At 41.1% G+C, this 72,089-nt stretch overlaps 2 protein-coding genes across 4 annotated transcripts; one reads left to right on the top strand and one right to left on the bottom strand.

Annotated features, from left to right (window-relative positions):
* Positions 1–40,208: 40,208 nt before the first annotated feature.
* On the top strand, positions 40,209–46,366 carry LOC124273132 (glycine-rich cell wall structural protein 1.8-like). Its single transcript, XM_046708349.1, has 3 exons — positions 40,209–40,267; positions 42,213–42,552; positions 46,289–46,366. The coding sequence occupies exons 1-3, from the start codon at positions 40,209–40,211 to the stop codon at positions 46,364–46,366; spliced, it is 477 nt and encodes a 158-aa protein (XP_046564305.1).
* LOC124273154 lies at positions 45,465–71,066 on the bottom strand. 3 transcript variants are annotated; one of them, XM_046708369.1, is made up of 11 exons: positions 70,918–71,066; positions 67,821–67,870; positions 66,895–66,984; positions 66,366–66,413; positions 65,350–65,412; positions 63,832–63,909; positions 52,515–52,580; positions 51,548–51,849; positions 49,458–49,562; positions 47,851–48,101; positions 45,465–47,012 (listed from the first exon to the last, which is right to left on the bottom strand). In XM_046708369.1, the coding sequence occupies exons 1-11, from the start codon at positions 70,941–70,943 to the stop codon at positions 46,727–46,729; spliced, it is 1,365 nt and encodes a 454-aa protein (XP_046564325.1). In that variant the 5' UTR covers positions 70,944–71,066; the 3' UTR covers positions 45,465–46,726. The 3 variants fall into 3 exon arrangements, with proteins under 3 accessions (XP_046564325.1, XP_046564324.1, XP_046564326.1); XM_046708368.1 differs by having other exon boundaries at positions 66,366–66,416; positions 70,918–71,065; XM_046708370.1 differs by having other exon boundaries at positions 66,366–66,416; positions 70,863–70,952.
* Between the last annotated feature and the right edge of the window lie 1,023 nt (positions 71,067–72,089).

Here is a 72,089-nt window from a genome sequence, read left to right as displayed (position 1 = left end):
TCCATTGTATCATTCCGAATTTGTCGTACAAAATGGGAGTTTTCAGTTGTAAGGGATTCACATTATGAAGCATTATGAAGGCACTGTCCAGAAGGTCAAAGTGCCATAACAAGATTGTCCCCCTTTGTGACACGAATTTCCTATGTTAATCAATGGAAGTGTCGCCAATCAGTGTTATAAGCCAACTCAGTGCTGAGTACTGTTTAATACTGACTAGTATTTCTTACAACCACCAATACATAAAGTCCCCATAATTCCCCGCAAGGTGGCCGGGAGTTGGGTGCTTGTGGCTCGTAGCTCTGTTTTAAGCAAACTCGATTGCTCAATTCCAAATATATCAGGAGCATGTGTTGATTAATCACTAGCAGGCGTTCACGAATAGTCATCCTATATTTCATACACAAATGCAAGACGATTGATAGCCTGACAACATAATGCAAGGTATAAGTCAAATACTATTGCTGTGTTTGAATATGTATAACGCGTTTGCTTTTACATATTAACATGCTTTATTTCATATTCACTTGTGAATATGTCGATATAAGATTGAAATAATGCAGATGTGACGTGAAATTCTAACTCATTTACCCACAGGAAATGTACTCCAACTGATTGTACCCAATGTAATTAGGCTAATGCCGAGACCAACAACTTCAGGAAGAAGACGATTTTCGACTTTCTGCTGAAAAAGATTCCATCGGAGTTAGAGACAAGCTTGGGGTGGAAAGTACAGCAGTTGATCGTTGATCATCAATGATGATCTAGAAACATTCCAGGAACAAAGTGCTACCCAAATTCAAAGAAAAGACACGTTGGAAAATCTAATTTGGGATCTAACACCGCATGATAATTACGACATCAGCTATGATATTTCTCTTGGCCTTGATGGACATTCAAAGAATGGTAGAGCAAGGAGGCATGAAATCTGAGAGCGAGGAGAACAGAAAAAAAGGCAGAAAGGATGAAGTTGACTCCCGTGGAGTTCAACATGTTTTGTTGCATCAACTTGATGCTAAATCAATAATGCACACGTGTTATTGAAATTGACACGAAGTCAAGTAACATTGTGCGTTCTTGTCGGTTTGAATTAATCTCACATTGTGTCAGTTTTCTTGAAACTTGCTTTATGTGTAGCTTGTATTCACTGTCATTCATGTCTTGTATACATTAACGTTTCTTCCCTCGCATCATGGTGACTGCTGAGTGTGGTAGTCTTAATACAGCACTGTGTCACTCAACAAATATTAGTCTCTGTACAGGGTAACAATGCGATGGAAACAAATTATTGCTCCGTTACTAGACAATTTACACAAAACAGATCTCCACAAATAACGCTTGATTTGATGATGTTAATCGACTGATTCTGGGCTTAATAAACAGTGAATTTCGCATGTCCTTCATCAGAGCAGGTCTCCTTAACCCAAAAGCAATATGGACCTATATCCTTTGAAATGTGCTTCTTTACATTCAAAAGAAGATACGCATCTATTCCCCTGATATCACATGAGCGTCTACACCCACTAAATATGATTTGCACCTTTAACATTGAAATAAACATGATCGTCTACACCTTCTAATGTGATACCGTACTCAAAATATACAATGAATGAACATGTATGCGAAATACTTTCAGTGTCGTGGTTAAAAGGAAATGGCTTTTAGGATAGCTGACATTTTTCGATATAGTACACTTTAAACTTGTTTTAGCAATGAACAAGACTGAATAATATGACTGCGTTTTTGCATCCAGTTTTGATCTCTGTGTATCCGTGGTCACGTTCAATTTCAAATCAATAATGCCGAAGTATGGTATAAAAGACAAATGAAGTCTTCAATCTCAGTACGGAAACACAGAGTGCCCGAAACACAATTTTACTTTCAGAAAAGAACTAAATGTATGTGACAAACGCATTAATATTCCACCTATCATCATGTCAGTGATACATGTGTGACTCCTCAGTATCACAGCTGTACGTTGCAGTCTGTAAACAGTCGAGTCTGGACCAAACAATCCAGTGACTGAAACCATGAGGCACTATCAAATAGGTATCCACGAAAAGATGAGCATATCCTGCCCCATCGGTTGCACCAGTCATAAACATAAGCAAAGGCCTGTCAGCTGTTCACCTAAAAACCTAATTATGGTAAGTCACAATAGGAATTACCTTGGACATCACAGACAAAAGTCAAAAGAAACTATCAAATAGGTATCCACGAAAAGATGAGCATATCCTGCCCCATCGGTTGCACCAGTCATAAACATAAGCAAAGGCCTGTCAGCTGTTCACCTAAAAACCTAATTATGGTAAGTCACAATAGGAATTACCTTGGACATCACAGACAAAAGTCAAAAGAAATATTACACTTACATTACAAGCACTAAGTTGTTCATCTCCCCATTGTTCTCTGGGGGCGGTCGGGTAGCCTAGTGGTTAAAGCGTTCGCTCGTCACGCCGAATAAACGGGTTCGATTCCCCACATGGGTACAATGTGTGAAGTCCATTTGTGGTGTCCCTCGCCGTGATATTGATGGAATATTGCTGAAAGCTAAACCATACTCACTCACTCAAGTGCCTTCACTGACATTTTGCAGCACGTTCAGCATAATTAGATCATGTCTACATCTTGTATCAACCTGGAGCGCAAGTAAAGGCTAATGTAATAATACACAGTCATATTAAAGTTATGAAAAACATATATTTTGCATTCTTTCAAAATCTTTAACGCTGGGTCATCTTAGAACAGACCCTGAATTTGGTAGGCATCTGTAGTGAAACAAAACAGTTTCCTTTTCAAACTTCAAACTTTTACTTCATTTTGTAACAAGCCCTTCAAATAACGTTGATGATGTGATGGCAGCTGATATGAGCATCACAAAGGAGTGAAACGTGCTGCGACAGCACAAAAGCACTGTGGGGTTCTGGTTCAGTAACCCAAGCTTGTCGTAAGAGGGGACTAACGGGATCGGGTGGTCAGGCTCGCTAACTTGGTTGACACCTGTCATCGTATCCCAATTGCGTAGATCGATGCTCATGGTGTTGATCACTGGATTGACTAGTCCAGACTCGATTATTTAAAGACCGCCGCCATAATAGCTGGAATATTGCTGAGTGCGGCGTAAAACTAAACTCACTCACTCTAAAACTGGTTCCTAGCGGCCTCTGCTGGTCACAAGAGGTCTGATCGGGTTAATGGCGAGTCATCAGACCATTCACTTACTCACGCCTTGTGTGTAAAAGAATGTTTGTATGGAGAATCAACAGACGAGATCTTCCTATACACTTAACACACCAAACCACAAATCAACGGAAAATTACTTCTCAGCCATATGCAATATCGCACGATCTACAAGAACAGGCCTGGTTCCATGTCACTTAACACTTACTATGGGAAATGATGCCAGACACAATTAAAACATAAACCTTTCTGTGTACACTTGCTCGTATCTTTGTCACATCAAAGAAACTTCCACAAAGGAAGCGACAGTTTCATAGAAACCTGCACTGGGAAATCACGATAACATTAATGTTATGACACATCGTCAACAACATGCCATCGCTTCCTGGGAATTGATAGTTAATGTCCATGTGAATATCGAACTTAAGAACCATATTTTATTTAATTTTATATCAATACCTCAAACATTTTATCTCACTAGTTTTTTCTGGTATCCCCCCGCCGTAATATTGCTGGAATATTGCTAAAAGCGGCGTAAAGCCAAACTCACTCCACTCCACTCCACAAATTTGTCGAATATGAAGAAACCTTTTCACTGTGCACTGTGAAGGCTGTCGTGAACATTAATCACTCAAAAGTCCAACTGACTTAAGAGGAAGTCTAATTACATCCAGAAAGGATCCGTCTGGTGTTGACCATGGAACCGTAAGTATAAAAAGTCTAGCAAGTCATATGAATCTGAAGGTGTCTGGCTCCCAAAATAGTAGTATCATTGATTTCAGTATTTTACCTTCTCTCATCACAAATGCGAAAATGCTGACAACAGCGAAATATACTCTTCTGTGTGTTTTCTAGGATACTGTTTCATTACTGTTAGTTAAATAGGCATGATCAACTCTTTTTGCACAGTTTGAGAAAAATATGTTATCTGTCATCAACCGGGCATATCAAATGTCATGTCCTTTTTGGGTATAAATGGGTTTTGTAGAATTTGATTTGGCAGTTCAGTGAGTGTCGACACAGTCCTATTAGTAACTTTCAGTCATTTCTAATAGGCCAGTTTCCATTCATGCTTAAAGTGTAATCCAAGGGCCTATAAGATATTAGAATCGCTGCTATGTATTTTAAGAAAATATAGGTACTATGCTTATTTCATTCTGACGGCAACACCCACAGACTACGTGGGTCATCCTACAAGGCAATCATATTGAAATATCGACGGTTCATATACGATGTGGGTGATCGAGTGGACTCGCCATGACTCGCCATGACTTGCCATGACATGACTCGCCATGACTGTGTGCAAAGAACTACTCACCTGTCAGCATCACTCTTTGTGATTCAGAAACACATACTCGTAATATAGTCAGAACCATGAAAAAAATAATAATAATAAAATAAACATAATAAATATATTTTGCATAATCATGGAAATGCGTGTGTGGCCTTTATCTATCCTGGCGGCAACATGTAGCTATATATAAGCAGTAGTGGTGGTGGAATTGGGTTTAACGTCGTGCTTGAGAATATTTCGCTCATATGACGACGTGCATGCGTGTGTATGTGTATGTGCGGCTGCTTGTACTAGCCCAGACTGAAGCTGGTTTTATAGTGCTAGCCCACTGTGATACCATGCCGCAGTGAAGCATGAATACCCCACTCAGACACATTATACTGACTCCGAGCCGACCAGTCCTTGTTGTACCCATTAATGCCGAGCGCCAGGCAGGGACCAACAAGTACCATATTTTAACGTCTTTGGTATGACGCAGTCGGGGATCGATCCCGCGACCTTCCGCACTCCGGGCGGACGCTCTAACCACTACACCACGGAGGCGGTCATATATAAGCAGTAATCATACGTATCAGCTATTGTGACCTTTGGGACATTTCGGTGACCCTCCTGCAGATATTTTGGGGGAAGGTCACCATTGTAGTGTAAAGGATACGTGATTGTTACAATGTCGATTTCCTGCCGAAAATGATATATATTGATATAGACATATGAATGGATGCCTAAAATGGTGTCCTCCCATTTGTGAGAACTCCCAGTTGTGAGAAACATTAATTAATGGTTCAGTGCACATAGGTGGTGTTTCCACATCCCTACAATGAAAGTGGGATCAGCCCAGCCCAGTACCCACAGGAGGCATAGTTCATTGATTAATGGAGTCGGAAGTTCTCGAAAAGAGCAAGCATATCATGCTCTAGCGGTATTGCACGGTGAATTCTATGGTTTTTCCAATTCGTGTTCAAAAGTCGAGTTGTTTTGTGGAAATTGTTATCACTTATCACTTTGCACAACCCGGCACGCACCACATGATCCAGGTATCACTTCATTTATCTTCATCTTTATTCTATTACTAGAGGGTTGTGATCTCGCCACGCATCACGGAATCCATGTCTTGGAGATGGTCGTATGTGATATCTTTGTCGCTACACACCTCCAAAGTTGAGAAATACTGAATTCAGATACCGACCCAATTCTGACCAAAACAAATTTATTCAATATAAGTATTGAAGCCAACAAATCGGGCTACTTATAGGATCAAATGTTATTTCTTCCTTTTTCAAACACATCTCTCTCAGATTTATTAACACCTTTCAAACAGACCAGCAACTACTAGGACAGCCTTATTGGTTTTGTTCTTCTGTGAGAAACATCTCTTCATCCATGGGTATTTTTTACCTTATGTGTTTTTTTATAACGGAAAAAAACACACAAAAGCACAGCGAATCATGTCTAATTGTAAAAAGGGATATTCAACTGTAGTTCCATTTTTACCAAACATGCTTGACATAACAGTTTTAATCATTCAGGATAAATCCACAGTAGAGAAATGTTTAATCCAGAAACCGGTCCCCATTCGGCAAATAATTGTTATTCAAAAAAGGTATTAAGGCCAACAAATCGTGTTACTAATTTGATGAAATGGTATTTCTTATTTTTTCAAAAACTTCTCTTACACGTTTATTAATACCGTTCAGTTAGACCAGGAGCTGCAGTGACACCTGTATTGGTTTAGTTATACTTGAGGCTTCAGTTGGTTCACTTCTAGTATTCTTTCCATTTTATTCACTTCTTAAAGTTTAATTTAAGTATTTATTCAATGATAATGTAATTGACACTAACACAACAACAAAGGGTAACATGGATTGTGCATGTTACAGAACAATATACAGGGGTATCTAAATGTAATCACAAGTGTTGTTTGCTTCTCCCAGTGGTGTCAATTTCACTTGCCAATTGCCATTATTTAGTATTCTAGTAGTATTTCGTTTCAATACACATGTCGGTCAACACATTTGTACAAAGAAATACGGACTGTTGAAATAATTTTGTCAAGGACATTTGAAAGATATTTCCAGAAAGATGTTCACGTTGAGTCAAACTCTTTCGATGTGTTGATGAACATAGTCATCTTTGTTCTTTGTCAAACACAAAGGGTAACCCCCGTTCTCTGTACATTGTTTCCGGGGATAACAACTGAAAGAAATAACTAAGTTGAAAGTCAGGGCAAATGCGATTTATATTACACCTCCTGGAAAAACTGCGGATTTCATCTGCCGATTACATGAATGGTAGTTATGTCAAAATGTTTTTCTCACAAATGTAAATATGTCTTATGTAATAAAAGATTTGGAAGACTATCAAAATGGAAACGTTGTGCTTGTTTAAAGCGCAGGATTTCATGAAACGTGCGTCCTTCGCGACTTCCTGTAGTACGCCTAATGGAATGGGCTTCAACGGATTATCAAGAGAGGCTTTCTCTGGATCCAGCAACCTGTTAGCCGTGGGTTGCGCCCCTGTGTCGGTGGAGGACGGGATTCTGGTGGTTGAGGGCACTGGGAGAGACGGGTGGTAGAACTGGCCCTGTGCATGGTGATTATATTTGCACAATAAATTATTATTGGGTCTTGGAAATTTTGAATTGCATTGGTTAAATTCTTTATAGCTTTAAATTGCCTAGAGTCATATGCCAGAAGGCGTTGGCTCATGGGCCAATCTGGTGATGTTGACCTCTGAATGATGTATGTCTCCAATTTCTTGTCAAGGGCCGAACCAGTCTGGCATTAATTTGGTAGATAAATGCAGCTATTCAAGTCATATTCTCTGGAGTATAACACCCCCGTATCCCTGGTGTCAGCATCTTGGATATCCGGTGCATTTTAACATCGTCCTTGTTGATACTCCATGGTGGGTGGGGAGCAGGGGTGCTGAATTCGTTTCCTTCCATAATGGATCTCCAACCATCTGGTTCATGGCGAAATGAAAAAAGAGACGATTTGAAACTATTGATGATTCAACAAGGACTGTTTCTTCCAATGCTGATTCCTGGGCACGTTTCTTAGTGAGCGATTTCTAAGGCTGTTTCAGGTATTTGTGGAGAGGTTCGCAACGTCACCCGTCTTCGTAGTGGTTCACTTCTGGTGGAATGCGCACGGAGACAGCAATCTCTAAATCTTTTATCCATCAAAACATTTGCCAATATTCAGGCTACTGTGTCCGTGCACAGAACATTAAATTCCTGTCGGGGCATTATTCAGGACAGGGCTCGCTGTCTATCCGAAATGTTGGAAGAAGACATAGCAACAGAACTTCATGATCAGGGTGTCACAGCTGTAAAACGTTTCACCGTTAAGAAAGAGGGAATTATTGTCAATACCAACACTTTTCTCTTGACGTTTGCTCGTGCATCCTTACCACCATCAATTAAAGCAGGGTATTTTAATATTGGAGTGGACGTATATGTCCCCAGCCCGCTTCGCTGCTTTAAATGTCAGAAGTTCGGTCATGGGTTTAACTCTTGTCGTGGTTCTGCTGTATGTCACCGTTGTGGTGAAAGCCACGAAAATACAGACTGCAACAATGAGTTTACATGCGCAAGCTGTTCTGGACCACATGCTGCTACATCAAAATCCTGTCCTGTTTGGCAAAAAGAATCCAAAATAATGACACTGAAATGCGAAAGGAATATCTCAAACCTTGACGCAAAAAATGCTCTTGACCACTGAAACCTCAACTCCATTAAATAAATCCTACTCTGCTGCCATCACTCACACTGTCGCCACATCCTCTGTAACTTGTCAGACTGACTTGACATGGGTTAAGTCTGCTAAACCCATTACCTCACTGTAAAAGCACCTTCCCCAGTAACTCAATCTACATCTGGATCACAGACTGAGAAACAGCCTGAGCCCAAATCGCAATCGTCTGACAAACAGCCTGACAGTCAAAAAAGAAAGGAAAAATTAAATAGAAAATCAACTCCCACTATCCTTTCATCTTCAGAGGTTCCTGTGGTAAACTGTTTTGGACCTCTGGACATCATCACTCTGTCCTCACAGGACAGCAGGAGGAGCTTATCCTCCACATATTCACGTGGAAGATCACCACTTGAGCCACCATGACTCAGTTGTCCAATCTATTGCAGTGGAATCGTAGAGGACTGAATACTAATTTCAGTGAGGTACAATTGCTGATACAGGACTTTCAGCCATCAGCCTTATGTCTCCAAGAGACATATCTTAAAAATACTGATACCTTTAATTTGAGACAATATAGCGATTATCATTCTTTCTCTCCCCCGGGAGATCGAGCAACTGGTGGTGTTTCTATTTTGGTTCATCAGAGCGTCATGCATAGCCCTGTCCCTCTAAATACCAATCTTCAAACTGTACCTGTTCGCCTGACTGTGCACATTACATTAACTCTGTGCAGTTTGTATATACCTCCTTCGTCTAATATTTATCAATCGGATCTTCAGAATCTGTATGATCAACTTCCGAAGCCATGCCTCATCATGGGCGATCTTAGGGGACACAACCCGCTTTGGGGAAGTGCCCATACTAATAACAAAGGCAAAATCCTGGAGGAATTCATTTCCGATAATAATTTATGTATATTTAATGATTTCGCCACTTATTTACATCCAGCTACGGGAACATATTCTTCCCTGGATCTTTCACTCACCGATTCCAACTTATATAATGAATTTGAATGGACGGTACATGATGACCTATGTGAGAGTGATTTCTTCCCCACCATTCTCAAAACAATCAACCCTGGTGATGATCCACCTTTATCAAGAAGGAACTTTGCCAGGGCTGATTGGTCATTATATGAGACACTATGTACTGATAACTTCAAACATGATGCATTTGCGAACAGTGAAGATCCCATACAGTTGTTTTCAGATATACTCAATGACATTGCTGACCAAACTATACCAAAGTTCTCTGCAGTTCCACATATTCGAAAGCCATGGTTTGATAATGAATGTAAACAGGCCAGAAAGAACAGGAAGAAAGCTGAAAAATATTTTCGGCGACATCCTACTGTCCATAATTTAAATAAAGTTAAGATTTTAAATGCCAAGGCTCGACGTACATTTAAACAGAATAAGCGTCAGTCTTGGAGGAAATATGTTTCTAAAATATATTCACGCACACCGATTTCAAAGGTGTGGAAGATAATCCAACGAATTAAAGGAGAATACGAACGAAAACAAAACTTTTGATATATTGTAAAGGATATTCTAAAAGTCACATTCCGTGATTAAAATTGAACAAAACGTTTGTAAAATAACAATAAAAGCACAAAAACGTACTCGTATTTCCGTCTATTACGGAAACACCCGACAGTTAATGAGCAGATGGGGTATCACGTGACATGACGTCATATGTGCCTGTTCCTGATGCTTCCTCTTTGATTTTACCTCACAACTTAACAGTGTCCGTGGATTCTGAAGCAGTAAAAGATGTTCCTGGTGTCATTTCTGAAATGGATGTTAGACCGTATCAATACGATCCAATTTTACATCTTGCAAGACAATCTTCCACTGAAGATGAAGAAGAAGAATCAAGCGAAACGGAGGCACCGCTTGAGGTCAAAATAAATTTAAAAATAGACCATATCATTAACAAGATTACTATTTGTCAGCAACATGTCATACAGTTCCAGCCAGCAAACTCACCCCTTTAAATCTATGACCAGTCACTAAGAAATTAATTTGTTTTTTAATGTGATTACAGTTCATTTTGTGTCAAATGGGTGACTGTAGGGTGTCTGGGGTTTAAAAACAAAATAACTGTGCTTCAGACGGGGAAAAATAAAAATTATCTGCTTCAAAAATTACACTGGAATTATTTTGTTGAAAAAAATTAGGATCCTTGTTCTCATTAATAAAGTATCAAGTCAGAGATAATATTTGCGACGCAGATAAGTTATTCCCCGAAGTCGAACTGCCCCAGCTACAAAATGCCCCAGCAAATTTCGTCATTCATTCTAATTTGTTCAAATGTATTTATAACGATTGAATATATGCCGTAAATGCATAGTTTTTGTCAACTTATTATGATATTATGTTCTTTATATGGGTACTTTTTCCTTCTTCAGCCTAGCTTGCGGATTTCCATACCCCATGCGTGCATGTCCCTTTCATATGCGTCCGACTCGGAATGATCGGCGCATTTCTCCTGCCGAAATCTGTCATTTCACTTGGAAAACGGAAGAGATGGTGGTTCTTTCCCATGTTCGATGATGCCGTGCATCCCCAGGCAACGCAATACACCATCGTACCGTGTTAAAAAGATCCAGAAACAACACGATTTGTACTACTGTAGCGCTTGGTCTTTGGCAATATGGCGGACTCCAGGCACATTTGACGTCACGAGCGGAAAGGTCACGTGGGTTCCAGCTAAATATGCATAATGGCCGAAGCGGAGATTTACAGAAACTGTTTTCGCGATTAAAACATAATTATACATAATTTTTAATTGAAAATTTGAGAATATGTTTCTGATGACTTTATCTTTCACCCAGCAAATTATTGCAATTCACTCGTATTCTCCTTTAAGGCAACGGTTCCAAATCTACTGTTCACCATCTGAAGGATGGTGACAATATATTAACTAATAAAACCGACATTGCCAACAAACTTGGCGAAACCCTCGCCAAACATTCATCTTCATCCAATTATGTTCCTGAATTTCAGAAACACCAGAAACAACAGGAGAAGAAAAGAATAAACTTTAAATCAAAAATGGTGAAGACTATAACAAATTGCTTTCACTACATGAGCTACATACCGCCCTTGAGCAAGCTCATGGTACAGTAACAGGAGCTGATAATATACACTATCAGCTTTTGAAGCATTTACCTGAATCCTGTTTGGAAACACTTCTAAATATTTTTGACACAATATGGATTTCAGGGAATTTCCCAACATCGTGACGTAATGCCATTGTTGTCCCTATTCCAAAGCCTGGCCGGGATCATACTGATCCGTCAAATTATAGACCAATCTCTTTAACGAGTTGTGTCTGTAAAACCATGGAACGAATGGCAAACAATAGATTAACCTGGTATCTTGAAACCAACAACCTTATAACAAATATTCAATGTGGTTTCAGGAAAAATCGTAGTACCATTGATCACTTGGTACGTTTAGAATCCTTTGTCAAAAATGCAATTGTAAATAAACAACATGCAGTATCGATATTCTTTGATCTCGAGAAAGGGTTATCTCCCATTTGACAGACACCCAGTTGGCAGACACTGAGCAAGAAGGTTAAATATGGTAACACCTACGGGTATAATGGAACAGTCCACAGTCTAGTGAGTGGAGGAGGCTGAGCTTGTAACAGGTTCGTTATTGAGAAGCTTGGTTTGGTTGTGTGTAAATAAAACTTTGTTGGGATTAAATGATAATCTGTTTTCTCTTCTCGAAATTGTTTTTACTATCAATTACTATCGAACAGAGGTTTGTCACAGTGTTTATACAGAACTTGGTCGCCGTTTAATGATAATCTGTCTACTCTTCTCACTTTGTTTTTAGTATCAATCGATCTTTGTATGAGGAAAGATCTTAAGAGAATTTAAACCTGTTTTTTTAAAACAAGGATGAATTAATTAATTTTATCAATAGACTAATTTGAAAGTTGACTCAACAAATATATAAAATGGTGAAAAACATATCTGTTCGATATCAATATGGCTGTAGTGCGGAGAGTGGAGTATCTGATGTCACAGAGAGGGTCCCCTCAAATTCATCTGGTTGGTTATGTTTACACCAGAAATAACGTCAGACAGGCCTGCTTCCACTGGAGATGCATCGTCAAGACCTGCACGGGGAGGTGTTCAACTGTCGGAGACTTCCTTCGAACACAGACAGAGCACGACCATGCACCAGATGACGGCACCAAGCAGAAGTTTGTCAGTGAACTGCATAAGCGAGCTAGAGAGGTGACAACACAGATGCAAACCTTGTGCACAGAGCAGCTTGCAGTAGAGGAGGAAGACAACCTACACGTTCTTCCATCTTTCACCAGCGTCAGCAGTTCTCTGTACAGACACCGCCGCAAGACCATGCCAGCGTTACCTACCACCCTCCGAGAAGTGGATTTGGAAGACAGTTGGACAGAGACAAGTGATGGTCGTAGTTTTCTTCTTCTTTGTGATGGAGAACAAGACAAGATTCTGGTGTTCTCTACCACTGAACAGCTCCAGGTGCTGCAGACCGCCGATACCATCTACATGGATGGAACTTTCACCGCCTGCCCTGAGCTTTGGGATCAGGTTTACATAATTCCGCCTCCTCAAGGAGAGGGTGTTGGAGGAACTGAATCGTCCCCTGACCCCAGCAAAAATACAGACAGATTTTGAGCTTGCCACCATCCGAGCCATCGGGACGGAATTTCCAAATGCAGAGACCAAGGGATGCTTCTTCCACTTCCTCCAAGCCCTGTGGAGGAAGACACAAGATCTAGGTCTCGCAGTTCCTAGATGCGGTGGCAAACCTTATAAAACCTTAGCACACCCACGCTTGTTTTATTCTACAAAACATTTATCCAAAGTGTTCTTTGTTTTTCCATTGAAGCGTGGTCGGGGGCTCTCACAATAAAACAAAGAAACAAATTCTCCAAAACAATAACTCAAGCAGGCAAAATTTCAGGTACAACCTTCGAGGACATCACATGTCTAGGTCAGCGGCAGGTCAGAAATCTAGCACTCAAAATTTGTACAGATTCGAACCACTTTCTTCATCCCGAATATAAACTTCTTCCTTCAGGTCACAGCTATCAAACTCCCCGCCTCAGGACAAAGAGAGCCACCGACTCATTCATCCCATACAGTATTGTTATTTTAAACAAACAGAAGTAGTTTTATTTATTCTTAGCATTCTACTGTGTTTTATGTATCTGTTCTGTATCCAGTGCTAGTCTTAAAGTGTTATACATTGTAGTTTATTTATTTATTTTCTTAATGTCCAGTTTTTATCCTTCCCCTTCCATTCGTTTAATCCTTGAAAACAACAACATTTGGTCATGTTATAACGTACTTTAAATCATTTTAACCACTGTTGATTGCTCATTGTGATCTGTGAGAGCTCCTCAGATCGTGTGACTGATGTTGTTCGTGTTGTAATGTGTGTGTAATGGATATATGTATTTATTGTAATCCAGCGTCCATAACGCAAGACAAATTCCCTTCTTGGCCAATAAAGTATTATTATTATTATTATGTTTTACAGATTAAAGATAATATGCAGCAGAGAGGGTTCGGGTGATCCTGGCACAGTCAGGCTGGTAAGGCTCATCATCAGCTCAGGGCCCTTGCCCCCTCTACACGCAGCCCAGACAGCGAATGGGACTTCTCCCAGGAAACGCTGCCTAGTCGAACCCACCAAGAACTTTCCGGAGAATATGAAGGGTCCCCAACACTGCAGCCTTCTGCATTACCCAGAGTGTCAGAAGAGCTGTACTCCCCCGGAGAACCCGGGCACTCTGATCTGCGCCAAAGAGATCAGGAGGTACCAAACCAAGGGCACCGAGAACAATGGGGAGCCTGACGACAGTGTACTTGGGATGCAAGCGAGACATTTCAAAGGCGAGGTCCGCATATTTATCATGCTTTTCCTTGATCTTGTCAATCACATTCCTGTCAAAAGGGACAGAAAATTCAATGATATATATAAATTCATTGGCTTTATCAAAAAGGACAAGATCAGGTTTGTTGGCAGGAATTCTTCTGAGGCTGTATATGGGCCTATTCCACAGAAGTTTGAAAGCATCATTTTCCATGACGCCCTGGACATGTTCAGGGTCGTACCATGGATGGACCTCGGAGTCAAAGCCACAGGCATGTCGGAGACGGTAGTAAAAGCAGCGAGCCATGCCATCATGTCGTTTAAGATATGCTGTTTGTGCCAAGGAAGGGCATCCACTGACAAGGTGTTGGACAGTCTCTGTGAATTCATTGCAAAGTCGACATTTCATGTTAATATTCTCTTTAAGAATCACATTTAGGCGATTACGAGTGGGAAGTGACTGGTCCTGAGCAGCAAAAAGGAAGCCCTCAGTTTCACATTTAAGACCAGCCGACTTCATCCAGGCGAAGGAGTCGGAGGGATTGCTATTCTGTTCCACACACTGCATGTACACACGATGCAATGGCTTCTCAGAAAGCTTCTCCACAAAAGACCGACTCTGGGCAGACTTGGTGAAGGACTTCACCTGGTTTACTCCCATCGCTGTACCGTCCAGCAGTACATCGCCATCAGCAAAGTCAACCTCAAATTTCAGATTCTGTCCAACAACCTTGGCACGCTTAAAATAGCTGTGGAATTCCTTGCTTTCATCATGAGTCTTCACATGCATCACCAGAGGATCATCCGATAAATAAATATGTGCAAAAGTACACAATAAAATTCTGTCATGAAGAGCCTCCACATTAATCAAACCCCGACCTCCAGAATTGATTGGCATATATACACGGTTAAGAGAGGAACGAGGGTGGTGGGCTCTGTTATCAGACATGATCCTTCTGGTCAGGCGGTCAAGACTCTGGATGTCTTGTTTCGTCCAATCAACTACTCCAAAGGAATAGGAGAGGACTGGCACAGCAAAAGTATTGGTGGCTTTGACCTTGTTTCGAGCATTTAGCTCTGAGCTCCAGATTTTCTTTAAACGAGATTTGTACTCGGCCCGAAGTTTGTCTTGAATCTGGGCATTCTGGAGCTTATCTCGAACTTGCATTCCAAGATAGGTGTAGGCCTGATCTTCCACAAGATGCTCAATAACTCCTCCCCCTTGTAACTTGACCGATCCATCATTAGTTACCTTGCCACGTTTCAAATGAAGAGTATTACATTTGTCGAGTCCAAATGTCATGCCAATATCATTCGAAAAGGACTCGACAAGGAGAACCTGCTCTTTCAAATTGGTATCTCCTTTGGCAAGGAGCTCGATATCATCCATGTAAAGGAGATGAGTAAGAGGTGTTGGGGATCTGTGCTGAGGAGGTCCGGGATGGTAACCTCCCTCTTTATTGAGCAGAAAGCTCAAAGGATTTAAAGACAGACAAAAAGCAAAGGACTAAAGGAATCCCCTGAAATATTCCCTTTCTGATTGGAATAGATTCCGAAGTCTGCACCTGCCCCAGCGAGTACATCTCAAGTTGAGTCGACCAGCAACTCATTAAAGACTTGAGTAAATCAAGTAGTCGCTCAGGGAGGTCAATACAATGAAGAGACTTCAGAATCCATTCGTGAGGGACAGAGTCATATGCTTTTTTGTAGTCAATCCAGCACATGGAGAGGTTGCGGTGATATGTTTTAGCCTCTTCCAAAATCATTTTCTGTACAAGAAGTTGATCCTTGCACCCCCAACATCCCTTTCTTGCTCCCTTCTGCTCTCTGTAAATTATATCATTGGAAGAGCAGTAAGATGACACGAGGTTTGTCAAACACCCTGTGAATATTTTGTATTGTGTATTCAAACATGTGATAGGGCGGAAGTTTTGGGATCAGTCAAGTCTCCTTTCTTGGGGAGAAGTATTGTGCGACCTTTGCAGAACCATGGAGGAACATCACCTGTGTCCACAAGAGTATTGAAACAGTGTAGTAATGGTGTTTGGACACAGGGGAACAGTTTCCAATACCGATTTCGAATGCCATCAGGCCCTGGAGCTGTATTTGATTTGGACTTTTTATAACACTTTTCAGGCAATCTGGTGAGATGTAACAGACAAACGACCTAGTTACCTTCTCATGCATTGCATGGTCATAATCACGGACCCATGGTGCCTCAAGGTTACAGTTGCCGGGTACAGACCACAACTGTTTCCAGAACCTTTCATTGGCATCCATGGGGGCCGTTTGTCATGTTCACCATCACCCTTTGTTTTCAGTTGCCTGTAGAAGTGCTTTTCATTGTTTCTAAAAGTTTATTTTGTTTAATGAATTTATTTTTCTTTTCCCATTTTTTTCTTTCTTTCAGTCCAAACCTTTATTTTGCCTTAAGGGAATCGACAATTTGGAGAAGTATCTTTTCTTTCGTTGTTTTATATTTCAGTTTTAATTTTCTCCAAATTGCCTTTTGTCTTTTGACATTGGACTGCCTGATGATCTTAACTTCAGGCACAGCTCTATCCAGGAAATGTATTTTCTAGTTTCCGTTAGTTTTACTTGAAACCGGTTTTTCTTTGGTGTAGTCTTCTTAGTATTGGATGTGTTTTCTTTGGAAACTGTGTGAAGTTCCTCCAAGGTTCGAGCGGCAGCATAGACACAACAATTAACTTCATGTAATGAACAGTCCGATGAAAGTTTCATAGAAATAATATCATTTAATAAATTAATTTCATTTTTGGGAAAAGATTCATTTGTTTGTTTAATAGGCCTCCGATTTTCTAAAGGTATGCCAGATATTTCATCATAAATAGAATGAAACAAAATATACACAGGATTTTCAGAAAGATCTGCAACTGAGGAAGAGGAAGAGTGAGGGTCTGAAATTTCGGGGCCAATTGGCTCTATGCCGGAAGAGTTTCCATCAGCAAGAGGAAAGAGGTTGACACGGACGTCCATTCGAAGTTTTGGGTCTGCTGCCACTTGAGCATTCTGTTCATGCAAAGGTTCCTGACGGGCACCAGTTGTGGGTTGAACTGGCTCACGGGGCAAGAGATTTTTAAGCCGCCGGAATTGATCTCGGAGATTTTGCTCCGTCAGGTAAGCATACATGGGCATGGCATTGTCCCAATGCAGCTTCAGCGACTTGCCATTGATACGTGGATTTTCAGGCCATCCTGTCGCTCTCGCACACTCAAGTAGTGTGGTTTTAAGGTGGTTTGACCAAGATATTCTTGGTCGGGTTCTGTGCCTTCCCCTGGGGCAAGTCCCATCTCCAGTATGGTTGGTTTCACTACCGGAGGAAGGCTGACTGGGCTGCGGAAGTGAATCTATACTTTCCTTTTGGCTGTCTGTAACCCAGTGAAAAACCAGCTTCGGGGGGGTCAGCCCTAACTGGGTGATGCACGTTTGGTTCAGGGAATATAATTCCCCTATCTAGGCCCACCACGGAGAGGCGTACATCATCAGGCCCTTATTATTATTATTATTTACAGATTAAAGATAATATGCAGCAGAGAGGGTTTGGGTGATCCTGGCACAGTCAGGCTGGTAAGGCTCATCATCAGCTCAGGGCCCTTGCCCCCTCTACACGCAGCCCAGACAGCGAATGGGACTTCTCCCAGGAAACGCTGCCTAGTCGAACCCACCAAGAACTTTCCGGGAGAATATGAAGGCTCCCCAACACTGCAGCCTTCTGCATTACCCAGAGTGTCAGAAGAGCTGTACTCCCGGTGGAGAACCCGGGCACTCTCCTGATCTGTGCCAAAAGATCAGGAGGTACCAAACCAAGGGCACCGAGAACAATGGGGAGCCTGACGACAGTGTACTTGGGATGCAAGCGAGACATTTCAAAGGCGAGGTCCGCATATTTATCATGCTTTTCCTTGATCTTGTCAATCACATTCCTGTCAAAAGGGACAGAAAATTCAATGATATATATAAATTCATTGGCTTTATCAAAGAAGGACAAGATCAGGTTTGTTGGCAGGAATTCTTCTGAGGCTGTATATGGGCCTATTCCACAGAAGTTTGAAAGCATCATTTTCCATGACGCCCTGGACATGTTCAGGGTCGTACCATGGATGGACCTCGGAGTCAAAGCCACAGGCATGTCGGAGACGGTAGTAAAAGCAGCGAGCCATGCCATCATGTCGTTTAAGATATGATGTTTGTGCCAAGGAAGGGCATCCACTGACAAGGTGTTGGACAGTCTCTGTGAATTCATTGCAAAGTCGACATTTCATGTTAATATTCTCTTTAAGAATCACATTTAGGCGATTACGAGTGGGAAGTGACTGGTCCTGAGCAGCAAAAAGGAAGCCCTCAGTTTCACATTTAAGACCAGCCGACTTCATCCAGGCGAAGGAGTCGGTGGGATTGCTATTCTGTTCCACACACTGCATGTACACACGATGCAATGGCTTCTCAGAAAGCTTCTCCACAAAAGACCGACTCTGGGCAGACTTGGTGAAGGACTTCACCTGGTTTACTCCCATCGCTGTACCGTCCAGCAGTACATCGCCATCAGCAAAGTCAACCTCAAATTTCAGATTCTGTCCAACAACCTTGGCACGCTTAAAATAGCTGTGGAATTCCTTGCTTTCATCATGAGTCTTCACATGCATCACCAGAGGATCATCCGATAAATAAATATGTGCAAAAGTACACAATAAAATTCTGTCATGAAGAGCCTCCACATTAATCAAACCCCGACCTCCAGAATTGATTGGCATATATACACGGTTAAGAGAGGAACGAGGGTTTATTATTATTACGTGGATTTTCAGGCCATCCTGTCGCTCTCGCACACTCAAGTAGTGTGGTTTTAAGGTGGTTTGACCAATATATTCTTGGTCGGGTTCTGTGCCTTCCCCTGGGGCAAGTCCCATCTCCAGTATGGTTGGTTTCACTACCGGAGGAAGGCTGACTGGGCTGCGGAAGTGAATCTAAACTTTCCTTTTGGCTGTCTGTAACCCAGTGAAAAACCAGCTTCGGGGGGTCAGCCCTAACTGGGTGATGCACGTTTGGTTCAGGGAATATAATTCCCCTGTCTAGGCCCACCACGGAGAGGCGTACATCATCAGGCCCTTATTATTATCATTATTATTATTATTATTATGTTTTACAGATTAAAAATTGTATGCAGCAGAGAGGGTTCGGGTGATCCTGGCACAGTCAGGCTGGTAAGGCTCATCATCAGCTCAGGGCCCTTGCCCCCCTCTACACGCAGCCCAGACAGCGAATGGGACTTCTCCCAGGAAACGCTGCCTAGTCGAACCCACCAAGAACTTTCCGGAGAATATGAAGGCTCCCCAACACTGCAGCCTTCTGCATTACCCAGAGTGTCAGAAGGGCTGTACTCCCGGTGGAGAACCCGGGCACTCTCCTGATCTGTGCCAAAGAGATCAGGAGGTACCAAACCAAGGGCACCGAGAACAATGGGGAGCCTGACGACAGTGTACTTGGGATGCAAGCGAGACATTTCAAAGGCGAGGTCCGCATATTTATCATGCTTTTCCTTGATCTTGTCAATCACATTCCTGTCAAAAGGGACAGAAAATTCAATGATATATATAAATTCATTGGCTTTATCAAAAGGACAAGATCAGGTTTGTTGGCTGGAATTCTTCTGAGGCTGTATATGGGCCTATTCCACAGAAGTTTGAAAGCATCATTTTCCATGACGCCCTGGACATGTTCAGGGTCGTACCATGGATGGACCTCGAGTCAAAGCCACAGGCATGTCGGAGACGGTAGTAAAAGCAACGAGCCATGCCATCATGTCGTTTAAGATATGCTGTTTGTGCCAAGGAAGGGCATCCACTGACAAGGTGTTGGACAGTCTCTGTAAATTCATTGCAAAGTCGACATTTCATGTTAATATTCTCTTTAAGAATCACATTTAGGCGATTACGAGTGGGAAGTGACTGGTCCTGAGCAGCAAAAAGGAAGCCCTCAGTTTCACATTTAAGACCAGCCGACTTCATCCAGGCGAAGGAGTCGGAGGGATTGCTATTCTGTTCAACACACTGCGTGTACACACGATGCAATGGCTTCTCAGAAAGCTTCTCCACAAAAGACCGACTCTGGGCAGACTTGGTAAAGGACTTCACCTGGTTTACTCCCATCGCTGTACCGTCCAGCAGTACATTGCCATCAGCAAAGTCAACCTCAAATTTCAGATTCTGTCCAACAACCTTGGCACGCTTAAAATAGCTGTGGAATTCCTTTGCTTTCATCATGAGTCTTCACATGCATCACCAGAGGATCATCCGATAAATAAATATGTGCAAAAGTACACAATAAAATTCTGTCATGAAGAGCCTCCACATTAATCAAACCCCGACCTCCAGAATTGATTGGCATGTATAAACGGTTAAGAGAGGAACGAGGGTGGTGGGCTCTGTTATCAGACATGATCCTTCTGGTCAGACGGTCAAGACTCTGGATGTCTTGTTTTGTCCAATCAACTACTCCAAAGGAATAGGAGAGGACTGGCACAGCAAAAGTATTGGTGGCTTTGACCTTGTTACGAGCATTTAGCTCTGAGCTCCAGATTTTCTTTAAACGAGATTTATACTCGGCCCGAAGTTTGTCTTGAATCTGGGCATTCTGGAGCTTGTCTCGAACTTGCATTCCAAGATAGGTGTAGGCCTGATCTTCCACAAGATGCTCAATAACTCCTCCCCCTTGTAACCTGACCGATCCATCATTAGTTACCTTGCCACGTTTCAAATGAAGAGTATTACATTTGTCGAGTCCAAATGTCATGCCAATATCATTAGAAAAGGACTCGACAAGGAGAACCTGCTCTTTCAAATTGGAATCTCCTTTGGCAAGGAGTTCGATGTCATCCATGTAAAGGAGATGAGTAAGAGGTGTTGGGGATCTGTGCTGAGGAGGTCCGGGATGGTAACCCTCCTCTTTATTGAGCAGAAAGCTCAAAGGATTTAGAGAAAGACAAAAAAGCAAAGGACTAAAGGAATCCCCTGAAATATTCCCCTTCTGATTGGAATAGATTCCGAAGTCTGCACCTGCCCTTGTGAGTACATCTCAAGTTGAGTCGACCAGCAACTCATTAAAGACTTGAGTAAATCAAGTAGTCGCTCAGGGAGGTCAATACAATGAAGAGACTTCAGAATCCATTCGTGAGGGACAGAGTCGTATGCTTTTTTGTAGTCAATCCAGCACATGGAGAGGTTGCGGTGATAAGTTTTAGCCTCTTCCAAAATCATTTTCTGTACAAGAAGTTGATCCTTGCACCCCCAACATCCCTTTCTTGCTCCCTTCTGCTCTCTGTAAATGATATCATTGGAAGAGCAGTAAGATGACACGAGGTTTGTCAAACACCCTGTGAATATTTTGTATTGTGTATTCAAACATGTGATAGGGCGGAAGTTTTGGGATCAGTCAAGTCTCCTTTCTTGGGAGAAGTATTGTGCGACCTTTGCAGAACCATGGAGGAACATCACCTGTGTCCACGAGAGTATTGAAACAGTGTAGTAACGGTGTTTGGACACAGGGGAACAGTTTCCAATACCGGTTTCGAATGCCATCAGGCCCTGGAGCTGTATTAGATTTGGACTTTTTTATAACACTTTTCAGGCAATCTGGTGAGATGTAACAGACAAACGACCTAGTTACCTTCTCATGCATTGCATGGTCATAATCACGGACCCATGGTGCCTCAAGGTTACAGTTGCCGGGTACAGACCACAACTGTTTCCAGAACCTTTCATTGGCATCCATGGGAGGCCGTTTGTCATGTTCACCATCACCTTTTGTTTTCAGTTGCCTGTAGAAGTGTTTTTCATTGGTTCTAAAAAGTTTATTTTGTTTGATGAATTTATTTTTCTTTTCCCATTTTTTCTTTCTTTCAGTCCAAACCTTTATTTTGGCCTTAAGGGAATCGACAATTTGGAGAAGTACCTTTTCTTTTGTTGTCTTGTATTGTATTTTTAATTTTCTCCAAATTGCCTTTTGTCTTTTTGACATTCGACTGCCTGATGATCTTAACTTCAGGCACAGCTCTATCCAGGAAATGTATTTTCTAGTTTCCGTTAGTTTTACTTGAAACCGGTTTTTCTTTGGTGTATTGTTCTTAGTGTTAGATGTTTTTTCTTTGGAAACTGTGTGAATTTCCTCCAAGGTTCGAGCGGCAGCATAGACACAACAATTAACTTCATGTAATGAACAGTCCGATGAAAGTTTCATAGAAATAATATCATTTAATAAATTGATTTCATTTTTGGGAAAAGATTCATTTGTTTGTTTAATTGGCCTCCGATTTTCTAAAGGTATGCCAGATATTTCATCATAAATAGAATGAAACAAAATATACACAGGGTTTTCGGAAAGATCTGCAACTGAAGAAGAGGAAGAGTGAGGGTCTGAAATTTCGGGGCCAATTAGCTCTTTGTCGGAAGAGTTTCCATCAGCAAGAGGAAAGAGGTTGACACGGACGTCCATTAGAAGTTTTGGGTCTGCTGCCACTTGAGCATTCTGTTCATGCAAAGGTTCCTGACGGGCACCAGTTGTGGGTTGAACTGGCTCACGGGGCAAGAGATTTTTAAGCCGCCGGAATTGATCTCGAAGATTTTGCTCCGTCAGGTAAGCATACATGGGCATGGCATTGTCCCAATGCAGCTTAAGCGACTTGCCATTTATTCGTGGATTATCAGGCCATCCTGTCGCTTTCGCACACTCTAGTAGTGTGGATTTTAGATGGTTTGACCAAGATATTCTTGGCCGGGTTCTGTGCCTTCCCCTGGGGCAAGTCCCATCTCCAGTAAGGTTGGTTTGACTACCGGAGGAAGGCTGACTGGGCTGCGGAGTTGAAAGACTATACTCTTCATGGCTGTTAGTAACCCAGTGAAAAACCAGCTTCGGGGGGTCAGCCCTAACTGGGTGATGTACGTTTGGTTCAGGGAATATAATTCCCCTATCTAGGCCCACCACGGAGAGGCGTACATCATCAGGCCCTTATTATTATTATTATTATTATTATTATTATTATTATTATTATTATTATTATTATTATTATTATTAACAAGACACGAACTTTACTGGACTTGCTATAACTACGCATAAATTAGATCTATAAATACAGATAAAATATTGCTATGTAAAAGATATATCTACTTGAAGCTACTGTGCTACTATTATGCATTGTTATTTGAAAAAATATTATATTCTTGTTATCAAATAACTATTAGATATTTTTCTTGTGTTTTTATTTGGACTATTCCATTATAATGTGTAGGTAACAGGTGGTTGCTAATCTGTTCATTGAACCGTAAATGTTGTTGTTTTAAGGTGTCTGCGAACTGGCTGTCTGCGTAATGGGAGGACACCCGAGAAAGCATACGATACCACCTCGAAGCATGGCATTTTAAAGGATTTACATGATTTTGGTTTAAGGGGTCGTTTACCTCTTTTTATATCACAGTTTTTAACAGACAGACAATTTCAAGTCCGAGTGGGTTCAACCCTGTCTGACCATTATAATCAGGATCAGGGTGTCCCACAAGGCAGTATTTTGTCTGTAACATTGTTTAGTATCAAGATCAACAGTTTATCCAAGGTTTTAAATGATTCAATCGATGGATCACCTTTTGTGGATGATTTTAATATTTCTTGTCGCGGTAAGAATATGCATACTATTGAACAGCAACTGCAGTTGTGTCTAAACAAAATAAATAAAAGGTGTCTTGAAAACGGCTTTAAATTTTCTAAGTCAAAAACTAATTGCGTACATTTCTGCCGTAAATATAAACCACACAAAGACCGGAACTGTTTCTAAATGGCACTCCAATCAAAGTTGTCAAGGAGGCCAAGTTCTTAGGCCTGATTTTCGACTCTCATTTAACTTTTCTTCCGCATATCAAATCCCTAAAAACTAAATGCATGAAAGCACTCGATTTATTGAAAGTCGTTTCTAACTCAAAGTGGGGAGTGGATCAAGCTACTCTCCTACACCTATATAGATCATTGGTCCGCTCGAAACTTGATTATGGCTCCATCGTATATGGTGGAGCCTGCAAAAGCAACCTTAAACTATTAGATTCTGTCCACCACCAAGGTCTGAGACTTTGTCTTGGGTCATTCAGAACATCTCCTGTTGACAGTCTCTACGTCGAGGCAGATGAACCATCTCTTACCCAACGCCGTATAAAATTATCATTACAATATATTACCAAACTATATTCTAACGAGTCTAATCCTGCATTTCACTGCATCTTTAATCCTCTTTGTGAGGATTTGTACAACAAGAAATCTTCTCTTGTTCCGCCTCTTGGGCTCAGGATTAAGCCATTCATTACTGCTGCCGGCATTGAGCTGGAAAATATATCTCCTTCCCGTCTTCTTTCTTCTCCTCCTTGGCAATTAGTTAGGCCACAAGTCGACCTAACACTCACTAAATTTAAAAAGTCAGAAACTAATGACTTACAATATAAACATGAATATAATCAATTAAAAAGTAAATATAATACATATAAATGCTTATTTACAGATGGGTCCAAGGATGGTGGCGCAGTGGCTTGTGCTGTCATTGGGTCCAAAACAATATCTTCCAGATTACCTAATGACAGTTCAATTTTCACAGCAGAAGCAAACGCGATACTAACAGCTCTTAAATATATTAATAGACACCCTAAACATAAACAATATATAATATTTTCTGACTCTCTTTCTTGCCTTCAGGCGATTAAACATATTTCTTGTAAACATCCACTTTTAATAGAAATTATAGAATTATATAATGATTTTGCAACTGGCCAATACGACATCGTCCTCTGTTGGTTACCCAGCCACGTTGGCATTTCTGGGAACACAATGCCGATCTTGCTGCTAAGGCAGCACTCAACAAATCTGTGACACCACTTCCTATCCTATACTCTGATTACAAAGCTGTTATTAGATCATATATCCGTGATCTGATGCAGAAGAAGTGGGACACCCAAGCAGGTATCAATAAATTACATGCAATAAAACCAACTATCGGTTACACTTACTTGGGTTGTCAGTCCAGATTTGAAGAGGTCATCATACGACGATGTCGTATTGGCCACACAAGATATACTCATGAGTACCTATTGAAAGGTGAGGATCCTCCGTTTTGTATCCATTGTGATCAAAGAATCACGGTCAAGCATATCCTGCTTGAATGTGTTGAATATTCCATCACAAGGGATATCTATTTCAAATCACGAACTATGAAGGATCTTTTTACTAATATAAGTCCTCATTTAATTATTGCATTTTTAAAAGAATTAGATTTGTTAACAGATTTGTAAATAGATAAATATTTTATGATGGGAAGTTTAAATTAATAACTCAGATTGTTAGTGGCTGTCCCCTCAAGGGGGGTTAAAGTATTGTAAAATTGTTGTCCTGAGAGGGTACGTAAGTCCCAAGACTCTCAAAGTAAATTTCAAACTTACCGGGATTTTATGCGTAGAAGTTTTGTGATTTTAATTATGGCTAAATTTGACTACAATCGCTGGCTGCTGAAGGGATGATGTAAATCCAACTAGGGTCCATGTAGGTAGCAAAGGTACTGTAAGTCCCCATGGTCCTTAGTATGGTGATCAACCTTCAGTTGCTGGTGATCTATAGCCCGTTCTTATATTGTACTGTTGTCTCTGTGATATATTTTTATGATAGCGTACTAGTTTTAAATTAAGAGCTGTGATGTTCTAGTAGTTTTACTGTCCTTCGATGACAGGTTTTTACGTTATACATTTATTGATTTGAATATTGATATAAACTGTTCTCGTCACGACATAGCTGCAATATTGCCGATGTGACGTTACGTTTTAACTCACTCATTTGTACGATCCAGGTTCGCCTTAAAATTGTTTCATGCATCGCAAGTCGAGTTCCGCAAGCCGCAAGGTGCTAACATTATCCTGGAAAATAGCAGGTTCATCCTAGTAATATGCCATTATGATTATCCTCTGAATACATGTTCCCGAGGCAAGCGTGTCCAGTAGCCTATACGAAACCTGGCTTCACCATTGTCATTTCAAGCCTACTCCTATGTGATAAAAACGAGAGAAGCAACACAAAGAATGCTTTACAAAATCAAAAATCAACATCCGGTTCCAATGCCTTTGGGGATGAGCACAGCCATTGTCGAGTTTGAGCTGATTTTCCTGGAAAATTCCTAAACTGAAAATTGATTCAAATAGCTTGAGGGGTTTTATGCACACTTTTTGAAAATTGGGGATCATGAAATTTAAATGTCAATGTCATAAACCAAATATTAGGGTTGTCGAAACAAATCGTGTGCGAGACAGTTTTTTGTCAGTTAAACTGTTCACCAAATCACATTCATTAGCTTGCATGTGCCGAACAAAGTAGAGTAGCGCCACACATGTAACAGTGACATTTTCAACATTTTAATTTAAGCATTCGTGCGTTGATCATTCAATGTTAATACTGTGACCATAACATTTCAAGTGAGGATGTCAAATCAACTGTAGGGCCCTCACGACATGTACTTTATTTCATTTGTATTTTATTAACCCTTTATAATGATATATTTGGTGAAAGCATAGTCCATTGAACGACTCCGACTATGGCACAGAAAATTGGGGGCAGTGGGGTAGCCTAGTGGTTAAAGCATTGACTTTGTCACCCCAAAGATCCGGGTTCGATTCCCTACATGCATACAGTGTGTGAAGTCCTTTTCTGGTGTCATGAATTCCTGAAATATTGCTGACAGCATTGAATTGTCAGTTGCAAAGGATTCACATCAATAAGCAGTAAATAAGAAAGATCTCTTTATATGGATGCCCGGGCTTCTTATTATCAGCTTTTGTTAATCTGGTGTGATAATTTTATCAAGGGAGATGATTGAAGGCAATGTCCTGGAGTTTGAAATACCGTAAAACATTTTCCTCCTGTGTGACGCGTATTTCCTATCATAATCATTGTAATCATCATCAACTAGTGTTTTAAGCAATGAATATGAACAAGCCAAAGCCAAGTCATCGCTGAGTTTTGTTTAATATTGACTAGTATTGCGTGCAAACACCAGGAGCTAAAGTGTTAAAGTAAATCCTGCTGGGTATCAAGCAGGAAGTTGTACTCTAAATCCCCCTAATCCCTAGCTTAGTGGCCTACATTTGGTTGCTGGTGGCTCACAGCCGTGTTTTAAGCAGCTGTAAGTAGAGCCCTTTCCATATCCATAAGCAGCCTCTGCAGAAGGATTGTACAATTATGACTATTACTGTATATCATGAGCAGGTATTCGATAATAACACCTTAAAGGTACAATTTATGAAGAGTAATAACACAATTCTTCCCAAAACTATAGTTTACATTTATAGAACTATGCGTTGAATAGGCACCATCAAAAACAGACAAACTAAATCATTGTGGGAAGGAACACCACAAGAGCTTCTTCCATTTAGGCTCGAATGTAACATCAAATAGGTTTCTAATCCATTTAAGTTAGAGTGCATTAACAAACTCAAAAACATCTGTCATACCAAGACCTCCATCCTGGATGGATTTACATGCAACAGTTCGCATTAATTTATCAGGTTTACCATTCCAAAGAAATTTGAAAATGATTGTTTTAGGTCTTTCAACAATTGCGGAGAGGATTTGCAAGAGTTAAGAACAGGTGATAGCGATTTGAGACGAGTAAGGGTTTGAGAATTGCCTGTCTACCAAGAGTCGTGATGATTTTTTTCTTCAATCTGTTACGTATCTGTGATATTTCAAACAATCTATTTTCATAGGGTTATCATGCTCAGGTCAGTTGAGAAGTTAATTAAAGGTAGCTCAAACATGCAGGATTCCAATCAGTTGTCAAACTTAGCAAAAATCTAACAGTTCTGTTTTTCTTAGAATCAATCCATGCAACTTGAGATTTATCATAGTTAATCTTAAAACCAGTTATTTTAGCAAAAGATATCAACAGTAGTTTCAAAAATCTTTCTCAGACTATCGACGATAAATTCGGTGTCACCCGCATACTGGGTGAGCAGATGTTCTTCTTCATCGTTGACTGTTGTGCCCCTGGTATTGCTGGAATATTGCTAAAAGTGGTGTAAATATAAAACTCAATCACTCATTTTTCAAAATCAATTTAAAAAAACATTCCAGATATACATTAAGACACAACATGTTGCATTGTGTCACATATTTGACTTATGTCATCACCAACATATAGATCACACAGGGGTTGTAATTTAATCATAATAGTAATGATAATGATTTAAAAAGTGATTTAATAAGTCTTGGGGAGCCTTCATATTCTCTGGAAAGTTCTTGGTCGGTTCGACTAGGCAGCGCTTCCTGGCAGAAGTCCCATTCGCTGTCTGGGCTGCCTGTAGAGGTGGCAAGGGCCCTGAGCTGACGGTGTGCCTTACCAGCCTGACTGTGCCAGGACCACCCGAACCCTCTCTGCTGCATACCATCTTTAATCTGTAAAACATAAAAAGGATAAGGATATTTATATAGCGTTTGTTCCACATCACTGAGGGACATGCTCAAAACGCATCATAGCATATATACATATATACAGAAGACAGGCAACAGTGGTGGCGTCGGAAGAGGTATGTTTTAGTTCAGATATAAACACAGATTTTGTGGGTGCATTCTTGAGGTTAAATAGGAGAGTTCCTTAATGAAGCAGCTGTATAAGGGAAGCATCGAGAACCGAAATATTTCAGTTAATTTTTCTGGTACAGCTGATCGGAGACTTCTAGATGGCTTGTAGTGGTGAAACATTTCCTGAAGATCCGCAGGGGCAGTATTGTGAAGAGTCAGGTGGACTATCGAAAGGATCTTAAAGTCAATTCTCTCACGTAATCTCAACCGATGCAGTCGCTTCAGCAACATATTACCGTTAAAACAACTTGACCAGTCAATTATTTTACACAGAGAAGATTGACACCCTGTGTCCTATGATGGAATACTGAATTTAAAACACATAGTAATAAAAAAAAATCAAGTCTAGATATCCTTTTCTTCACTTCCTTTTTAAAAAACACCCCTTGCTTAATAGTCAGGTACACCACACCGCAAAGATCAATGTTCGAGATGTCAAGCACCGCATTGTCTTGTCCAGATTCGATTATTTTGCAGAGCGGCGTCAAAGAGCTGGAGGTGTGGAATGATAGGAACACAACCAATCACCAGGAACGGCATAACGTTCACGCTGCTTGTGGGAAATATGAAAGGAACAAATTGTCAGAGGAATTCAAAGAAAAGACCCGTTCGAAAATCAATTTGAGATCTAACACCGCATTTCAAGTACGACGTCAGCTATATTTCTCTTGGTCATGATGGACATTCAGAGAATGGTAATATTTTTTATTGTTTTGTTTTTATTTACGATGTCAGCTATAATATTTCTCTTGGTCCTTACGGACATTCAGAGAATGGTAGAGCAGGAAGGCATGAAATCTGGCAGCGAGGAGAGTGGAAAAACAGCGAACGTAATTTCGTGCGGAAAGGATGAAGTTGACTCCCGTAAAGTTCCACGTGTTTTGTTTCATCAGTTTGATGCTAAATCAATAATGCACACAGGTTATTATAATTAAACAGTCAAGTATCGTTGTGCGTTGTTCTTGTCGGTTTGAAAATAGGCTCCACGTTTTCTGAAGGCCGATACTTTAAACGTTAAAGCACACCAGGTCTCAAACGCATCCACAACAGCAACGGGTATTTTGCATATACCTGTACCTTCTAAGCGAAATGGGCGGTGGGGTGGCCTAATGGTTAAAGCGTTGGCTCGTCACGCCGAAGACCCGGGTTCGAATCCCCACATGGGTACAATGTGTGAAGCCCATTTCTGGTGTCCCCCGCTGTGATGTTGCTGGAATATTGCTAAAAAGCGGCGTAAAACCAAACCCAGTCTGTCAGTCAGTCAGTCTAAGCGAAATATCGAAGGATCAGTGACGGGTGTTACAGGCTGCATCACTGACTGACTGACTGAGTTTGGTTTTAAGCCGCTTTTAGCAATATTCCAGCAACATCACGGCGGGGGACACCAGAAATGGACAGGCTGCATCAACGAAAGCGATTGACATAAACACTTAAAAGCAAGTAATCATCCAAACAGACACCGTCACATTTGGTACAATTGAAAATGGGTAATTACATCAAACATTGTTTTTGTAAAAGTCCACATATCTCATGAAATATTTTCGAAAGCTTTCTTTACGTCTTGAATCAATCAGATTGGGAATATGGGTGACAGATCATTGAAATTCACGTCGACGGAGCATGCTCGATGGCATGTAAGTAAGTATGGTTTTACACCACCTTTTGCAATATTCCAGAAATATGATGGCGGGGAACACAACAAATAGGCTACACACATTGTACCTACGTAGGGAATTGAAGTTGTACTCATTCCTCGTGGCACTCGGCCTCTTCATTCGAACATCTAAATTGAAAACATGAAATTCTTTCAATGATGAACGCTACTTCTAGTTCAGGTGGGTAAATCACTGGAAGGGAATTCCATGTCTGATAGTTGTTGAATGACTTGACTCTTGGCCAACATTTTCAGTTTGAATATTGATAGGATCATTTGTGACCGGTTGCGATATATTGTCAATATGAAGAGGCCTTTATTAACAGTTTTGTTAGAAGGTCGGATGTCTGGAAGGATGTACATGAGCAGATCCTTCAGACCCGAACACAGTATTCAATACACCGCCTCTAAACGCAAGACCTCTTGAGCAGAGGTCAATCAATATTTTTCATCGACTATTCTTATCTGAAATTGCCAATTGAGTTTGCTGTTTCAAGCAATTTAGGTTATGATAGAGAACAAACAGTTTCGAACAGAAAGTCAATATCTCTGAACCATAAACAGCGTTTAAGTCTGCAGTTGTAATTGCTGATAGCAAAGCTGATAGTCTATAATGGTGTTTATGATTATAACATATCATGTCAGTTTTGGATAACCTTGATCACGTTAGGATCTTGACAGGCCTAACTGACATTTGCAAGTAGTACATCTTTTGAAGACTTAGAGATCTTAAATCAATTATTTAAATATGCATCAAGCTTTAGAAGTTTTAACTTTCATGTTATTAAGAATAACATGTTATTAACGCTTTATGTCCGTTGTGTGAGTAACGGATGCTGCCGGTAGTGTGGGAGGATGCCTTTATCCTGATAGCGAGTTAACCTAGTGGTTTGTGAGTTAACCTAGTGGTTTGTGAGTTAACCTAGTGATTTGTGAGGTAACCTAGTGGTTTGTGAGGTAACCTAGTGGTTTGTGAGTTAACCTAGTGGTTTGTGAGTCGACCTAGTGGTTTGTGAGTTAACCTAGTGGATTGTGAGGTAACCTAGATGTTTGTGAGTTAACCTAGTGATTTGTGAGTTAACCTAGTGATTTGTGAGTTAACCTAGTGATTTGTGAGTTAACCTAGTGGTTTGTGAGTCAACCTAGTGATTTGTGAGTTAACCTAGTGGTTTGTGAGTTAACCTAGTGGTTTAAGCATTGGATTCCCGACATGGGGTCAATATATAACGCCCACTATTTGCTGGAATATTGTTGAAAGGATTACTCGTGCATTCAGCCCATTGCTTGCTGGAATATTGCCGAAATCATTACTCGTTCATTCATTTACTGAAAGGCATCAATTTACGTATTACGTATTTCTTTCAAATATGAAAGACAGGACAGAATCTGACAACATTTCATAATGATTCTTCACCTCATAATTATTTTGGTTCTTTGTTTACGAATGCCTACAGACGGAGGGAGGCACCGTGAAGCAAATGGGGGACGCCTATGTCTTGTATTAGTATAGAACCTCTTATCAACGAGGAAGTCATCAGATAGCAATATAGGCAATGAGACACACGTGTTAATTAAACTCGTCTTGAACGGTTACATTTCTCTGTTGTGATTTTGGGGCGGTTGGGTAGCCTAGTGGCTAAAGCGTTTGCTCGTCAGGCCGAAGACCCGGGTTCGAATCCCCACATGGGTACAATGTGTCAAGCCCATTTCTGGTTTTCCCCACACACAGGCTCGCCGTGATGTTGCCGGAATATTTTACAGACCGCCGTCATATAGCTGGAATATTGCTGAGTGCGGTGTAAAACTAAACTCACTCACTATCACGACAAGATTTCAGAAAAACGATGTGTTCACCTGATATGAGTCTTCTTAGTTGTAAAGTACACAAAGTTGTTTTCAGCACCAGTTTATCATGACAAGCAGCAGTATACCTTAGTTCCTTGTTTGTTCCTTGTATGGCTTGACCTACTTCCTAACAGAGCAAAGTTTGTCAGCTAAAGCCAGGGATTTGTTCACAGGATGCCCCATCGATTTTGGTTTTCTTTTCAGATTTTGAGGTATGTCCTTTTGATTTGAAGTCTTTCAATGTCATAAGAGCAGGCCCAGCTTTTCAGGAATTGTGGAGAAATACGTCTTTCATTGACAAGTGGATTGGACGTGGGTTTTTTACTCTGTCTGGTAATGGAATATAAAAACTGAAAACTTAGCCCTCTTATTCTAGGGTTGAAGATAATAGACAGTCCTACTCCTCAGATATTAGATCCAATATCCAAAAATCAATAGTGCCGAGTTTGCTTGAAACCTATAGAAGTTTGTTCATCTTGCGTCGTATATAACTTAATTGTAGTCCAGAAATACCATGTGAATGAAAGGTTGAAAAGACTACCGATGTGCCATGTAAATGAAAGATGAATGAAATGCTCATACACTCTCCCAATGATATATGAGAGCAGATAATTCATGAAATGCTTGTTTACTATATAAGGATCAGGAAGAGAGTTACGTACATGCTATCTGTAATGGCCGACTGACAAGAATTGTTTGATTGACGTTCCTGGCTTTATTTATATGTTATTATTAATGACGTTGTACGTTTCCCTACTGACAATATGTTCTTCAACATGTACACGTTGACCTCTACATACGGCTTCAACTCCTTGCCATCTAGTCACTGTTCTCTGGGACCACGAAACGCTTTTTCCAGATATTATATGTTTACCAGACATCCTGAATAAATTGTTCCTCTTCTGTATAGTCAGACCCTTTTCATCGGTGACTCTTCCTCATGGATCGGTTTGCGCTGCAGTAGGTATATGAGATGCATTTAGAGTCAGTGAATGAGAATGGTTTTACGCCGATTTTAGCCATATTCCAGCAATATCACAGCGGGGGACACCAGAAATGGGCTTCACACATTGTACCCATGTGGGAATTCGAACCAGGGTCTTCGGCGTGACGAGCGAACGCTTTAACCGCTAGGCTACCCAACCGCCCCCAACAAATAGTATCTATTCGACTAGCAGGGCCTAGAAGTCACGGGATGTGTTGGCCCCTACTCAGGGCCCCCACTAGCCGAAAGATTGACCCAGCTGAATGAAATATAGAACGTCAGAGCCAAAGTAAACCCAGTCAGGACTATCCTGAGATACCAGCTGCATTAAATATAGAACGTATGGGCCAACAGGACTATTTCATGGTTTTACGTTTCAGAATCAGGCCGAGAAAAAACAGATCTGCATAAACATGAGCAACTCCAACGTTGGTGGAATTCATACTTATGTGTTTCCTCTTTGATATTGACGAGGAAGATGGCAACGTAGGTTAAGTCGTACACCGTTTTGTTGCAATTATTCAGTCTGCTGGCATGTTAGCCCGAACCAAGTTCTAATGCACGACACACAGTCTCGTCACCATCGATTGTCTTGCAACATTATAGTATCACACTGAGATTTCCTCTTCGAACTTTGATGAATTTCTTTCCAACCCAACGCAACATTTAAAACAGCATCTTCGAGATTCTGAAGTATTTACAAGCAGTAGTTAGTGAGTATGTTTGACGCTGCTTTCAGCAATATGCCAAACTTATCACGGTAAGACAACCGTTGTCCCCGCCACCTCAGAGGTAAGGTGACGTCTCTTGGTATTAGAACTTTCGAGTAAAATCTTGTCAGGAGACCCGTGACCAGGTCGTCAAGTAGCCAGTCAAAGTCTGCATGTCATGGCTGGGACTTTCTTTCCCAAAGTATATGCTTGGAACATATATTTCTCGAGTTCCTTTGTCATTAATAAGTCCTTTTATATGCGGATACTTTCTACATAGAAACCCCAGACTCGTATACAACCAAGTTGTCTGTGCACTGTCATGACCTTTCGTGCCATACATGTAGACAATTAGAATGCTGGACATCAGATAAAGCTATATTTGTGCTTTAAATTGTTTCTTTCCCGCTCAGGTAGATATACCGTTAGATTTGAAAATGTAAGTAACCCTACTTTACTTTTCGGATATAGGAGTGTGTGGCATTTTGATATTGATTCAGCTAAATGCACCGTTTATATTGATTCTGCTGTCTGTGACATTTTAAGGTAGAGATTAATATCGTCATCAATGTACGACTAGATCTAGTGAAGCTCAGTTAAAGAGACACGTGATACAACTGAAAATCTGAAACTTTGAAACTTTAATAAAAATTGGTAAAAATCAAGTCACATTTCCTGACACACGCAAAAACGTCATTTATCAACTTCACACCGACTTTGTGCTGTTGTGATGGTTGTGGCTGTTGTCGGGTAGTGGTTGTGGCTGTTGTCGGGTAGTGGTTGTGGCTGTTGTTGGGTAGTGGTTGTGGCTGTTGTTGGGTAGTGGTTGTGGCTGTTGTCGGGTAGTGGTTGTGGCTGTTGTCGGGTAGTGGTTGTAGCTGTTGTTGGGTAGTGGTTGTGGCTGTTGTCGGGTAGTGGTTGTGGCTGTTGTCGGGTAGTGGTTGTGGCTGTTGTCGGTAGTGGTTGTGGCTGTTGTCGGGTAGTGGTTGTGGCTGTTGTCGGGTAGTGGTTGTGGCTGTTGTCGGGTAGTGGTTGTGGCTGTTGTCAGGTGTAGTGGTTGTGGCTGTTGTTGTTGGGTAGTGGTTGTGGCTGTTGTCGGGTAGTGGTTGTGGCTGTTGTTGGGTAGTGGTTGTGGCTGTTGTTGGGTGGTGTGGCTGGCTGTTGTCGTGTAGTGGTTGTGGCTGTTGTTGGGTAGTGGTTGTGGCTGTTGTCAGGTAGTGGTTGTGGCTGTTGTCGGGTAGTGGTTGTGGCTGTTGTCGGGTAGTGGTTGTGGCTGTTGTCGGGTAGTGGTTGTGGCTGTTGTCGTGTAGTGGTTGTGGCTGTTGTTGGGTAGTGGTTGTGGCTGTTGTCGGGTAGTGGTTGTGGCTGTTGTCAGGTAGTGGTTGTGGCTGTTGTCGGGTAGTGGTTGTGGCTGTTGTCGGGTAGTGGTTGTGGCTGTTGTCGGGTAGTGTTGTGGCTGTTGTCGGGTAGTGGTTGTGGCTGTTGTCGGGTAGTGGTTGTGGCTGTTGTCGGGTAGTGGTTGTGGCTGTTGTTGGGTAGTGGTTGTGGCTGTTGTCGGGTAGTGGTTGTGGCTGTTGTCGGGTAGTGGTTGTGGCTGTTGTCGGTGTAGTGGTTGTGGCTGTTGTCGGGTAGTGGTTGTGGCTGTTGTGAGGCAGTGGTTGTGGCTGTTGTCGGGTAGTGGTTGTGGCTGTTGTCGGCAGTGGTTGTTGCTGTCGTGTAGTGTTGTGGCTGTTGTGGGTAGTTGTTGTGGCTGTTGTTGGGTAGTGGTTGTGGCTGTTGTCGTGTAGTGGTTGTGGCTGTAGTTGGGTAGTTGTTGTGGCTGTTGTCAGGTAGTGGTTGTGGCTGTTGTCGGGTAGTGGTTGTGGCTGTTGTCAGGTAGTGGTTGTGGCTGTTGTCAGGTAGTGGTTGTGGCTGTTGTCAGGTAGTGGTTGTGGCTGTTGTCAGGTAGTGGTTGTGGATGTTGTTGGGTAGTGGTTGTGGCTGTTGTTGGGTAGTGGTTGTGGCTGTTGTTGGGTAGTTGTTGTGGCTGTTGTCAGGTAGTGGTTGTGGCTGTTGTCTGGTAGTGGTTGTGGCTGTTGTCGGGTAGTGGTTGTGGCTGTTGTTGGGTAGTGGTTGTGGCTGTTGTTGGGTAGTGGTTGTTGCTGTTGTCGGGTAGTGGTTGTGGCTGTTGTTGGGTAGTGGTTGTGGCTGTTGTTGGGTAGTGGTTGTGGCTGTTGTTGGGTAGTGGTTGTGGCTGTTGTCGGGTGGTTGTGGCTGTGGATGTCGTGTTGTTGCTGTAGTGGTTGTGGCTGTTGTCAGGTAGTGGTTGTGGCTGTTGTCAGGTAGTGGTTGTGGCTGTTGTCAGGTAGTGGTTGTGGCTGTTGTCAGGTAGTGGTTGTGGCTGTTGTCGGGTAGTGGTTGTGGCTGTTGTCAGGTAGTGGTTGTGGCTGTTGTCTGGTAGTGGTTGTGGCTGTTGTCAGGTAGTGGTTGTGGCTGTTGTCGGGTAGTGGTTGTGGCTGTTGTTGGGTAGTGGTTGTGGCTGTTGTCGGCAGTGGCTGTGGCTGTTGTTGGGCAGTGGTTGTGGCTGCTGTTGCAGTGGTTGTGGCTGTTGTCGGGTAGTGGTTGTGGCTGTTGTCGGAGTGGTTGTGGCTGTTGTCGGGTAGTGGTTGTGGCTGTTGTCGGGCAGTGGTTGTGGCTGTTGTTGGGTAGTGGTTGTGGCTGCTGTCGGCAGTGGTTGTGGCTGTTGTCAGGGTAGTGGTTGTGGCTGTTGTTGGGTTGTGGTTGTGGCTTTGTTCCCGGCAGTGGTTGTGGCTGTTGTTGGGTAGTGTTGTGGCTGTTGTCGGGTAGTGGTTGTGGCTGTTGTTGGGTAGTGGTTGTGGCTGTTGTTGGGTAGTGGTTGTGGCTGTTGTTGGGTAGTGGTTGTGGCTGTTGTCGGGTAGTGGTTGTGGCTGTTGTTGGGTAGTGGTTGTGGCTGTTGTGATGGTTGTGGCTGTTGTCGGGTAGTGGTTGTGGCTGTTGTTGGGTAGTGGTTGTGGCTGTTGTCGGGTAGTGGTTGTGGCTGTTGTTGGGTAGTGGTTGTGGCTGTTGTTGGGTAGTGGTTGTGGCTGTTGTCGGGTAGTGTTGTGGCTGTTGTTGGGAGTGGTTGTGGCTGTTGTCGGGTAGTGTTTGTGGCTGTTGTTGGGTAGTGTTGTGGCTGTTGTTGGGTAGTGGTTTGGGTTGTTGTTGGCTAGTTGTTGTGGCTGTTGTTGGGTAGTGGTTGTGGATGTTGTCGGGTAGTGGTTGTGGCTGTTGTCGGGTAGTGGTTGTGGCTGTTGTTGGGTAGTGGTTGTGGCTGTTGTCGGGTAGTGGTTGTAGCTGTTGTCGGGTAGTGGTTGTGGCTGTTGTTGGGTAGTGGTTGTGGCTGTTGTCGGGTAGTGGTTGTGGCTGTTGTCGTGTAGTGTTGTGGCTGTTGTCAGGTAGTGGTTGTGGCTGTTGTCGGGTAGTGTTTGTGGCTGTTGTCGGGTAGTGTTTGTGGCTGTTGTCGGGTAGTGGTTGTGGCTGATGTTGGGTAGTGGTTGTGGCTGTTGTTGGGTAGTGGTTGTGGCTGTTGTTGGGTAGTGTTTGTGGCTGTTGTCGGGTAGTTGTTGTGACTGTTGTCGGGTAGTGATTGTGGCTGTTGTGGGGTAGTGATTGTGGCCATGTCGGCTAGTGATTGTGGCTGTTGTCGGGTAGTGATTGTGGCTGTTTTTCGGTGGTTGTTATGGCTGTAGAAACGATTTCATTGTTTGTGTTCCTGGAACATTTGCTGTCTACATGAGCAATCTTGCAAATAGAAACGCGTCGTGCAATATGTGGCGAATCTTCAAAGCAAGAAAGTGATTAATCGAGGCTGTTTAGGTGTGTTTATTCAGTCTCTATTTTATCTTGATTAAAACAACTCCATTGTTTGTTCAAAATATTGTTCCTCAGAATCCTGATATGCTCATTATAATAATTGCCGTTTCAGAGGAATGTTGATTATCACGTTCACTGTGCTATGAATCATCAAATAATGACATTTAGGGGGGATTCATGAGATTAATCAAACAATTTTATGAGAAACTGCGTAGTAAAACTAAAATCATTTGTTGTCGAGCTAAGACCTGAAATGTTGAAATCATATCACCAACCTTTGATAAGTTCACGCGTGCAAAGAATCACTTTGATACACTGAACGATAACAGTGCAGTAGGGGCTCTTTATTTTGCGTAAAAATGTTATTACTTTAAGGATTTAGATTTTTCATATGAATTGTAATTGTCTGGGGAGTGTTCGCTGTTATAAACTAAAACAGAAGCTATTGATATAAAAGCCAGCACGCAGTGGTTCTTTTCCTGGGCGACTTGTTGTCTTTCCTAACAGCGTTTTATGTTGAGACGTTTACAGCGTGAGCTGTTCGTAATATCAACCATTGGTTTGTCTTGACGAGTCTCGAATATTAGCACACGTAATTTGAGTGAGTAAGTGGGTTTATTTGTACTCTGCTTTTAGCAATATCACGGCCGGGGAAACCAACAATGAGCTTCACACATTGTACCCATGTGGGGAATCGAACCCGGGTCTTCGGCGTGACGAGCAACAAACGCTTTAACCACTAGGCTGCCCCACCGCCCCTTCACGAAATTAAACATATAAAACATATAAAGGTGTAGACATTAAACATGACCTTACATCGGTGGTTAGATGCAGTAACACACAAAAACAATCATTACAAATTAACACAAACATACACACACATACCTACATAGGGCGGTGGGGTAGCCTAGCGGTTAAAGCGTTCGCTCTTCATGCCGAAGGACCGGGTTCGAATCCCCACATGAGTACAATATGTGAAGCCCATTTCTGGTGTCTCCCGCCGTGATTTTGCTGGAACATTGCTAAAAGCGGCTGAAAACCATACTCACTCACTCACACACCTACATGAAATATACATAAAGAAAGGCACACTCAAACACACTGACAAACACATATACTTATAACATGGCAGTGCTCTTCGTGAGATGCTGGTGAACCCTACCGTACACAGAGCGCCCCCATCATTACCAGGTGTAGGGCATGTCTGTGTGTGATAGATGACCTCAGTAATAGCATCCATTGATTTGGATTCCTCACAAGAGACTACCAAATTGCATCTTTTCTAAACATTTCAGACAGCTCTCTCCAGTTTCCGCAAAAAGATTCAAGGATAATCAACATGTCCTTTAGGACTACTGGCTTGCAAAAACTCACATATCTAAACTTAGGACAAAATCCATTCAGTGGTTCATGAATGATCTGTTCATTGACAACCGTAATTCCCATCATATCAAATCCATCATTTCCATCGTAAACATTTGTCCGGTAACAAAATTGAACGGGAAATAAGCTACCGGCAGAAGAAAGTCATCACTGGCTTCATTTGACATGTGAAATTTATGAATACTATTTTACAAACAGAAATCATTTTCCAATAATTTGACTGAAGATTCATTGTAATGCTGGTCTTGCATTTGCCGCCAAGGGGTCAAAACTGCAAATAACACAAATCAGAGTTCAAAATGTGCATAAAGAGTGACATAATGAGACAGGAATCAGGGGACACGTCATCAATAGCGAGTGTGACCACCCTGGGCATCCATACACGCCAACACACGTCTCCTCACTGACGCCGTCAGTCGGCGGATGACGTCAGCAGCAATCCTGTTCCATAAGTCCAAGAGTCTGTTCCTGTTGGTTCGCTGCAGGTGGTACACGCTGTCTCAGCTGACGATCAGGATGATCCTAAGAGATGTTGATTGGGGTTCATGTCTGGATAGAATGGGATATTGGGGTTCATGTCTGGAGAGAATGGGGTTCATGCAATTCATCGAGTTGGACCAGTGTTGTTTTATCCGCCGCTGCTGTCAGAGTTGGTACGCAAAAAACCGTACCTTCTCCTTGATTTCAACCCAGTAAGAACATAAAGGACAGCAAAACATAAGTGTACATTTAAAAGCACGTGCGCAAAGTGCAATTTTGTATATTTAGGCAGGTTTTGAGATATGTATGTTTCGGACCGGGAGCTGCATGAGGCACAGAGGATGAGTGAGTGAGTGAGTTAACATTTACAGTCACATCAGCAATATTTCAGCCATATTGTGACTGGAACAAGTTGTACTGTTACTATAACTTAAAAACTGCCATCGACGGACAGTATAACAACTAGCAATATATGACAAAATGTTTTAAAACTAATTGAAGAAAAATAAAATATCTTATCATACAAAAGTGTTAATGGATCTGTAGACCACCAGCAAGGAACGTAAGATCAAATGTTAGAGACCATGGGGACTCAGGACTCAGGACAGTACCGACACAGGATGAGACGGGGAGCAGTGGAGAGGTACAGGATGCTGACAGACTGACCTCCAGAGGTGTACCCCGAGTTTGCCAGCAGCCAGCAGGGGATTACCTGGGATTAGAGGACACACATGAATGAGCGTGCAGGGCAAGTTGTTCCCTGTGTAATATGTTCCGGGGTAATTAGGCTACCCATAAAATTGACACTGTGACTTCATTCATGCATTTATTTCAACATACATGCATATACTACTCACACTTTGCTAAGGATCACAAAACTTCACAACTTTACTTAAACGTAGATTCATAATTTGAAATTGTATCCATTTAAAAATGGACAAATAAATAATATGGTAACCCCTCTTCAGGCAAACAGTCACTTTAATCTAACCTTCTGCACTTGCCTGTCCAGAACCTCATGAAGATGACAACCAATCTGACAATGGTTAATTAATGAAATACCATTTTCTGATGGACATGGTGAAACCCTGTACGCTGACATCTAACGGTAAATGTCTTGAGTGATTTGTCATCCTTTGAATTCATCTAGATCTGCTTGGCATGTCGTTCGAGTCTCAATTCTTCACCTTGTTACACACCGTGTACTGGGCCAGACGTTATTGATCAACATGGACATATGGCACACCGAACCATAGACAACCTCTAGGACAGGTGACAGGCGATATCATCCTGGACCAACTCAATCAGCAGTGTATTAAAGGCTGGATCGACTCAGGGTCCCGACTGGACAGTGACGCTTCTATACTGGAATCCATCTTGGCCATTTATTGAGCGTGGTACAGGTCTGGTCTGTCATGATCTACTGCAGGCCAGACAAGCCGCCCAAGGTGCCAATGCTATCTCTTGTTACGGTCATCCATGATTAGTTTAGCCTGTCAATTCCTCTTGAACTCAAGCTTGAGACGAATAAAGTGGTGTGTAGGAATTGAAGAGGCCATGGTTCACAGTCAGCGTCAAGCTCATCTGTCTGTGGCTATTTAATCCCAAAATACAATAGAAAGCGCGATCGGGAAGTGGATTGTGAAGTAGGAAGTTTGAGTGAGTGAGTAGGTTGGGTTTATCGCCGCTTTGAAGAATAGTTCAGCTTAAGTGGTGGATGCGCTCGAACTGATGCAAATTTCAAATTACGGAATACTTTGAAAATAATTAGCAAGTGGATATCAATCACGGGAATGTCTGGGCCGGATTCCATTATTTACGGACCGCTGTCATTTAGCTGGAGTATTGCTGACAGCTGTGTTAAATAATCAAAATATGTCCTGAGAAAATCAGCTCATCCGTGACAATCCTCGTCAGAACGTCCAAACTTCAGCATCTTGTGTTTGATAAGGTATGCATGCCACATGCATGATTGTTTGCACTGGGGATAAGTTCAGAACGGTTGTTCAACAGTTTTTCACTTTCTGAAATAAGCAGGTTAATTGTTACAGTCGGTCTCTTCAACACATTTCCCTTTCGTGGAGTTAATAATCTATGTTGCAGCTTAATGTATTTGTTGTGTATCATAAATATAACTGAAGACGTGGGCGTCTAGGGTGTGTGGAGTTGCGTCCCTTAATCGTTCCAGGATCGTCATAATCGTTTGCACTTATTCAAGGGTGATCCTGATAATGACCCTTGATTTGTCAGCTCTGCTAATGTGTTCGTTTGGTTTCATCAAAACAATGCATGGGACGGTCATGTAGCCTAGTGGTGAAAGCATTTGCTCGTCACACCGAAGACCCAGGTTCAATTCCCCACATGGGTACAATGTGTGAAGACCATTTCTGGTGTCCCCCGCCGTGAAATTGCTGGAATATTGCTAAATGTGTCGTAAAATAAATTTACTCATTCAGTCACAAAGCGGCATAATGTTTAAGACATTCGTCAAATCAGGCTGTCCTCTCTCATTAAGCTATGACATACATTAAACCCTGCCAACACGTCGTAAAAGTCATCCTACTCACAACTCAAAAACACGAATTGAGAGTTAAGAGATGTCACGGAGTGGAATGGAGCGGAGGGGAGGGGAAGGGGAGCGGAGAGGAGCGGAGTTTAGGGGAGGGAAAGGGAAGGGGAGCGGAGGGAGCGGAGCTTAGGGGAGGGGAAGGGGAGCGGAGAGGAGCGGATGGAGAGGAGGAGAGGAGGAGGAGGGGAAAGGAAGGAGGGGGGAGATTAGAGCGGAGCGGAGGGGAGGACAGCGGGGTGGATGGGGGCGGTGCGGAGGGGAGGGAGGGATCGCAGGGGAGAGGAGTAGGGAGGAGGGAGCAGTGTAAAGCGGAGTTGGGTGGAGCGGTGTGGAGAGGAGAGGAGGGGAGTGGGGTGGAGGTGAGAGGAGCGTAGCGGAGTAGGGTGGAGGGGAGCGGAGTAGAGCGTAGCGGAGCGGAGGGGAGGGGAGTCGGGTGGAGGGGAGCGGAGAGGAGTGGAGGGGAAGGGAGTGGAGGGGAATGAAGTGGAGAGGAGGGGAGGGGAGTGTTTATCGCACCTTTAAAAATATTTCAGTTGTTTCACCTCGTGGCAGCTTGAACTGTAATGTAAACATAACGTGATGCAGGCCTAGCCGATTACTTCTTTGATCAGGCTTTATAGTGTGTCGTAGATAATCTACGTAGAACCGCAACCATCGTGCTGTGGGTTTTTGCATCAGACAGTTATCAGTTATTCGATGTATCTACAAGTAGATGTGTAATTTTTACAAATGTATTTTATTTTGACAGGTGTTTTGTTCCATGTGAGCTTAAAGGTACAGTCAGGCTTCGATTTGCCTTGAAACAAGAGAGGAGAAAGATGTGTGTTCCTTAGGTGTATTGAAGCAGGGGTCTAACGTAACATTCGCAATGCATCAATTCATAAATTAATGACATACAATGGTAATCAATGAGACCCTGATACGGGTACAGTATAAGTCAGGTAATATACACCATGCGTGGTATAGTACAGAGTGGACGTTAAATTCGTACAGAATTATCAAACACATAGTGCAACATTTACTGAGTGACTACGTGAATAATATATCCTTGTGGATAATTTAATAAATCATGGCAGTTGCACAGGACAAGTGCGGTTAAGAGCGCCTAGCAATTCAATTACGGTATGTCGTGCCTATTGCGTTAACTGCGGTAAGGATGAATGATTAGTGTTGAAGTAAACTTGAGTAACCAAAGTACATGCGTTGAGTGTATACGGCAAACACGGTTTAGATTAGACACATGGCATTTTACTCTGGTAAAGACGTACGCATTCATAACATAGTAATTATTTTGTCAACAAAATACTTTCGGCAAATATGGTAAGTGATTCGAATATATGTATCTACAGGGTACAAAGATATATGACTAGTTTTAGCTAGAATAATAGCTTGTTTTGTCATGGGGTACGTTCTTCTTCTTCTTTCTTTTTTTTTTTTGGGGGGGGGGTTACGGTAAATATTTTTCGACGGTGAAGTTGTCATTGGCAACGTGCATACCGATATATACGGATATTACCAATAATATAGGACAGTGACAATACGATAATTTTATACTTAACTGACTGAGTTAGGTTTTACGCCGCTTTTAGCAATGTTCCAGCAACATCACGGCGGGGGGCACCACAAATGGGCTTCACACATTGTGCCCATGTGGGGATTCGAACCCTGGTCTTCGGCGTGACGAGCCCACGCTTTAACCACTAGGCTACCCCACCGCCCCCTTTTATACTTAAACAGAACAGGTCGAAAGGTACATTTTCGTGACCTACAGAACAAGACAATCACCCAGTTTGACGACTTTGCTAATGTACAAAGACAGCGCTGACCTACGCGTATTTCTTTTATATACGGAGCTAAATACAAACGAAATGAAAATTAATTGCATACTTAAACCATGCGGGTTTTGATGTATATTTCATATGAAAGACAATAACTTATTCCAATGACTACGGTAATGCAATTCGCGTGTAAGCTGTTCTGTACCGTGTATAACCCAACTACACGAGGAATGGAACGTTTCATATTATTCAAATTCTTATTCATGGTCATAAAACATCAAAATACTGAATGACAGGCTTTGCAGCCTTTCTGTAAGCGCATGTCGGAGGTAAATCTCGAATTATATTTGATCGGTGGACTATCGGAAACCACAGAATGACTGACCTACATATAAGTGCACCATTGTTTTTTTACTGAACTATTGGACCTGTATATACAGATCTAAGAAGCTGAAGGGATATAACTAGATGTAGACTGGCCATACACAAACGGATGTCGAGATAGAGAAAAGAAATATCCGTAGGTCATTAAAGACGCATACGGGAGGAACCAACGACGCAATGTGCACGAAACATCACTGGATAGTGCCTACGAATTACTCGGCCATTTAGAACTAGCATTTACAGTGGTATTTCAAAAACTTTTCCAATATCGTAGCAATGATTTAAACTCAACTCTAATATATTCAGATAATAACAATGAAATAAGAGGAAACACTTAAAATGTTAACAAGGTTCAATGTAACATATGTTATATTTGGGATTACACTTTCTGAGTAAAGTTCAGGTTCTAGTACTTTTGTTGGGTTGAGTCCCATCTGGGATTCGAACCCACACCCTCAGAGTCAGGCACCTAATCGCCAGCACCTAATCGCCTGACTCTGAGGGTGTGGGTTCGAATCCCTTTGACCACTTTCTAAATGGCATTTAGGAGATATAATAGGTTTATCTCCATTCTACCATAACCGATTTAAAATCGAACTTCTTCATTCCGCGGAAGACACTGCATAATCCGGCATGGGGCGAGAGGCCAATTGAACTCGTCGGTGAAGGGAGTGGTAGGTGCCGTTCGCATTGTTTTAAACATTGCAACATAAGCAATATCTGCCCAAAGAAAACAAAACTACTGTTTAGTATTTCACGTAGTCATTGTAGAATGTGTAATCAAGGTTCAAATGTTTCTTACCTTGAAATAAGAAAGGAGAGAGCTGTGAGTTCCGTAGGTATATTCAAGCAAGTGTTATGGCAAAACCAAGGATTTTATACCTGCCAGATCTATTCTTGTCCGCTCTCGACCAAAGGATAGAAGGCATAAGCTCACTTACTTTATCTTTGATTAATTAGAGGTAGGCGTTCTGAACGCGTTTGCTAACTGTCTTCTGCTGCGCTTTACAAGTGGCGGCATAAACAAGATATACCATGCATAGGGGTTCCTTTGTTGGGAATAATTCGTCGAGTGTGTGAACCGTTAACAAAGTAAACAAGTCAAAAGGTAATACTTGACATTTAATATGGCATAAAAGAAACAAAAATAGTCTAAAACCAATGAAAACACTCCCCAATACTTCACTTTCACCGTAAGTGTGAATGTTAACCAAATGTCTATCTTCCCGATCATGAAAGTTATATCTGGATACTAATAACACGTGACTGGAGTACTATGGACATCTTTGTCCCTCAGTTATTATTGCTGAGTGCGGCGTAAAACTAAATTCACTCACTCACTCACTTACTGAGTATATTTCAAGTGACGATGCTAAGCTGTCGACAGACACAGAACGTGAAAAGCACGAGATTCTTAAAACCAAGTGCACCCTGTATAGCGATTGGTGTACATTCCGTTACATACCAATCAAGAACCACAGTTTCCTTCTGTTCAGGCATTGATAACAAGATAATATAATATACTTTTCCTCAGAGGTAAATTTGATTAACAGTCATAACATATATCAAGAAAATACCAACATGAACGAGTAAATATTATTTATGGCACAGTTGAAAGCGGTTTTATTACGTTGTTCGCTATATCACAGGTGCCACGTTAGAGCTGCTGAACATCCAAGGTGTTGGAAAAAGTGTGGGAGTATCCTTCCCGCTCGTTGCCACCCATCACACACACATGCAAAGGCAAGTCAACCTTGACCTGAAAAACGGTAATCACCATAACAGTCACTCTAAGGAATTGCGCCCGATATCATTCTCGTCACTGATGGTACACATTTAAAACTGTCCTCCACGTATCCACCATAAAACCATTTGGAAGTCAGGCGGACCAGTTGTATATTCGTTGAGCAATGTTCCATGATAACTGTCACAGAGACTGGCCAACCGATCACCATTGAAGTGGGAACTGTTCCGACTCGGAATCCTCAAGGGGGAATATGGCCAGCAATGAACGCTTCACAACCACAGGTCTTGAATTCCAAATCTTTCAAATCTCCGAATGTCATAGTGCGATATGTGCACCAATGATTATGTATACTAATGTTAACAATATGAAACGTATTGCACCCACTATAATATGTGTGACTAAATGCTGAAACTCTGTCGTGCAGATGTTCTATGTACCATGGGCCGATGGCCTACATGTACCCCTTGCAAATAAACAAATAAACAAATATTGCAAATATTGCAAATATTGCAACGATGTGCACAACAATATAGCAGGAATGTGGGTGACATTGAGGTGTCAAAGAACACAAATACAACATACCATCCACAATCCTCCAATAAAATACTACGAACATGGAATATATCAATGGAGCTGCAATTTGCCGACCACTTCAGACTCAAGTTTGTCAAAGTAGTTGTCAGTTTGATGTCTCCGCAGGATATGATATTTCCCTTTTGGTATGTAGAAACTCATGATGTTCTGCCGGAACAACTTGGCCAGGATGAGCGAGTACGCTGACTGGTCAAACCGGTGGCACTTGCTGTATTGCCGTATCTTGTTGTTACAGTGGAACTGCGGTTCCGACTGGTCAGTGGCCATGCACAGGGGGTCAAGGGCACACGCCGTCCACACCTTCACCAAGAAATTCCTGGAAACACAAACGTCAGAGATGACAGAACTGTTTGGAATTACTTACTTTAGTCAGTGAGTGAGTTTAGTTTGAACATTGTTCCAGCTGTCTCAGCTTCGTGTGTGAGGTTTGCTTTGTTGTTTAATGCCCCACTCAGCAATATGATGGCGGTCTGTAACGGAGGTGTGTTTCAAGTAACTTCCTTCACAACCTCCTGTTATTAATCGCCATTCCACAATGGTATTTAATACGTTTCTTTGTTTACGTAAACAGAAAATACTTTGTGGCTGCCGCTTTGAAATTCTGGCTGGAAAAACAAAATAGTTTAAAAGTCTCCAGACGACGAAGATGGTCAAAGGGAAGTAACTCGACATGGCATATCTGACTGCCTTGTACACTGATGACATATTCACATCTTGCACTCGGCACAGTGGATTGATAAGCACGCTGCTATTAACTAATTCATTAGGAGTTAATACTGATGTAGATTTCTTTATTTTGACTGAAAATCAGTAGGGGATACTGTCATCGTATAACGTTATTGTTTTGACACGCAATATTTGTCATATCAATTATTGAGAGATTTTACGTCGCTTACAACACTACGACATGGGACAACCTCTTGAGGCAGTTGAACACACGGAAATGGTCAACGGTGTTAAGAGCGGGTGATAATGTTGGAAATCAGACTAAAATCTCCCTGGCAAATAGATTACCAGTGATATCATGAGTATGAGCAGTGTTTCCTAATAGATCACAGTGATATAGACCAATTAGTTACGTTCATATTACCCAAGGAAATATATTCTTTAAATGGGAAATTCTGTTGAGAAACTCTTATGCCGTGGACCCATACCTTATAAAGGGGTCGTTGTGGAGAATCTGGAAGCCGGCTTCGGCTTCGTTATACTGTGAGAAGTGGCAAGCGGAGTCGCTGAAGTACTGGAACATGTCCTTGGAAGTGTGTTCCGCCAGGGCGTACTTGCCGACGGGGGAGAAGGCGAGGCCTCTGGCTCGGGCATCCTCAAACATGGGGGTGAGTTGACCGGTCCGGAACCTCACCGAGGAGTCCACCCAGACGATGTAGTCCGTCGTGGGCAGGTGCGCCTGCACAGACAGATAGATTGAGTGACTGAGGGAGTAGTTTAACACAGTAGGGTGTCACTATGTGTCACATATAGGAAGAAAACCAGCATGATTACGTTCATGGCATTTAGCATGGTGCAATGGTTCGTGGATTTGAAACTACGGTAACAGGAACGCGATAGCGCATCGCAGCATCTTTCACTACTGGACGCCACGGCGCCAAATCAACTCCATGATATATATATATATGGGTATCTGAGGAATGTAGTTTAACGTGTTCAATTCACTTTCAACGCCAGTTTACTGACGAATTCAACATGCCACGACTTAGCGAAGCTGACCGGAACATCGCCATCGGACGTCTTGAAGCTGGCGAATCTCAGTCATCAGTTGCAAGACACTTCAACGTGCATCACACAACAATTTCCCGTTTATGGAGGCGCTACAATCAACTGGGCTCGACCCGCGACCGACCTCGGAGTGGTAGACCACGGGTAACCAATGCTGCACAGGACCGCTACATCCGGGTGTTCCATTTACGTAACCGGGCCGTCCCAGCAACACAAACAGCAGAGAACGTCCCAGGTCTTCGCCGCGTCTCCGCCCAGACCATCAGAAATCGCCTCAGACAGCACGGGATACGCCCTCGACGACCTCACGTAGGATGCACACTACGACCTCATCATCGCCTGGCACGTGTTCGATGGTGCAGGAACGTCCAGAGATGGAATTGGAGACATTGGCAGCGAATTTGGTTCAGCGACGAATCTCGTTTCCAGCTTCAAAGACACGATGGTAGGACGAGGGTCTATAGACGGAGAAACGAACGTTACGCCCGTAATTGTGTGTAGTTGAAGCGGACAGATTTGGAGGGGGAAGTGTGATGGTATGGGGGGCCATTTCTTACAACGGGAGAAGTGACTTGGTGCACGTCCGTGGTAACCTGACTGCAATTCGTTACAGGGATGAAATTCTGCAACGTCATCTTTTACCTGTCATCAACCTCAACGTCAAGTTTTCCAACAGGACAACGCCAGACCGCACGTGGCTCGCATCACGATGGACTACCTGACGAATCAGAACATCACAGTTCTTCCCTGGCCTTCAAAATCCCCCGATTTGAACCCAATAGAGCATTTGTGGGACCAGCTTGGGAAACGCGTTCGACGTTGTCAGCCCCTCAACCCCAAACGTTGCAACAACTGTCTCAAGCCTTGCAGGAGGAAATGGAGGAGGATCCCCCAAGCACTATATGTATCTGACAAATGTAGCAAATTATCTCAATTTATGAACACTGGGCAGTCTGTATTTGTTAAATGGGACTTGGGTCCTGCCTCAACAAGAAAAAAATGTACCAATACAATATCATAAACGTACATTGATGATGATAGGTTTCCAGGTGAATCCCCGGATGAAGCGTAGTCGAGTGGGTAGTTTCTCAAACGGGTATTTTCTCACCTCACACATGCACAGTCTCTGTAACTGTGGAATAAAACAAGGTAATTGTGTTACATCAAACATGCACAGTGTCTGTAACTGTGGAATAAAACAAGGTTATTGTGTCACATCAAACATGCACAGTCTCAGTAACTGTGGAATAAAACAAGGTTATTGTGTCACACCAAACATGCACAGTCTCTGTAACTGTGGAATAAAACAAGGTTATTGTGTCACATCAAACATGCACAGTCTCTGTAACTGTGGAATAAAACAAGGTTATTGTGTCACACCAAACATGCACAGTGTCTGTAACTGTGGAATAAAACAAGGTTATTGTTACATCAAACATGCACAGTCTCTGTAACTGTGGAATAAAACAAGGTTATTGTGTCACATCAAACATGCACAGTGTCTGTAACTGTGGAATAAAACAAGGTTATTGTGTTACATCAAACATGCACAGTGTCTGTAACTGTGGAATAAAACAAGGTTATTGTTACATCAAACATGCACAGTCTCTGTAACTGTGGAATAAAATAAGGTTATTGTGTTACATCAAACATGCACAGTGTCTGTAACTGTGGAATAAAACAAGGTTATTGTGTCACATCAAACATGCACAGTGTCTGTAACTGTGGAATAAAACAAGGTTATTGTTACATCAAACATGCACAGTCTCTGTAACTGTGGAATAAAACAAGGTTATTGTGTCACATCAAACATGCACAAACTGTGGAATAAAACAAGGTTATTGTGTTACATCAAACATGCACAGTCTCTGTAACTGTGGAATAAAACAAGGTTATTGTGTTACATCAAACATGCACAGTGTCTGTAACTGTGGAATAAAACAAGGTTATTGTGTCACATCAAACATGCACAGTGTCTGTAACTGTGGAATAAAACAAGGTTATTGTGTCACATCAAACATGCACAGTGTCTGTAACTGTGGAATAAAACAAGGTTATTGTGTTACATCAAACATGCACAGTGTCTGTAACTGTGGAATAAAACAAGGTTATTGTGTCACATCAAACATGCACAGTGTCTGTAACTGTGGAATAAAACAAGGTTATTGTGTTACATCAAACATGCACAGTGTCTGTAACTGTGGAATAAAACAAGGTTATTGTGTTACATCAAACATGCACAGTGCCTGTAACTGTGGAATAAAACAAGGTTATTGTTACATCAAACATGCACAGTCTCTGTAACTGTGGAATAAAACAAGGTTATTGTGTTACATCACACATGCACAGTGTCTGTAACTGTGGAATAAAACAAGGTTATTGTGTCACATCAAACATGCACAGTGTCTGTAACTGTGGAATAAAACAAGGTTATTGTGTTACATCAAACATGCACAGTCTCTGTAACTGTGGAATAAAATAAGGTTATTGTGTTACATCAAACATGCACAGTGTCTGTAACTGTGGAATAAAACAAGGTTATTGTGTTACATCAAACATGCACAGTGTCTGTAACTAAATAAAACAAGGTTATTGTTACATCAAACATGCACAGTGTCTGTAACTGTGGAATAAAACAAGGTTATTGTTTCACACCAAACATGCACAGTCTCTGTAACTGTGGAATAAAACAAGGTTATTGTGTCACACCAAACATGCACAGTGTCTGTAACTGTGGAATAAAGCAAGGCTATTATGTTACATCACACATGCACAGTCTCTGCAACTGATGAACACACACAGTCAGTATGTAACACGTAACAGGCTTTCCCTGAAATTGTGCTGCTATCTCTTTAGCTGATGAGTGAGTTTAGTTTTACGCAGCTTTTAGCAATATTCAAGCAATATCACGGCGGGGGACACCATACATTGGCTTCACACATTGTACCCATGTGGGGAATCGAACCAGGGTCTTCGGCGTGACGAGCGAAAGCTTTAACCACTAGGCTATCCCGCCGCTGATGAACAATTACACGATTGACATGCTGTCCTGATGAACAAACACATGACGATCACCATGACGACGGCGATCTAGCTTGTTATGACGTGGCTACTGACCTGCTCCCTCTCGTCCTCTTCAAGTCCGATGTCGTAGTAGATGAAGGTGTAGTTGTGTAGTCTCGGGAACACGGTCAGGTGGAGGTTCTTAATGAGAGCCTGGGATTCCAGGAAATGGTCAGAAGAACCAGCTGTGATGAATGTGACATTGTGTCCAGTAGGGAGGTCTCCGAGAAGCTTTACGGTTTTAGAAATGGCCCTCTCCTTCAGTCGGGTAAGTGGTTTCAGGACACTCCTGAGATTCTCGTCGCTATGCGTATCCGGAAGTTTGGCTCCACAATTCTTATCAATACAAACTTTATCTGAAATGAAATCACATATTTAACGTTGTGTTACATCGATTCAACACCTTGTGAATGAAATGTGGGTACATCCATGATACTAGTCCAGTAACAAATCGCGAGGCACGAGTGATTGAGTTTGGATTGGATTTGAATCTATTTCTGTTCTGTAATGGTAAGTCTCAAACTTTTGCATCTTTTGTGGTTTGGTTTGGTCTGGTTTGGTTGTTGTTTAACGCCGCACCCAGCAATATTTCAGCTACATGGCGTCAGTCTGTATATAGACAATCCAGTGATCAACAGCAAGAGCATCAATCTACGCAACTGGGATACGATGACATGTGTGCATCTTTGGTGGAACATAGATGGTGCTAACAAACCAAGACGTCAGGGCGAATCTCCAATTGGAACTACTGCATCCAATGGCACCCTGATATCCGCATTGTTGTACCTTATACGACTTGGGCATGACAATTTCCTAGCAAGTGATCGTCATATGAGCGAAATATTCTCGAGCACGACGATAAACCCAATTTCACCTCACCTCCTAGCAAGTGTATTTCACCAATGTCAGGATGTGTTTCCTTGCAAAATACACGCACAAATTGTCAAGTGATTAGAACACATTTTGATTTCGGCCATTATTTTCTAAATTTGATTCGTCTGGGTCAAGATCCTTCCCGTACCTGGTTCGTCTGCCCTGCAAGCGTTTCTCGGTGGAAAATGTCTTAGGACGCCATTCCGTTTAAGATCTGAAAATATAAACGTTCTATATTTGCATATATCTGAGATTGTGATGGCAACGTTATCGGATTAGTTTACTGCATGTCTGTTATATGACAGAATGTTATTCAGTCATAACACGCACCATACGTGCCCACAGTAGTATGGACATTATGGAATCCTATAGACCATTCTTAGCCAATATGCATGACCTCGAGGTCAAATCGAAAGCGAGGCTTAAATAGGTTGACCCAACCTTGAAAATGGCGACCTCGAAAAGGAAAGATTACTGCTGTGTGCCTTTGCGTTGGAGTGATGCCCGTAAGGATTTTACGGTATCTTTTCACCATATTCCCAAGAATAAGATCAGAAGAAGGCAGTGGTTGACGAAAATACGGAGAGATCCTGGAAAATGATTCATAGTAAGTACAAAATAATTACGGCACATGGCATAGTCTAGATCTGCCGTGTAATGTACAAACTGTTCACTACGCAAGGTTTTAATATCAGGGGCACATGTACAATGTGAATGTCAGACACACACAGACACATTCAAACCCCCCCATCCACCCCACCCACACACACACACACATTGTCTTGTCCAAAATCAGTGATCACCCCCCTAGTTCATATGTACACAATTGACCCTACCCCTGCCTCCCAAAACAAACTGGGAGACACCCCAACCCCCGCAAACACCGCACCTAAAATCATCATCACCCCCCTAGTCATAAATTATGAACGGTCCAATATATTAAAAAAAATTAAGCATATGGACATGTGCAGACACTAGTGGTGTAACGATTCATCGATAGTATCGATGTTTGCATCGTCAACTACGCGATACGAGTGCATCGATACAAAACACATTTAGGCAATATATCAGGATATTTATATCGCAAGGGTCCACGATACATCGATGTATCGCCACAAGAGACGATATATCCCGATACAACTTCAATACTAGTTAAAGTTGTAAGGAGTATTGCATTAGGAATAGGAAGGGAGTCTCTTTGAAATTCTTCTGAATTTTAAAAAACAAATTGAACCTTTTAGGAATTTGTTTGTGTCTGTTATCTTTGTTACATGGACAAAGGAGTTGGTGTATAAGTGAAAGAGTGTGAACATGTTTCAAACTCTGTGAACTGTAGAATACTTGTCTTTAGTAATTGAAATATGTTTTAGTTGTTTGACAAATAACACCATTTATTAACATACACGAACGACGTCTTAGCTTTGTTAAGAAAGAGAACAAAGAGAAGATAAAATTTAGAAAGCATACTTATGAGTTTTTTGCAGTGATTCTGGTATAAATTACTACATACATTGCCTGTGAAAGCATTGGTGCAGAAACACAACTTTCCAAGGGAAACCTAGAGCAAGGTATACTGAATATGTTTGATTGTACTTTCTTAAGCATTAAATGCTGAAACTTTATTACATGAACAGCCTTTTAAGTGTGTGTGAATGTAACACATGCTCTGCTGAATAACAAATAAAGATTCGGTCATTTTATCTATCATATATGTCCTGTTTTTAGGATTGTAAAGTATCGGGATAAGTATCGTATCGCCATCACTGTATAGTGATGATAATCGTCTCGCAGGTTCCTTGCCAATACTTTCATGATATATCGTCTCGCCTCATTAAATTAGTATCGGGATATATCGTCTCGCCACTTAGGCCACGATACACAGCTCTACTAAAATCCCAATCTTAGTGTGACGTTACGATCGGCATGCCGTTCCACTAACCAATCTTACCCAAGTCAATCGTAAAGTTAAGATCCAAAGTCTAAGTTGCTCATGACCAACTTAGGATCGCTTTTATAACTTACATCTACTAATAGTCTTGGCTATATCTTCTAATAGTCTTGGATATACCTTCTAATAGTCTTGGTTATACCTTCCAACAGTCTTGGTTATATCTTCCAACAGTCTTGGTTATATCTTCTAATAGTCTTGGTTATACCTTCCAACAGTCTTGGTTATATCTTCCAATAGTCTTGGTTATATCTTCTAATAGTCTTGGTTATATCTTCCAATAGTCTTGGTTATATCTTCCAATAGTCTTGGTTTATAACTTACATCTACTAATAGTCTTGGATATACCTTCTAATAGTCTTGGATATATCTTCTAATAGTCTTGGATATACCTTCTAATAGTCTTCGTTATACCTTCCAACAGTCTTGGTTATATCTTCCAACAGTCTTGGTTATATCTTCTAATAGTCTTGGTTATACCTTCTAATAGTCTTGGTTATACCTTCCAACAGTCTTGGCTATATCTTCCAACAGTCTTGGTTATATCTTCTAATAGTCTTGGCTATATCTTCCAACAGTCTTGGTTATATCTTCTAATAGACTTGGTTATATCTTCTAATAGTCTTGGCTATATCTTCCAACAGTCTTGGCTATATCTTCTAATAGTCTTGGTTATATCTTCTAATAGTCTTGGCTATATCTTCCAACAGTCTTGGTTATATCTTCTAATAGTCTTGGCTATATCTTCTAATAGTCTTGGTTATATCTTCTAATAGTCTTGGGGGCGGTGGGGTAGCCTAGTGGTGAAAGCGTTGGCTCGTCACGCCGAAGACCCGGGTTCGATTCCCCACATGGGCACAATGTGTTAAGCCCATTTCTGGTGTCCCCCGCCGTGATATTGCTGGAATATTGCTAAAAGCGGCGTAAAACTAAACTCAGTCAGTCAGTCTAATAGTCTTGGCTATATCTTCCAACAGTCTTGGTTATATCGTCTAATAGTCTTGGTTATATCTTCTAATAGTCTTGGTTATATCTTCTAATAGTCTTGGTTATATCTTCTAATAGTCTTGGTTATATCTTCTAATAGTCTTGGTTATATCTTCCAACAGTCTTGGTTATACCTTCCAACAGTCTTGGCTATATCTTCCAATAGTCTTGGTTATATCTTCTAATAGTCTTGGTTATATCTTCCAATAGTCTTGGTTATATCTTCCAATAGTCTTGGTTTATAACTTACATCTACTAATAGTCTTGGATATACCTTCTAATAGTCTTGGATATATCTTCTAATAGTCTTGGATATACCTTCTAATAGTCTTTGTTATACCTTCCAACAGTCTTGGTTATATCTTCCAACAGTCTTGGTTAACAGTCTTGGTTATATCTTCTAATAGTCTTGGTTATACCTTCTAATAGTCTTGGTTATACCTTCCAACAGTCTTGGCTATATCTTCCAACAGTCTTGGTTATATCTTCTAATAGTCTTGGCTATATCTTCCAACAGTCGTGGTTATATCTTCTAATAGACTTGGTTATATCTTCTAATAGTCTTGGCTATATCTTCCAACAGTCTTGGTTATATCTTCTAATACTCTTGGTTATATCTTCTAATAGTCTTGGCTATATCTTCCAACAGTCTTGGTTATATCTTCTAATAGTCTTGGCTATATCTTCTAATAGTCTTGGTTATATCTTCTAATAGTCTTGGCTATATCTTCCAACAGTCTTGGTTATATCTTCTAATAGTCTTGGTTATATCTTCTAATAGTCCTGGCTATATCTTCTAATAGTCTTGGTTATATCTTCTAATAGTCTGGGCTATATCTTCTAACAGTCTTGGCTATATCTTCTAATAGTCTTGGTTATATCTTCTAATAGTCTTGGTTATATCTTCTAATAGTCTTGGCTATATCTTCCAACAGTCTTGGTTATATCTTCTCTTGGTTATATAGTCTTGGTCTATATCTTCCAATAGTCTTGGTCTATATCTTCCAACAATAGTCTTGGTTATATCTTCCAACAGTCTTGGTTATATCTTCCAATAGTCTTGGTTATATCTTCTAATAGTCTTGGTTATATCTTCCAACAGTCTTGGTTATATCTTCTAATAGTCCTTTCTAATAGTCTTGGTTATATCTTCTAATCTTGGATATACCTTCTAATAGTCTTGGTTATATCTTCCAATAGTCTTGGTTATATATCTTCAATAATAGTCTCTTGGTGGTTATATCTTCTAATAGTCTTGGTTATATCTTCTAACAGTCTTGGTTATATCTTCCAACAGTCTTGGTTATATCTTCCAATCTTGGTTAGTCTTGGCTATATCTTCCAACAGTCTTGGTTAATCTTCTAATCTCTTGGCTATATCTTCTCTTGGTTAATAGTCTTGGCTATATCTTCCAACAGTCTTGGTTATATCAGTCTTGGTTATATCTTCTAATAGTCTTGGCTATATCTTCCAACAGTCTTGGCTATATCTTCTAATAGTCTTGGTTATATCTTCTAATAGTCTTGGTTATATCTTCTAATAGTCTTGGTTATATCTTCCAATAGTCTTGGCTATATCTTCTAATAGTCTTGGCTATATCTTCTAATAGTCTTGGTTATATCTTCTAATAGTCTTGGTTATATCTTCTAATAGTCTTGGTTATATCTTCTAATAGTCTTGGTTATATCTTCTAATAGTCTTGGTTATATCTTCTAATAGTCTTGGTTATATCTTCTAATAGTCTTGTCTTGGTTATATCTTCTAATAGTCTTGGTTATATCTTCTAATAGTCTTGGTTATATCTTCTAATAGTCTTGGCTATATCTTCTAACAGTCTTGGTTATATCTTCTAATAGTCTTGGTTCTTGGTTATATCTTCTAATAGTCTTGGCTATATCTTCTAATAGTCTTGGTTATATCTTCTAATATATCTTCTAATAGTCTTCTAATAGTCTAATAGGTTATATCTTCTAACAGTCTTGGTTATATCTTCTAATAGTCTTGGCTATATCTTCCAACAGTCTTGGTTATCTTAATAGGGTTATATCTTCTAATAGTCTTGGCTATATCTTCTAATAGTCTTGGTTATATCTCTAATAGTCTTGGTTATATCTTCCAACATCTTCTAATAGTCTTGGCTATATCTTCCAACAGTCTTGGTTATATCTTCTAATAGTCTTGGTTATATCTTCTAATAGTCTTGGTTATATCTTCTAATAGTCTTGGTTATATCTTCTAAGTCTTGGTTATATCTTCCAATAGTCTTGGCTTATATCTTCTAATCTTCCAGTCTTGGTTATATCTTCTTCCAATAGTCTTGGTTATATCTTCTAATAGTCTTGGTTATATCTTCCAACAGTCTTGGTTATATCTTCTAATAGTCTTGGTTATATCTTCCAACAGTCTTGGTTATATCTTCTAATAGTCTTGGTTATATCTTCTAATAGTCTTGGCTATATCTTCCAACAGTCTTGGTTATATCTTCTAATAGTCTTGGTTATATCTTTTAATAGTCTTTGCTATATCTTCCAACAGTCTTGGTTATATCTTCTAATAGTCTTGGTTATATCTTCTAATAGTCTTGGCTATATCTTCCAACAGTCTTTGTTATATCTTCTAATAGTCTTGGTTATATCATCTTATAGTCTTGGTTATATCTTCTAATAGTCTTGGCTATATCTTCCAACAGTCTTGGTTATATCTTCTAATAGTCTTGGTTATATCTTCTAATAATCTTGGTTATATCTTCTAATAGTTTTGGTTATATCCTCTAAACTGACCGTGCCTGACATTAACGCGCCTCTCTGATTAACAGGTTGATGCAATAGAAATGAATATCCCTATAGCGTGACTCTATTTCACATCAAAGCAGTCAAAGTAAACTTAGGCTCAGTATTATTCGTTACACTGCTATACTGAGTCTAAAAAAACCTTGTGGAAGGTCGCGTCAGGTAACGCGTCAGGAGCGACCTATGACCGTCCAATCAAACTCGAGACGGCCGAACGGATTTAACCAATCAGACAACGGCTACTATTTAGGGTTTGGCGGGACTTACCAAATGGATATTCTCTTTCCCGGTCGCCAACACTGATCTCATAACAAATGAAAACCCGCTTAAAACACAGATATATGACCTGCAGAATATACGCTTTTGGGTATCTGTTGACATGGCTATCATTAGCTAATATTTCCGCAAGCTGACATCCTTGAATACTGATAAAACGCTATTCTCAGCGACTGTTTACTCACTGGTGTTGCGTGCTCCATGTGCATCACTCGGAAGCGATCGTACGGAAAATAGCATTCGGAATCGTCCGGGTACAAAACTTTTTCGAGGTAAAAGTTCAAAAGGTATGTGCGATGTCAACTTTCGCGATATGGTAAGCTGTGTTCTGATTGGTCTATTGAAAAGGTCAGCTGACGCGACCTTCCACAAGGTTTTGTTAGACTCAGTATAGCAGTGTAACGAATAATACTGAGCCTAAGTTTACTTAGACTGGCATCAAAGTCACATAATTTTGAATGCTACATGATTGGTGGGAATCAGAGGGAAGGTTTTATTCCCTGTTTGTAGATTTTCAGAAGGCCTTCGGTTCTGTTATCAGGTAATATGATACCCCCGCCTTAACCCTACGTAGGTGGACAGGACACCCTGTTCCGCTTTAGTAGACATTGCGTAGAAACCAGTTGTGAGACTCAGTCGTATGTTGAGATGGGGTGGTTCTCTTGAGGCAGTGCGAGGAGCAAAATGGTAAAAATATTCACAGAACTAAAGGGAATGTGAAAGTTTTAAAGATAGGCAAATGTGTTTCATATAGCCCAGATTACACATGTCAACCAAGCTCTTCATCTTCGATATGAAGCTATGATGAGGAACAGGCCCAAATGTCAGTTCACATACGGCAGCTATAAGGGAGATTAAAACTTTATGGTAATTGTGTCGGCGCTTTTGTAACCAGATCTAGGCTATTCCATTGTGTGAGCAGAGACCATAGACCATAGACTATTGTACACCACATTCAGATATCTAGGTCTGTGCATTGAGGTTGAAAACTGGAGTAATCCAGGTCACACCAAGTCACAATATGCATTGACCTGGAACCAAGTATTTCTTTTTTTAGCTAACCTGAAATCGACGTGATGCTGATAACGTTGAAAGGACAGCCACCGTTTGTGCTCCTGTTTAGAGACGCTAAACTAACCATCTTTTTTTATTCCTTCTTGCTTACACCCGACAGGGACTGTGAGACAGCCTAATGTAATACATTCACCACATCACACCTAAACTTGATATGGTCCAGTAACTACCCTACTCAAGAGAATTGCAGTTTAATCGTGTTGTTGTTTTGAGAGTTTGCGACTTTTTGCAATAATAATACGTACATATATACTACCCATCAAAAGTTTAGACTCACTTAAAGCACTCACTATCGGTTATGTATATACATGTATATGGTTACATCGAAGATGAATTTCTCCACTAACGTGGGGGGAAACAACTACAAACTTTCTGCAGACTAATTGCGCGAGGGTCATGCATCAAAATGCTGAAAAGCATGTGCAAATATCGTTCATGTGAACAGCTGCGTTTTGGTGTAAAGGTTTCAGAAGAATTCGCCAATTTTCACTGAGTTTTATCATTCATTGAACGCATGACAATAATCTTTTCAACGTTACGAATTTGGTTTACGATACATCAGTACATGTGTTAACAGTACCTTTAAACAGTATGGACTGACTGACTGACTGAGTTTGTTTTTTATGCCGCTTTTAGCAATATTCCAGCAACATCACGGCGGGGGACACCAGAAATGGGCTTCACACATTGTGCCCATGTTGGGATTCGAACCCGGGTCATCGGCGTGACGAGCTAACGCTTTAACCATTAGGCTACCCCACCGCCCCTTAAACAGTATGGAATACTGTGCACAATCTAGTCCAGACCAGTTCACTGAAGTAAGTGGCTACAATTACACTAGTGAGTCTAAACATTTGATGGGTAGTAGTTTCCAGTACACTGCAGGAAATAACTCCACATACACATTTACTTAAATGGGATTCTTTATATTTTGCCCACCCCGAAACTAAAGTTGTGCAGGGTATATGGCAACGTGGTGCGTTTTCCCTCACTTCTCATACCCGAAGTGAAGCCAGTCAAAACGTCATCACGTAAGTATGTATGTAAATCTGGCGTATGCTGAACTGGTGTTTCCACTAATCAGGAAGTTTGTTCCTTCTATGCTTCAGACCTGTGAAACTAGTGGATTTTGTATTGAGGTATTTTATTCAGTTGACTTACTCGTCCAAAAGAGGGTTTCACTTTATGATGAAGTTATCAGTTTTTATGTCAGTTGTATTCACAAACCGCTTTTGCATAATGACTCATATGATATATTTAATAACTTGTTTGAGTGGCATTTAGAAGTTGGTGTGATGAACAACGAGGAGAGTTCTATGGATATACAATCTTCTTTAATATAATATGAGCGACGTTTCGGTGTAGCCGCTAACACTGTTATCAAGCAAATGACTATAACGGTGTTAGTAGCTACACCGAAACGTCGCTCATATTATATTAAAGAAGTTGTATATCCATAGAACTCTCCTCGTTGTTGATATATTTAATGGCTGAAAGGGGTTTCGTCTCGGTCTCAGATGTTTTCGTTCGTTAAGTCACAAATATGTTGACTAATACATGTACTTATTTATACGTAATACACGTCCTCTAAACATCAAGAAAACTAAAACATTTAATCATGTGGAGCAGTGAACGGGAGACAGAAGTTCACGAGACCGGGTATCTCGCGAGGCAGTGATCCGTCTCCAACTTGCCCGGAGCCCGTTCACTGTACAGGTCTTTCTCTACTTGTTTAAACCAGCCGTCTATGTGACGAAGATCAGCAGGATGATTAAGCATGCACTGCTAGTGTGCACGACAAACTGGTTAATCTGGTTGCTTGCACAACATCCGTCTACAGCCTGACATACAGACAGACAATGTATTTCTGTAACTAGGCCATAGGCCCATAATTCAAAATGCAGGCACATTGGTAACATCGTGTTGTACATGCTTAAGTATTAGTGCATATAATAAATAAAACATTGCACTATCAGATTTGCTTTCTTACTTTCTTTATATGACAGGGGAGACGTCCAAGACAAATTAATGTGTTTATGTTGTTGCAAGAAATTAGCCTAATAAAGTTATCAAAACTGCGGTTAACAAGTGTCCATAAAGGAAGGCATTCTTGTCTAATATCTTCACATCTCTCACATATTAATAGAACATGAAATCCATCTTCGACCAAATGTAACCATTACTACAACAATAAGAACAAATGCTATCAGCATTACTGATATTTGATGCCTACCCAACTCAACAGCTAAACGGAAATTATTACACCTAAATTGAGAAATAACATGCTTGTAATAATATGGATTATCTGCACTTAAGTATCTTTCTACATTCAGCAATGACTTACATTTACCATATACATTACATTTTGATGAATTAGATAATATGGAATGCCAATCTTGACATAAACTATCATACAACCTTTGTTTGAAAGTGATCATGAATAAATTGACAATACCAAACCATACAATACCAATACAAAGCTGATACACAAGGAACCAGCTCCATCCAATAACTTAAGCATTTGCTAACACTGATACGGCAACCTATGAGTATTTAACTGAAGCAATCTACACCAATATTTAACACACCCAGACATATCGTGATATTGCAATGGAACTCTGCCATATTCACCTAGCGCCATAACATTGCTGGTATATTTACTAACTTTCAAAAACCTTTTGCAGAAGTATATTTGCAAACTTTCTATCTGTCTACAGTATGAAGTGTCCCAAATCTCTGCCCCATAAGAAAGTATAGGACAAATAGCTGCATAAAAAAATCAAGATCACACGAAATTGCTCCAAATTTATTTTGATAATTATATAATGCCATAAAGTTTTTTGTGCTTGAGCGGAGAGACAACACTGAGCCTTAGTCCATGAGAGAGATGGTGTAAACACAACACCTAAGTATCTATATGCATTTACTACCTCTATTTTATCGCCCTTAAAACACACTCCTCATAGTGGCGGAGAGGACCACCTTTACGAAAATCCATATTAGAAATAAAGATACCATTACCACCATTACTATCAAACATTTGGGATACCTGATTTACAAAGATTACAAAAAGGAGCGGACTGAAGATACAACCCTGACGGGTACCGATATTATATTTACAACGCCTGGATAGGCCCTGATCTGTCCTAACGCAAGCAGATAAATTTGAATACATAGAGACAATTAAATTAAGAAATTTCCCTTTAATATCCATATTAATTAGGCTTTTAAATAATACTCCATGGTCAACACTATCAACGGCTTTTTTAAATTTCACAAATATACAATACGCTCTACCACCTTTTTAAGAGAAATATTTTTGCAGCATTGCTTGTAAACAAAATATTTGATCCACCGTTGAGTAGTCTGGCCGAAAACCAGCCTGGGTTTTCTGATAGGAGAGAGTTTATTTCACACCAAGTTTGAAGCCTTTTCTTAAGAATCGCACAGAGCAGTGTGATCAAGCATGCATAACGAGCGAGCACAAAAAAACTGGCTAGTCTGTGTCTAAACCCCATTACCCTGCTACAGCCTTGACATAGCCTACACAGGTGACTCGACATTCAATTCTGTGTGCGTATTCTTGTAACGCTAGGCTGAGCGAGACATGGTACCTGACAGTGTGTAATAACCTGCTGAAGGTGCACTCTGTTGTGGGTTTATCGACAAGAAGTCGACCTTTTGAAATTTCGCTATGGACACGAAGTCGACCCGCGGTAAACTTTGATGTTGAAGGCGTTTTTTTGCTAGAGTCACGCTAATCCGCTAGTAGGTGTTGTTTTAAGATTTTCCATAACCGGAGCATCGTGCAAGGCGTGAACATAATTCAGTTAAATGTCATCAATGTCATCATACATATGAGAGTGAAATTGACAGGACGTCGACGTCCTGTGCAGACACCCTGTTGTGAGATGAACGACTGACACCAACACGACATGGCTGAAGAGAACTAACGGTCAACCAATATATGTAAAATAAATCAATGTCCGTCTTTATAACGGTTTGAGGGCGGACGCCCTTACCCTGAAACTGAAAAAATATATACGTAGAGAAACAAATAAAGGAACACAGGAAAGCTCAATCGTTCCTTTAATGTTTTCCAGTTTTCATCTCCAGCTTTGAATAGCGTTGTGGTGATGAAAACTGGAAAATAATAAAGGAACGCTTGAATTTTCCTGTGTTCCTTTATTTGTTTCTCTGCGTATATTTTACATTGTAAAATATATAGCATTGATGCGAGTATCAAGGTTCCAGAAACACACGTCCACAATCTTGACATACATGAACAGAACTGTTATGTAAGTAATGAACTACGGTCTATATGTATATCAATATACATAACTCACTGCAACATTGCCTGCATGATTGGGGCAGAAAATGTAGGGGTTACCTGAAATCTTCCATTTCAGCAACTTCCTGTATTCTTCAAGGTTCACAGGTGATGGTTTGTTTGACATAATATCCGACTCTGTAAACATAGCGTTAAAATAGTACATGTTCAGCCATTACCACTGATTCTCATATCTGTCAGCTCTCTTGCATTTTACCTTAATGTCACGCACTCACGCATTACCAGTCTAAACTACTGCATTATTGAAAATGTTTATATACTAGTACGAAATGACATAAATATCATCTTTAAATAACCTAAAACCAATTTTCCCCCAAGGGGGCGTTGCCCTGAACCTGACCCGCGCTGTGCCCCCTGGACACCAGCTTCTCACTGATTGGAACTCTCAGGGGTTGACAATTATGGATCCTGGCGGGGGGTACTAGAAATGGGCTTGACATATCACTGACTGAATGCTCATTGTGCTACACTATCTTTACCCCAGTCTTCTGACAGATCAATTATACTCCTAACTCCATGGGGTATACAACCCAAGCAACCGTATCGGGCCCTAGAATATTGCATTACAATCTCACTAGTTACCAATTTACTGGTATATGAATCCAGGGATGTTTCCAACTGAATATGCTGCCTTAGACCCTACCACATGTGACATGGTTCAGTGTTGGACAGGATCAGGCGCGTAGCAAGACAGTTTTTTGTGTAAGCCTGATAGGTTGCCCAACCTTTTTTGACTGGATGGAAGCATGTGACATGGTTCAGTGGGAGCAGGATGGAAGCATCAGCACTCACAGGAGTCGAACACAGCCAGTCGTCTACCTACTCTCCGCGACCATTGTTTTCCGGTGACTGATAAGTTCTGAGCCTTAGGAAGGAACTACCTAACGACATTACAATGATACATTTTCAAAATCCAATTAGTTTTCCAACGATGTTGAAGAAGTAAAATTCATTCGCTCAGATGTCCAAAAGCTTCTCCAGTTGTGCAAGCCGTCTGGTGCATTGTGGCCAAACGGAGCATGAATTAGTCAGGGACATATACTTGGTGGAATATTATTTGAGTTCTGGCGTTGCGTCTTTTCTAATCTTCCAGTTTCTTATAGTCTTAGATTCATTCCGTAATTGCCTTACATAATATGTTCCGTTTGTTGTGTAGCCTTTTTGACGAATATATCTCTTGTGCTTCGATTTAACAAAATATATTCCTGATCATAGAACAATACGCCTATTTTACTGGATCAGAAGACACCCGTGAAGATCCGGGTGGGACTCGACCAACTTATGACTGCATCTCACAAGAAACGACTGATGGGATCGCTGACTTGGTTGATGCATGATGTTGTATCCGGTCTGCGTTGATCTGTGTTAAGAACGGAAGTCACTGGATTGTTTGGCCCAGACTCGATTATTTACAGACGTCCTGTGGCTGGCATATTGTCGAGTGCGGCGTTAAACAACAAACAAACGGTTACCGACTACGGCTGGGCCACCGGTAATGGGTGTCACTGTTCGAGATATCAGGTATATTCTGAGATAAAACTTGTCCACTTGACTCACCTGACATGTCATCCTCCTCTGTGTAATGGCTGCTTCTTACTTGATCCGGCGATACTGGCAACCCTGGGAATATATTCATCTCATACTTAGACCAACAGATACACAATGTGACAGTTTATAGTGAGTGACTCTAGTTTTACGCCGCTTTTAACAATATTCCAGCAATATCACGGCGGGGAACACCAGAAATGGGTTTAGACATATACCCATGAGGAATCGAACCCGGGTCTTCGGCGTGACGAGCGAACGCTTTAACCACAAGTCTACCCCACAGTTTATACCATTTTCCTGACAACTCAAAACAAAAGGAGTATTCACCCATATTTAATTGTATATTATGACGAAATTATAATTTATTAAGGAGCAAAGGCGTGTCCAATGATAAAAATATGTTTGTTTAAAAACGTTCCTTTGAGTATTAGATTTTATATAGAACTGAAGCCTGACACGTGAGCGTCTTATCCTCGTGAGTACTCGGTCAAATTTTCTTTCTGTGTTGTGTTTACTATCTCTATAACATCACGATTAACTGGTTCTGCAGCCATGATGTTGATGATATGGTATCACAATGTAAATGCATCACTGTATCGGTCGACTGATGATGACAGGTTTAAGCATCCATCACATTTAGTTGTTCACAAGCGACCTACTACTATTGTATTATATACTCAGCTGAACTTAGTTAGAATGCAGAACCGTACTCACGCATCTTGATGACTCACACAAGGGGACAACATAATATTCTACAACATGAACGTACTTGCCCTAACTGCACCTGTGACTAAACTGAGGGCTTGTTTCAATTTAATCCAGTTTGTCCTGTTTTCGATCACATCAGAAGGCTGTATGATGAATGTATTACACGATGTTGTTCATGACTATTATATAGCAGAAACGCAACCAACATTAACTATAATCTACCCCATTGCATGTTGTCGCTGTTGTGATATGAATTGAAATAATGTCATAATTGTAGCTATATGTTTTTGTGAGAAACAAGTCGACGAAACACTCACCATTCATATTGACAACGACTTTAACTCCCGGAGACTGCCGAGCTATGGCTGCTAGTAGAAACAAAGAGAATATAGATGTTAAAACGGACCGATTGATAAATTAATTCATCTGATAAACATACGTCCTCAGAACTTTCGAAAAGATAGAAATCGACCACTTGACATGTCCTGTAAATAGAAGCAATAAAACATTAATTAAACTATCTGCTGAAAGTAAACTCAGTTGTAGGATTCTCGTCAGCATATTCCAGGGATCACTGTCACACATTCATGACATCCTGTCAAGGTGATGTGTAGACAATCACAGGACTAAGTGAGTGAGTGCGTGATTTGGGTTTTACGCCGCTTTTAGCAATATTCCAGCAACATCACGGCGGGGGACACCAGAAATGGGCTTTACACATTGCACCAATGTGGGGAATTGAACCCGGGTCTTCAGCGTGACGAGCGAATGTTTTAACCACTAGGCTACGCCACCGCCCCTATAAGACGATCGCTATTAACTGACATACATGCAGGTTTGTATTACCTTGTGTTACCAACGCTGGACACGGCCTGGAGTTCCATAATGTCAGGAGGAATGCCAACAACAGAAGAATCGTTATCACCAGATTTAATCCTGAAACATACGTGATGGGAAACGTAACTGGATTATTGTTTATTTCACATTATTTATTATATAACTGCAAATGTTTTCTTGTTTTACTGTAGACAGAATATAATAACTAAATAGCTATAAAAATATCTGTTATTGGGGTAAAGCAAATACATTTTGGTTAGATCACAATTAATTCATATAAATTCGAAAGGCATGTTTTACTTGCACTTTAAGCTTATCTAATGAGGTATGCAGCTTAACATAATTAGCAGTTATCTGTGTGCAGATTTACCTGGGGACAACAGGGCGGGAGGCGGGGTGTTTATCAGCAAGTTCAGCAGGAAGGGAGTAAGTAATGAATACTCTTGAAGTAAGAAATCATAAGATGCATAGCATTATTTGAATGTGTCTGTGGTAGGGGGTGGAGCGGTCTGGGCGCGCCTGTGTGTCTCTGGGAGGGGTGAAGCGGTCTGGGCGTATCTGTGTGTCTGAGAAAGGGGGTGAAGTGGTCTGGGCGTATCTGTGTGTCTGTTGGAGGAAGTGAAGTGGTCTGGGCATATCTGTGTGACTGTTGGAGGAAGTGAAGTGGTCTGGGCGTGTATGTGTGTCTGTTGGAGGAAGTGAAGTGGTCTGGGCGTATCTGTGTGTCTGTTGGAGGAAGCGAAGTGGTCTGGGCGTATCTGTGTGTCTGTTGGAGGAAGTGAAGTGGTCTGGGCGTGTCTGGGCGTGTCTGTTGGAGGAAGTGAAGTGGTCTTGGAGCATCAGTGTGTCTATGGGCGGGGGTGAAGTGGTCTGGGCGTGTCTGTGTCTCTGGGATAGGTAGTGTCTTTTGTTTGGGTCATGTTCCATATATTTACCTCTCCCGAGCCGGGACAAGCGAATACCTCGTAGTCCCATCGAGTGTTTCCTGAAGATGAGATAAAAGTACATTAACTTATGATTTTTCTACGACTACATTATTAAGATATTTACATCAGCCTTAATACACCTTCGGGTACACGGTGTCGTCTCAGGACGCCGACCTTTCGATTTTCCACTAGTCTCAGGACGCCGACCTGCGGTTTCCTTTGAAGGTTAGGTTCTGATTAGGCTTAAGTAACGTTGCGGATAATCTACTCTAGATGTTTTCATAAGGTGAACTCGTCGCACATGTCTTCTCACTAGGTGTGCTCTCATCCGCATAATCTGGATTATCCTCCTCTACAACTCGTTGATCCTCTGGATCCGCCATTGTTAGCAGCAGCATGTATACAAATATCTACTCCCTCCGCTTTTCACAATCAGTAAAGGGAAAAAAAGGTAGATGTGCTTTCAACAACGGACGTGAAGTTGTGTACATGTTATGTAGGGGTACGATCTGTCTTAAAGCTGCTTAGACTTCCTAATCCCCTATCCTATCCATAAAGTGTGTTCTATATTCCTAATCCCCTATCCTATCCATAAAGTGTGTTCTATATTCCTAATCCCCATTGTACTGTACAAACATCTGCTCTGACTTGTATATATGCTCCTTCGTCCTTATGCTGTTCATCACTTGCTTGATAACGGTGTTAGAACCTACACCGAAACGTCGCTCTCACAGCTATAAAGAAGTTGTTCATCCATATATTGTTATCCTTCCTTAGATAAATTCTAAATGAAAAATAACGCAGTGTAGACTCACTGATTGTACGTTATATTTATGCCTGTTTGTTTTGAAAACTAATGCGGCTAAGGGATTTGTGTTAGTATCCTGTAAAGGTGTGGTTTGGTCAATGGGCGACAGATATTTAAAGAATAGGTTTACGAACAATATATCTGTATATTTTCAGAGTCAGAATAAACTTATCAGAAAACGTACTTCATCCTCAAAGGGGTAACTATTGAAGAACTCACACATGCCTTTCGCTATGGGTGAATTTGGGCGAGTAAATCGATCAGCATCCACGACTCACTATACTAGAAGGATTTTATATTTCAGCTGAAATATCTTACTGGTACTTTACATTTTTAGTGACATATCTTACTGGTACTGTATATTTTAACCTAACTATTTTACTGGAACTTTACATTTTAACTGAAATATTTACTGGTACTGTATATTTTAACTGAACTATTTTACTGGTCCTATATGTTTTAACTGAACTATTTTACTGGTCCTATATGTTTTAACTGAAATATTGTACTGGTCCTATGTGTTTTAACTGAACTATTTTACTGGTCCTATATGTTTTAACTGAACTATTTTACTGGTCCTATATGTTTTAACTGAACTATTTTACTGGTCCTATATGTTTTAACTGAACTATTTTACTGGTCCTATATGTTTTAACTGAACTATTTTACTGGTCCTATATGTTTTAACTGAACTATTTTACTGGTCCTATATGTTTTAACTGAACTATTTTACTGGTCCTATATGTTTTAACTGAACTATTTTACTGGTCCTATATGTTTTAACTGAACTATTTTACTGGTCCTATATGTTTTAACTGAACTATTTTACTGGTCCTATATGTTTTAACTGAACTATTTTACTGGTCCTATATGTTTTAACTGAACTATTTTACTGGTCCTATGTGTTTTAACTGAACTATTTTACTGGTCCTATGTGTTTTAACTGAACTATTTTACTGGTACTTTATATTTTAACTAAAATATTTTACTATTTTACTTGTACTCTTATGGTGGCCTATGAAACTGATGTTTGTTTATAATAGAATCTCAGCTATTCGTAACCTTATCTAATAGATATATTTAACTCTACATACTCAACATACAGCGACCGAGCCCTAAAGTTGTATGCTTCGTTATGTATTAAAAACATGTCTATTGCAGTATGAGTGAGATCGGCTTGAGACTATATTCTTTTTTCAGTTTGGAAATGACCAATCTTTTGAAATTGTATCATCGTGTAGATCTTTCTTTATCTATTTATCGATGTAAAAATCAGGTTTTCACAGGTTGGGTTAATTTCGACCGTTTCAACAACTTTTGTAAAATGCTATCTTCCAAAACGACCTCCGATCCATAATGATTTATTGTACATCTTTTTAAGTTACCTAGAAGTACTCAATCTTTACATGTACTGACATCACGATATATTCTTTATTCTATGACATTCGATGTACACTCCTGAACAACCTCGTTGGTTTAATTTAAGTTTACATTTTGTCAGAAAATAAATGTCAAAGGGACTGATATTTCTATACATCTGCTATGAATAGAAAATAATTCTATTAAGACTATTAAAATACAACCACTAAAATGCATTATGGCATTGATGGAACATGCTCCCCACATAATGATTGTTCTTCAAGATTTACTTTGATTTAATCCCATCTTTACAAGACATTTACAAGCTTGTGAATCTAGACTTTCTAGCAGTGCGTGTTGAAGTGGCGACAGATGCTCAATTTTTATGGGCGAGGTATTTATCCGAGAGAGGCCGAATGCTGGCCGTTTAACAAATATATTACATATTAAATGATTAATTTTTTATATGATGTCTTATCATTGGAAGGACCGTTCCAGCTTTCACTTATTGAATTTTAGATCGAAGCCAGATAACATGCATCACCACACGACTATAATTTAGGACATAAAAAATACAAACTTTAATTTGAAATGTAATTATTCTGGTATTCAGAAGCTAGTTTAACTTTCAGACGTGATTCAAGTCTAATGTCATATAAGTGGAATATTACCTATATGAAACTTTTTCACTCACTCACTCACACACCCACACATCCACACACCCATTCACTCACTCACTCACTCAAGTCGTACGTTCAACTACTACTAGTAGAACGCCGATCAAACAAGAGAAAGCTGTCCACCTACGGAAAGAGTTACTGTATGAGCGAGTGAGCGTACATGTTAGCGTGACCGCGATATTTTCCCTGAACACACACACACACCTTCACAATTCCTGGATCCGCCCATGTCTAGTACCGGATATGCACGTCGTCTTACCTGGTAGGTATCTTGTGAGAATACATTTGTCTATAACCCGTCCGGTGGTGTAAGAGCGTGAGAGAAGTACCTCCCCAACCTGCCCGCGGCTTGTCACAACGACAACAGCGGTGTCTGTGGTTGAGCGCGGGTAACCGGGTGTTTCCGCTTGGAGTCGCATGCCTCGGCGCAGCAGACGATATTTACATAACAATGGACGGCATTTGATATCTTTATGGTTTTTTCTGACAGGCAAGCAACAGGCTCACTGTAATCAAAGGATTAAATGTAGGGCTCATTCCCACTTACCACATCACTCCCACACCACCACACCACTATATCACCACACCACTATATCACCACCACACCACTACATCACACCACACCACCATATCACCACCACACCACCATATCACCACCACACCACCACACCACTATATCACCACCACACAACCATATCACCACCACACCACCACACCACTATATCACCACCACACCACTATATCACCACCACCGCCATATCACCACCACACCACCATATCACCACCACACCACCACACCACCACACCACTATATCACCACCACACAACCATATCACCACCACACCACCACACCACCATATCACCACCACACCACCATATCACCACCACCGCCATATCACCACCACACCACCATATCACCACCACACCACCATATCACCACACCACCATATCACCACCACACCACCATATCACCACCACACCACCATATCACCACCACCGCCATATCACAACTACACCACCATATCACCACCACACCACCACACCACCATATCACTATATCACACGACACCACCATATCACCACCACACCACCATATCACTATATCACCACCACACCACCACACCACTATATCACCACCACACCACCATATCACCACCACACCACCATGTCACCACTACACCACCATATCACTATATCACCACCACACCACCATATCACCACCACACCACTATATCACCACACCACTATATCACCACCATACCACCATATCACACCACACCACCATATCACCACCACACCACCATATCACTATATCACCACCACACCACCACACCGCTATATCACCACCACACCATCATATCACCACCACACCACCACACCACCATATCACCACCACACCACCATATCACCACACCACCATAGAACTACAAT

This window comes from Haliotis rubra, unplaced genomic scaffold, assembly GCF_003918875.1.
Source record: "Haliotis rubra isolate DU_JTF1 unplaced genomic scaffold, ASM391887v1 Scf177, whole genome shotgun sequence".
Classification (NCBI taxonomy): domain Eukaryota; kingdom Metazoa; phylum Mollusca; class Gastropoda; order Lepetellida; family Haliotidae; genus Haliotis; species Haliotis rubra.
Note: the sequence above shows the minus strand (reverse complement) of the source record. Positions and strands in the feature narration are given on the sequence as shown.

Excerpts from the sequence above, each read along its gene's own strand:
- LOC124273154 (XM_046708368.1), bottom strand. The coding sequence starts at position 70,943 with ATGTATTCTCACAAGATACCTACCAG. Across the intron at positions 67,871-70,917 it reads TCTCACAAGATACCTACCAG|GAAACACTCGATGGGACTAC; the intron begins GTAAGACGACGT and ends TCTCATCTTCAG. Across the intron at positions 66,985-67,820 it reads CTTGTCCCGGCTCGGGAGAG|GATTAAATCTGGTGATAACG; the intron begins GTAAATATATGG and ends CGTATGTTTCAG.
- LOC124273132 (XM_046708349.1), top strand. The coding sequence starts at position 40,209 with ATGGGGACTCAGGACTCAGGACAGTACCGACACAGGATGAGACGGGGA. Across the intron at positions 40,268-42,212 it reads AGACGGGGAGCAGTGGAGAG|AGTTAAGAGATGTCACGGAG; the intron begins GTACAGGATGCT and ends ACACGAATTGAG. Across the intron at positions 42,553-46,288 it reads AGGAGGGGAGTGGGGTGGAG|AGACTGGCCAACCGATCACC; the intron begins GTGAGAGGAGCG and ends TAACTGTCACAG.